The sequence below is a fragment of the Ammospiza caudacuta genome, chromosome 2 (genome assembly GCF_027887145.1).
Source record: "Ammospiza caudacuta isolate bAmmCau1 chromosome 2, bAmmCau1.pri, whole genome shotgun sequence".
Classification (NCBI taxonomy): domain Eukaryota; kingdom Metazoa; phylum Chordata; class Aves; order Passeriformes; family Passerellidae; genus Ammospiza; species Ammospiza caudacuta.
Window position 1 is genome coordinate 43,030,268 of NC_080594.1, and position 72,089 is coordinate 43,102,356.

The window sequence follows — 72,089 nt, forward strand, 5'->3', positions numbered from 1 at the left end:
TCCGCTCCCGCCGCTACAGCGCAGCATTTCAGGCGGTCGCTCACCGCGGCTGCTCACCATGGCGGAGCGCCCGTGCCGAGTTCGGAGTAGCACAGCCCCGCAAGCACCACGAGCTGCGGCCGCTGTCTTGCACTCAGAGAGATAGTAAAACAGTATACATCACTCGCCCTGGCTTGCTTAGCTTCTTGGCAGTTTTACCACTCTCTAAAGCAGCCTCTGACAATAAATCACCGAATTCACGCAATTCCGTTAACTCGTAAACCATACGGAAAATCCCTCTACCGTAGCCGTAAGTCCAAAGTCCTGTTAAATCCTTTTGCCAATCCATCCCCTTTATTTGCCTTTTTTGTAAAAAAGTAATAAAAAGTTCATATACGGCTTGCCTTTCCATACCTATAAGTGCGCACTTTGCAGCTTCTCAAGGCGTCAGCCGCACGTATCAGCCAGGCCCATCTATATAGGCGTCCAGGGCACTGCGCGTATCGGCGGGTTTTCCTCCGCTTTGTCTTTGCGCTTATTTGCCGTTCCGGCTGCTTCGGAACCTGAACCAGTCTTCACTTCCCGTGGTGTTCGCAATCCCTGTGGTGTTCGTGATCGTCATGGTGTCCGCTATCACATCCGGGTGTCACCATTTATTGAAGGGGAGACGACCATCCTTTAATGCATCGAACTCCGGTTTATTGATCGATCAGTCACTTTAAATAACAGTGTTAACGAACTTCACGCATATTCCAAAATCCACATTCATGATAGGCTAACAGAGAAAACTATAACCACTCCTTTTGTTTTACAATACCGTTAATTGTTTACACAAAACAAAACCAGTGTTCCCACTGTGATATGAAAAGTTCCCAAAACTTCCACATCTGTTCTCAGGGTGCCATCTTTTCCCAGAGAGGGTGTTTTGCTTGTTATGGGAAGACTGTCTGAGAACCTTATTGTTTATAAAGTGATACATGAGAGAGTCTAATTGTTTATAGTAATCAGCCTGGGAACTGCTTTTGGAACTGCTTTGCAACTACCTTTTACTTTTCTCTCACTGTATGCCTTCATGGCCTTTTTCTTTAAGCCATGCTTGAACTAAACTCCCGACAACACAGCTTCTTTTTGAGAACATGCAATTATTTAACTTCTGAGATCTTTTACTGTGCCTGAAGAAGGGGTTAATGCAGACCTATATTGGAGACTATGAGACAGGCAGTGGTGGGAAGTGCAGCAAACAAAATGTGACCAGAGAGGTTAAAACAAGGTTTTGTTTTCAGAGAGTCTGGAGCACTGAAGACTTTTTGTACCAAGCTTGTTGCTTGTTCAGTCTTTATTGAACTTTTCCAAAGAGTTGTCCCTTATATGTGTATTTCAGTAAAAAAGAGAAACGTTGCTTTGATGTAGGTTTTCTTTCTTCGAGCAAAGAACAGGCCATCCAGGTGCTCAACCCCTCCTAACAGGAAAACTTGAATAAGGCAGTCATCCTACCCAGCCTGTCCCTTGTATTTTGTAGAGCTAAACTTTATGCATTCTTGCCAAATCTCTGATCATTTTTGGAGCTGAAACATATAAATGCATACTGTATTCTCTGTATTTTTCCCACTGCTATGTTGTCTGCTCACAAAAGGTTGTAATTCTATGTGCTTTTCTCCAGCTAGCCCTACTTTTTTTTTTTCACCTACACATTCAATTTTAGTGTGCCATCTGCTTTCAATGTTATACTCCAGCTTTTAATGACAGAAGATATCAAGTGCCATGGTTCTTACTTTATTGCTAAAGATGGCATGCAGACCTTCTTTAAATGATTCCAAATCATTGAAAGCCTCTCTTTGGATGGTTTTCAAAGGCAGCCTAGGGTTGTCAAGCTTCTACTGCAGAGCTTGTGAGCACTTTTCATAGGTTAATCTTTTTAAAAGCCTGTATCTGAGGTTCTTTAGTTTCCTAAAGGCTCTTTTTTCTTTTTTTTTTGGCTACTTCAAAGCTTTATGTGAAAATTACCTACATCATTGTCTTAATTTGTCCTGACAGGTGGAAATTCTTGTTTGACCTAAAATCCAGGGAAAAAAAACAACCAAAAGATTCCTACCTTAAAAAAAAAAAGCATAAAATAATTTTTGTCATTTTTATGCACCAAACTGAGACTTCCTTTAACACCTGATGTTTTAAAATCTTGAGCCCAGATTATTTCTGGAAAGAGACTGAATCAAAATAATGCGGACCTTCAGCTCAGGAATTTGATCTTAATTTTGAAGTGGAATAGCTTCAGTAAATACCTTAGTCAGCTTGAGCTACTTTTTGGTTTCCTAGCTGTGGAAATTGCAGCTTTTCTTTGGAGGTCAGGTTTCTGAGGAGCAGCAAATAACCTCCATGAGTAGCCTGGGTTTTTATCCACGACGAACACTTCCTCCAATTCCCTTATATGTCCAAGGGATGGTGCTGATCTGTGGGCAGACTGCTGTCCAGGACAGAAAGCACTGAACCTCTCTTTGTCCAGCTTAGGGATGTGTGTGCAGAACAGCCCTGCTTTGGTGGTGCCTGTTGTGTCCCAAGTGCCAGTCTAAGCTAGAAGGCCATATAGCCCAGCAAGCAGCAATAAAAAAGATTTTTTTTCTGGGGCTTTCATGCAAACTGAATGCTGGTTTTCTTGGCTGGATTTCTGATTAGATGTTTTATTTCTTTAGATTTTGAATTGCAGTTTCTGCTTGCACATAGGTCTATTAAGGATTTAGGAAATCCCTGTGGGCACCAATCTGCATCTTTAAGCACTTTAAGTACCTTTACCGTGTTCTTCACTTATCCATGGGGAGATAGCTCCTCAGCAGAAGTTAAAATTCTTTCTAGAAATACCTCTGCTGTACAGAAAAGATATTTTTCTCTATGAAACTCATAGATTGGTTTTGCTAATATTCCCAAGCAATTTCACAGCAAGGATTAAATTCTCAGTTATACTTTGTACATTTACCCAGATACCTAATAGAAATTTTTCCCTCTTTTTTTTTTTTTTTTTTTTTTTTTTTTTTTTGGCTAGAAGAAAAGTCTAATTGGAATGGATGAAATGACATTATAAAATACCAGAATGAAGATCACCAGGGAAATAATCTAGCTGCTCTACTCTAATGTTAACTCAGTGCTTCTAAATAATCAGTAATCAGCAGCTTGAATTAGACTGAGACAGATCGAGCTAAGTGCTTGACTGTTCAAAGTGAGTGCAAGAGATCTGGGGAAAAGTTCAGTGTAGTCAGGGGAAAAAAATGTACTGCATTAAACATGCAGGACTAAAGAAATCATGCTTCTATTTTATTTTAAGTAAACACATTATCTTTTGATATATCTTGGTCTTTCTTCATGTGAATACTGAATCATGCAGCACTTCAAGCCCTGATTAATATTCTTAATTGCTCTCCCTTTTTCGTTCTTGCAGCTGGCAGATGGAATGCTGCAGATCTGACGGTGCCACATCAGTAGTGTTTGCACTGCCTGTGAACAAATGGTGTTACAGTCTGCATGTTTATCCCCTTTGATCCACACACAACTGGAGCAAGGTGCAGTCACTAGGACTGGCTTTTTTTTTCTTTTCTTTTTCTTTTTACCTTTTTCCCCCTTATCTCTATGGCATTAATGCTGTTGGGAGCAGATGATAGAAAACGGATAGTCAGCCAATTCCTGTAATGCAAAACAGTTTTCTACAACAAGGAAGTCTGTAAATCAGTCATAGGAGACCTACATCCAGAATGGATCTCCACATCTGCCCTCCTTGGAAAAGTATATGCTAGAGAAATGCCTGTCTTCCACCAAGTTGGGCTGAAAATTCTGTAGTGGGAGTGTCAATTGTTTCTGTGCTTTTCTGTGCCTCTGCTAATTAAGATGGATGTACAAAGAATCCAAAAGAAAGAGCATCATATTAGTAAGATTTCTAATTCAGTGATGATTTCTAATTAGCTGAAAAGTGAATGAAGGTTCAATTCTGTTTGTTGGGGGCAAAGAATTAGTTCTCAAAATGAAAGAATCCTAATTACTTTAGAAATTCTAAGCTATTCAGGTCTTTCTATTTCTTGTGAGTTAGTGGTTATCAAATTAACTTCCAGGTGAAAGAGTTACTTTTCTCACTAAATGCAAACTCTATTTTGATAGGCAAAGCAAAACCTTCCTGCTCTTTCATGACTGTTAGCAAAAACCAGTAGATGAAGAATGACCCTTTTATTACATGTACATTGGTTTCTTGATGCTAAAATTAAATTAAATTTTGTATGGTCAGCATTGCTGTCATAATCTATACATTTGCAATGAAAATATTTTAACCTAAGACATTATGTTATACATAATTCCCTTGTTTTTGGACATGGGAGGGTTTGTGTGTTTTTCAGTCAGGTTTTTAAGAGGATGTGTGTTTTCTCATGTATCATGTAGGACTTATGTAGCACCCCCCCACAAAGGCACCAGAGACCTTAATCACCTTCTGATTAACATATCACAAGGTGATTGCCTAAGATTAGAGATCTATTTTGAATATTCTTCTTCTTGGAAGAATGTAGGTAATGAATCAAATGACCTCCTGTGATTGCTTGGATATGATTATTAAAAAAAAAAAAAAAGTAAAAAAAAGTAAAATATCACAGGTTATGAAACCAGCACACAGAAGTGTGGCAAAGCCCCCAGGCTCAGACATCATAATCCCTCATCAGCTATTTCTCTGAAATATTTTGGGACTTTGGCTGTAAAAGGACTTGGTGATTATAACCATGATGTCAGCTTGCAGTGTTGAAGTGAGGGGGAGAACGACCATCCTATAATGCATCGAACTCCAAGTTTATTGATCGATCAGTCACTTTAAATAACAGTGTTAATTAACTTCATGCATATTCCAAAATCCAGGTTTACGATAGGCTAACAGAGAAAACTCTAACCACTCCTTTTGTTTTACAATACCGTTGATTGTTTACATCAAACAAAATCAGTGTTCTCACTGTGATACGAACGGTTCCCAAAACTTCCATAACTGTTCCCAGGGTGCCATCTTTTCCCAGAGAGGATGTTACCTTTGTTATGGGAAGACTGCCTGAGAACTTTATTGCTTATACAAGGATGCCTGAGAGAGACTAATTGTTTATAGAAGTCAGGCTGGAAGCTGCTTTGAAACTGCTTCACAGCTACCTGTTACTTTTCTCTCAGCTGCATGGCTTCGTGGCCTTTTTCTTTAAGCCATGCTTGAACTAAACTCCCGACATTGCAGGAATTCAAAGAAAGGTGTATTGGAGAACACCCAGAGAAAATAATGGATGTGAGGCTATGAGAGGTCCATTTAACCGTCAGAAATATTCTGAACATGTTTGCATTTAGGACACATCAGTGCCACCCTGGCTGCAGCCTCAGGTGACAACACAAAGCAAAGCAAACTCAGCTCAATAATTTCTATTATTTCCAGCTGTAAGATGATAGTCTAAAGAGGTTCTCACATCATCATACTTACTTATGAGACTTTCCATTTCCTGTAGTTTCATCTTTGGATTGAAACTGTTTTTCAGTCATGTTATCATTCTCACTATTAATAGCTGAAGGCACTCCTATAATCTCCAAGTGTCTGGTTACACTTTCTTGCGTGTGTCACTTGTTCTCTACATTGTTGATGTTATCACTGAACTTACATTTTTGTTGCAGTATTTGTCACAATGCTAAATTCTCATTGTTGCTACATAGATGTTGTGAAATGCTTTTTGCATTCTGCGCTAGAAACCAGAGCATTGTGGGGTTACATGCTGTACCAGCACCTTTCTTATTTTCAACAAAGCTACCTCATCCTTTTATTTTTTGTTCCACTGTCTAAAATAATAATAATTAAATAAAATTTTTTGAGGTGTAAAGATGTGTCATTTTGATTTGATTTAACGCTCTGATGTACAAAAAGGCCAATTTTCCCCCTGGCAACATGTGACAGTTCTAACACAGTTTGCATTCCAGGCAGGTTCCTGGCCAAAACCAAAGGTGTATTAGAGAATTTGTCTGACACAAATTTGCCCAGGTCTTGCAGGATGCCAAATCAACAAGCTTAGCATCTGCAAACCAGGTTTTTTTTCCCTCCTTCCACGCAATCCATCACTGTTTTTCTTCAGCATCTGAACTCGTGGTGAACTGTCTGTTCTAATAGGCTTCATCTTCATTACAGGATAATATAATGTGTAAGTGTAAATCGGTAATGAGATGTTAGTGCTCTTGGAGAGTGATTTATAAGGAGGAAGTTAATTCTAGTTAAACAAATACACTTCTGTTTGAATGCTGACAGAAGATGAGTAGAGCATCTGAACATTCCTTATATCTTTAAGAAATGGCTTCCTAATGAAATCAGATACTTTAAATACCTAGATCTCTAGCTCAAGACTTCTTTGACATTTCATTATCATATGAATTACATTTTTAGTTGGGCAAGTTTAGAAATAAAACTTGGGTACTACGTACTGTGTGAAAAATTGACTAGGGGAATTGTAAAAATTCTAATATCTCAGCATTTTCTTTGCTTTTATTGATCATTGCAATCTAGCTGATGTGTCAGCAGCCAAAAAGCATTCTAGAGTAAGTTGATATATTAAAAATGATACAACCTCACATCTAGATTTATATTAGATGCAATCAGGTGACACAAAATGTAATTTACTTTGTGACTTTCAAAATTTGTTATATCAAAATCAAAGGAAATTAGACTGAATAATATTCATATTTTAGTGCTAGTTGTGCTTATTTATTCAGGTATTTACTGTGATATGGTCCCTAACATTTATTCTGAATGAAAGCCCAGAGAATTATAACTGCCCTAAAAAAGTAGTTTTCCAGCAGAAAATTGTTGTGTTAAAGTATAGTTAGTATGCTTAGTTGTTACAAAATTGTTGCCTCACCCTAACTATCACATTTTGGCTTTGTACAGATTTTATTGAATTATATCCTGAATAATACAGGGGAAAATTGCTGTTAAAAATAGGACAATTTTTGTTGGGCTTTTTTTTAAAGTTGCCTACTTTAAATTGGATTTATCTGAAACCTGGTGTTTCATGTAATAGTCTGGGTGGGTGCTTGGTTAAAAAAAAGCTATCTCATGTTACCTAAATTATATATGCTAAAACACACAGCATTTTCTAGTCGCTAAAAGTGCATATGATAGGTAAAACTTATAGGAAAAAAAAAGAAAAGAGGACTGAGGATTTCAAAGTGATGTTTAACAAAGAGGTAGTTCTGTTTTAAAATAAATCACATCTGTGTCAAAATTATTGCCCTGTCTGCTGTTAAATGCTTCATTTTTTTACCTGGCAGAACCCAGGTAAGGCAGGGAAATCAACAGCCATGTACATGAAAAATTCTTCCTTAGATAAGTCATTAAAAGCAATTGGTCCAGGGAGAGATGAGTCTCAGGGAAAGATGGGCTCAGATTTGTATTCTGGCACAAACTTCCCCTGAGGTAAGTGGGGAAAGACCATAAATCCCATATTCCAAACAAAAGGGTTTGTTTTCATTTTCAGTGGATCATAAAATCCCTAGGGCTGTTGTAGACCTAAGGAGAGGCTTGTGCTCTACTTTTCTGACTTTTCTAAATGGGCTTTATTGAACTTTTCTGTTATACAGTGTATTCTGCAGTCACAGGACCACTGTTTCATTTTGTCAGTCTGGAAACAAAGATCATTTCACAAGGCAGCCCAACAGTGTCTAGCAGAAATGTTCTGGAAACCTATGATGGGATGAAGAAGGAAAAAAGTGAACAATAGGATTGCATCAATGTGTAAGAAAACATGGGGGGAAAATCCACAAAAATTGTACTTTTCCAGGATTTGAGTAAGGGAAGATGGAGGGAAAAGTGATGATGAAATGGTGAAATGACAATCAAAAGGAAGAAGATGCAGTCTGACCTGGGGCTCACTGGGGGACTTGCATGTCTGGAAATGCAGGACCCACTGGTTCCTCCTGCTTCTGGCTACTTCTTTCATCATCTGCTTGGGTGGCACTGCATTTTTAGGGGGGGAAATAACAGAATATTCCAAGGGGGAATATTGAAAGGGACCCAATTGAAACATGATCCTCAAGGAGGCCTCACTTGAGATGAGTTTGTGCCTGAAGATTATTTCTATTGTTGAGATAGATGCCACATGTCTTCCTTTTTTTCCTCAAAGGGTGCTTTTTTCCTGTGACATCCATAGGGTTAATCCAGACCTCTGCATGTCTGGTCTCTTTCATGGGAAAGCTATGGCAACAAAGTTGATCTCAAATTTCTCCACCAGGTTACTTCCTGCCTTTCACCTTTATCTCAGAAAAAACCCATTAATTTTTATGCTATCCTCTATTCCTCTTCACTTTAGACTCCAGAATGTGCTTAGAATGCATTTGACTTTCAGTTCTTTGTTGTCTTGCAATTTTACCATGTGTCTCATACAAAACCAGAAGGACACCTTTTTCCCCTTGCTGTTGTTAACTATTTCTTTTTAGGTAAGGATTTTCTTCAAGGAAAAATATCACTAATGCAGCAGATATGAACATACAAATTTTTTTCTGCATGGATGTATTTATAATATCCTTTTTCAGCAATATTTCAGTAAGGAAAGCAAAAAAACCCCAAAAAAATTTCTGCCTGGTCAAACTCTCTGCCCGGCATGTGGTCTGTCTGCTGTGCTTGTGCACATTACAGCTGGAATGTACATCAAGTTAACCAGTTTCATCTCCTCAGAGCAGCAAGGTGGGCTTTAATCTGCACTTAGTAGAAGTCCCTCTGCTCTGTCAAAAGCCTTCTTTCTACTAACTCTAATAGCCCACTGCCTCTCACTGTGGTCCCTTGCTTTTCTTCTCTATTGCTATTTCCAGATTGACTGTCTGATCTTCAGCTGCCTGATCCTGACCACAATATCTAGTGGCTCTTTTAGGTGCTGCTCCTCCTGCCCGCTCCCTCTCACCCTGCTGACATATTGCATCTCCAGAACTAAGGGAGATTTATCAGGACTGTACTCCGCTTCTTCCAAATCACACTTCTTTGAGGGAAGAACAAGTGCTGTCTTCTGTTTAACACTGCTGGCCTTTGTCCAATTTTCAGTATCTAGTGGGAGGAATTTTGTATTTGAAAAGTGATGCTTGTGGATGCTGCCAGAATTAAAGAGCATTTTTTATTCAAGGCAGAGCTCAAGCAGTCTCTGCCTCAGGTATTTCTGCTCTGTTGTTCCAATGATTCTCTAGAAGCTGCAACTTATGAATCCAGTTTGTTCCCTGATCTTTATGGACAGGAAACCATTCTAAAACAATAGAAAATTACCATTGTCTTATTTATAAGAGGTAATAAAAGTGTAAAAAATACACCCTGTTGAAGGTGTATAAAACCCTCAGTGGCCAATAAAACCATCTGATGTAGGTGAAACCTCTGATAGTCACTGGAAAGGGCACTTTTGGGTCAGTCTCTGCTGTGGAGGAGCTGAGTGCTTTCCATATAAAAGGGGGTACTGTTTGGGAGGAAAAGTACAGAGATTTTACTTTTAACTAGCCTAGTTTGAACAGTGAGGATGGGTGGGGGTTTCTGAGAAAGTTGTTTTTCAGGGATGGTTCTTTGGGACTGGCCTTATGAGCATGGCTGAGCCTCTAAACAGGTAACAGTGGGGTTGGGGCTTCCCAGATGAATGAGGGATGGAGAGGGTAGAGGCAGAAGTGAAAGAATGACCAGAATGTTCTTAAAAACAATCTTGGAAAATATCGTTCTAAGATGCTCACCAAGAAGAAGCTTTCGTTGCTATTCTGAAGAAGTGCTGTGAGCAGAGCTTTGAAGCAAAGCAGTCTTCCCCAAAGCCTGGAGTAACAACTGGAGACATGAAAGCAACACACAACGCAGAGAAAGTGAGGACTGTAAATACTGAGTGGAGGGAAGGGTTTAGGTCAAGATGAAATTGCTTTCCTTGATATTTCCTAGACTGGATTAGTGCACCATTTTGGAGTGCATGGCACTTTTCCCAGCTTTTACTCAGCCAAGTGAGCAGTACTGGAGCAGTGAAGATTCTGTCCCTAGGGCAGGTCAGTGCTGTTCTGTTCCTGTTTCTGACCAGGAGCGTTACTTGCACCAGAACATCACAGAGGTACCACCCTCTTCTCATGAAACTCCTGTCTTCTCCCCATGCAATTTATTTTGTTCCTGTTCTGCTGCTCTGTGCCATGGTTTTTGCAGAGAAAGCTCTACACAGGACCCTGCATTCGCCTTAAAAGGCTTTTGCACTTGTATGGCTTGCTTGGCAGAGATGGGAGAGTGATGGAAGGTACAAACCTGCTTCTGTCAGAAAGGGTAAGTGTAGCAGGGCCAGGGGCTTTTGTGGATGTGATTATGGCTGAATAGTCCTGTCTGTGTATTCTGGGGTCCTTGTGACAGAATGGGGGTGGGGATTGTGAAGTTTGCTTTCTCTTGTGGCAAAATATGACTAAAACTATCCCCTACAGACACACACTGTTGGGGTCATCCTTCACATCTTAAGTTTAGTTTTAGCTTTCTCCTCGTCAAAATCTCTCTGGAATTAGAGATGAAGAAATGTGATTCTGTAAGTTACTGAGAGCAGGAGGTCCCTCTGAGAAGGCTCCCAGATTCATGGTTTTGGTCCATTTCTGATGGGCCTTCCTGTTTAGTGTTCTTATTTATGGACTTTTTAGCAAAATAGTGATTTGGGATATATATTTTTTTTTCCTTTAAGGGAAAAAGCTTTCACGCTTGGTCTGGAAATGAGACTGTTTAAACTGTTGCTCATTTTGTACTGGAGCTGCCACATCTGCAGCTGGAACTATGCCAAGGTTCTGATGGAAAAACAAGCAGATGGACTTCTAACATTTACAAAGGGTATATTACAGCAAAGCAAATGGGAATTAAATTAGTGAAGCCATACACTCGGGCATCTTATGTGAAAATGGAGAAAGTTCAGACATGTCTTTGAATTGGAAACTGTTCTGTGCTCTGGTCTCATTTTATTTTGTTGAGAGGGAAAGGAGCAGTTCCTCTGCCCCAGCAGTCATAGTGGGAAAGTAAAAATTATTTTGTTCCAGACACAAAAGTCCTTGGTGTGATTTAGGGAAAACACTAGAGTGGAATATAGAATTGAAATCAGTGAAAAGTGTTGCGGTTTAACCCCACCATGCAGCCAACCCCCGTCCAGCCGCTTGCTCATTCCCCACTGGTAGGATGGGAGGCACTTGGAAGGGCAGAAGTATGAAAACTCGTGGGCTGGGATAAACATCATTTGATATGTAAAGCAAAAGCCTCACAGCAGAGCAAGCCACAGAATTCCCTCACCTTTCTCATGGGCAGGCAGGTGTACAGCCATGTCCAGGGGAGCAGGACTCCATCACGGGCTGTGGTGATTGGGAAGACAAACGCCATCAATGTGAATGTTGGTGGGCACCTTAGGCCCTGCCACGGTCTGCCCACACCACCCAGGCTAAACCAGAACCATCAGAAATCTCATAAAGCTCAAGATAAAGACATTCATGGAAAATGAAATGGGAAACTTTTTTTTTTCCTCGTGCATTATAAATGTGATTCAGTTGAACAAGTATAGGTTCTGCTTCTGAAATTGCATTTTTCTTCACTTTCTTATTTCATTTGATGTAAAAGATTATTAAGTGACACTTCTTGACCTAATGTCCATGTTTGGAGGGTGATGAATTCTGTTTTAGCAGATCATATATTTCCATGGAAATTTTGTTTGGGATGAAAAAGCTACTGCTATCATTAGTCAGTGTCAACAATATATATATATATATAAATCATACAGTAAAATTAGAAATGAGAAAGAAAATATAGAACTTGTCTTTAGGTCTTTAGTATCCTGGCTATAAACATTTATTTAAAACAGAATGTCTGTGGTTTTTCAACAGTCAAGGAAAATGTCTCCTCTTCTGGTTTCACTGTGAACAAAGCAAACTGGACAAAACTGTAGGAGTAGGAGAAAAGTCAGCTCACACAGATCCTAACATTTAGGTAGAGCACAAGGTAGAAAAATATGAATAAGTACTACTGCCAGCAGATAGGCTGTTAGCAGAAAGAATTGACTATATATTTAGTAGAAAGTCTCCAGTCTGTATTGTATGCAGGTTCAGTGATGCTACTGTGTTGCATTTGATGTACTTCTGGAAAAACTAAAGCAAAAGCTCATTAAACTGTAGCTCCTGGTGATTCTTGTAGAGGCTGCATTGTCCAGAGCATGTGAGACCAGTGACAAAAAGGTGAATACATCCATTTCTTTGTCTGATTGGCAGCTCCATAATAAATGCTACATAACATGCTAGGAAGAATATAAGAACAGGTCATGGAAACACAGCAGTCTTGATATTTCAATGAATTGGGTTCCAGCCAGCAATGCACATTTTAAACGTGGCCAATGACAAAATTATTAAGGTTATACTGAGGATCAAATAATGATATGGCTACAGGCTGAGGGGGAAATCTAATCTCAGAGCAAGAACTCTGAAAGGAATATGGGATGCTAAACATGCTGTGGCTGAAGGGAATATTTTGATTCTTTAAAGAATAAAAGCCCAGAGTTGCTCAGGAGAGAGAGGAATGATGATACCTACCTTGAGTTTAGCAAAGCTTTTGACATTGCTTGTGATACCTTCCTTCCATCCATCTGTCCAAGCTGGGATATTAGAGGCTGGTGGGGGGAGCTCTAAGACTGGGTCACTGTCTGGGTCATCAGGCTCAGTAATTAATGAATTGTGTTCGATGTGGACCTCCATGGGCTGCAGGGGCACAGCTGCCTCACCATGGGCTGCCCCATGGGCTGCAGGGGCATCTCAGCTCCAGCGCCTGCAGCACCTCCTGCCCCTCCTTCTGTGCTGACCTTGGTGTCTGTGGGGCTGCTCCTGGCCCATATTCTCACTCCTCTCTTCCAGCTGCTGTTGTGCAGCAGTTTCTTGTGCCTTGTCCAGGAGTGGGCATTAGCTCAGCTGGACATGGGGGAAATTTCTATCAGCTCCTCAGAAGCCAATCCTGTAGGCCCATCACTGCCAAACCCTCGCCACAGGGACCCAACATGTCTGTCAGTGATCTGGGAGGGAAGGCAGATGATATCTGACCAGCTTCAGGGGTGCTAACAAATTGAGGCAAACAGTTACATTTTCAGGCAGGTTTGCTGCTCAGAGGCTTGGAAATATGGGCTGACATGAACCTCCTCAAGCTCTACAAAAACTGCCAGCTGCTGCAGCTAGGAAGGATGAACCCCTGCACTACCAGAGGGCCTCCCTGGGAGCAGATTTGCAGAACAGTCCCTGTGGTTCCTGCTGGTGGTAAAGCTGAGCATAGAACCAAAGGGAAACTGGTAGGTAGAGAGGGCACCAGCAACTGGGCTGTAGGAACAGGGTCAGAGCCAGAGCACAGAGGAAAGGGTTTATTTGTTTTCTAATTGACATTTGTTAGACCACATCTAGAATAGCGAGTCCTGTTTTGTCCCCTCTAATAAAGAAAAGCATCAGTAAAATGAAGTGAGGTAAGGGGGGCCACCAATGCGGTGATGGATGGAGTACCTGACCTGTGAAGAGAGGCTGGAGAGCTGGCCTTATTCAGCCTGGAGCAGTGACAGCTTTAGGGAGACCTAACAGCAGCTCCGTGTGCTGAGGAGATGAGGAGATGGTTCTTGGCTTTTTCACTGCTGATCTTCTCCCTGGTATCCAGAGACAGGACATGTGGGAATGGTTCAAAGCTGTTCCAGGGGAGGCTTACACTGAACATTAGGAAGGCAGCATTTCTTTGTCAGCAGAGTGTTCAAACTCTGGAACAGTCTTCCTGGACAAGTGATTGATGGCCCATGAGTGTCAGTCGTGGGCAATCATTGGATAATGCCCTTAACAGCATGCTTTAACCTGAATTGCCATGTCAACCCTGAATTGGTCAGGTAGCTGAACTAGATTATGGTTATTGGTTGGACCTATCCTATCCTATCCTATCCTATCCTATCCTATCCTATCCTATCCTATCCTATCCTATCCTATCCTATCCTATCCTATCCTATCCTACTTTTGTAGTGGCGCAGGTGGGAGCGTGACAGAGAATGTGGAGGTACTGATAAAAGGAAAAGTTTTTTCACCATGACAACAGTTTAAGGACTGTAGGACAGCCTTGGAGGCTTTCAAGACGCAGCAGGATAAATCCCTGAGCAGCCTGATCTGAATTCAGTGTAGACTGTACTTTTAGATTAGTCTAGACCCCCCTCTGAATTATTCTGAGACACTATGATGTTGGCTGCCAATCTTGCTTATGGAATTAATGTAGTTCTGGTGTTGCTATTAAAACAAAAAAATGTCTAACTGCAAGGAGGTTCAAAGATCCAAAAGTGGGGTTTAAAGGAACTCCCAGAAAAACACACACAGCCCTCAGCATGAAGTGTGACTAATGATTCATCAGTTAGCTTACAGATGTGAGCATGAGCAAACTAGGTAATAGTAGGCTTTTCACACTAAAAAGAGATTATTTGTGCCTATATGACTATTTGTGAATAAGAATATAAATTTATATGTATGCTTAAAATCAAAAGGGAAAATTGTGCATCTAATTGCATAAATACTGTGTGTGGAGTTAAATACTGAGGATGCCCACAGAGATAATACTGGTTAGAGAGAAATATCAAGAGAAATCAGCAAATAAACCTGTCATCTAATTGGTCTGGCTAGATTTGCAGTTTTCCAAGCATTGCTAAGACTGCATGCTTGGGTACAGCATGTTGAACTAATGGGTGGCTGCAGAAAGGATCTGAGCAATCTGTGATTAGTTATCAGATGCAGTGTATCAAGGCTGGCACCTGAGTGCATAGCCACTCTCCATCACTAGAAACCTGCAGCAAAGGCACCTGTATATACAAAGGTTTGCTCCAGCTGAGCTCTGAATGCAGGCTTTGAAGCAGGGCAGTGCTGCGACTCCTGGCATACACGAGTTCAGGGTAGTCTGTCATTATAAACCCCAGGGCCATGCTGGCAGGGTCAGTGGGAGGATGGGAGGGCATAGCTGATGTCTGTGTGCAGAGGCTACAGGCAGTGCTTTGGGCAAATTTGTGCTGTCTGAGCAGAAATCTGGACACTACAGCATGCTGACTTCTTACCTGTGAGGCTGTTCACTCCTTATCACTGGAGGAGGGTGTAAAAGCAAGGCGATTGCTATTTACTGTTTCTTGAGAGACATCTTAATTTCTTAAAAGTCACCATTAAGCAATTAAATTCTCTTATTCAGTATATAAGAGGACCTATAACTTCTAGAAACTGTTTTGATGATAGGATAACACAGATATAATTCATTTTCACCGTGTAAGCAGCACTTTACAGCTACAATCCATCAAATTCTTGCAAATCTCTGTAAGCGCGCTTCACATTGCAAATCTATAGTGCCAGGTTTATTTTTAATCCATGAGCCTCTTCTGCACAATTATTCAGAGGAGTTTCCATGGTTATGCCTATAACCTGTAAATGAAACAGCGTCAGACTGTGGGCACATGCAAGGGCTGTGTTCACAGTTAAGCTGTTAGCCCAGAGCCTTGACCTGCTGCAAGTACTGCTTTCCAGGAATTTGCTCAGCTAGGTCTGAGGAGATAGCACAAACCAGGGACAGTTCCCAGTGAACAGCCTGAAGGCAGTCACTCTGTTTCTGAGGATGAGAGTTTAGCCAAAAGGATAAAGCTGTGCTATGCCAGTTGGTCTCCAGGCTGGGGAATGGTCCCTGGCCCCTTTCACTTACTAGAATAGACATAATCCTGGTTGCTGTGTTCACAAAGATGTCCTTAGCAATTTGGGACCCTGGTGACATTCTTGTCAGCCACTTGGCCACCTCTGGCTGTTGGTACATAAAGTTGTGGTCCTGTGAAGGGCAGAAGCTGTGCTGCATATTTTCTGTTTTGTGTGACTTGGTGCTATTACAGTGTGAGAGGATAGCCTGACCTGCCACCTGTGCAAATAAAAACTTGTTCCAATTAACACGTATCGAATGAACACAGCACCAGATAATTGCAGGAAGATATCTTTGGAAGGATAAAAAAGTATTTTCCTTTGGAAAATCAATGCGCTCTCACCCTACCTCTTTAATGACTGTTCATACCTGTCATTGCAGCCTTCCTGTTGAGACCACATGTCTTCCTCCCCAGGCCATTAGCTGTCTCTTTTCATTTGTGTTGCCATGCCATAAAAAAAGAAAACAAACACTGTGGGATCACAAATGTGGCCATAATTTTTTATCAAGCAATTTAAAGCAGAAGCTAATAACAAGGAAAATGACTAATACTTGAACATGTTGCTGCATATACAAACAACACAGTAATTGTCTCTCAGTCTGAGTAAAAAGATAATAAAAGTGTTTTACAGTGCTCCTTAATTGTATGAAAAAAAACTTAAAATCAAGACTTTATTGCAGAAAAAGCAAGCATTAATCTGTCTGAGGGCCATTTTGTGGAGAATGCTTCCTGGGGAGGTGTGGTGATAATTACTTATCTTTAATAGACACAATAGGGTTGTGGAACCAAAATGCAGTGGTGAAGGAGGTATAGCAGTTATTTATGAGCCCCTGAGCCTCCATGCTCCATTATATCCCACATCTAGTGAGACTTGCAGGTCTGCATTTTCAGCATGTTTCTTTGGGTCCCCTTCAGCATCCAGCTACTGCAGGCAGTCGAAGGAAGCACACTGGCTGAGTCACTCCACAGTGTCACGTGAGTTTTCTGCTTTCCTCAGTGAAGCATCGTGTTGGCAGCTCGGAGCACAGAAAGGACTGGTAAGGCATGGTGATGGCCACAGCTTCATGGGAATCAGGCAGGCAGCAGAAAAAGGAGTCACAAAGATACTGTAGAGCACCAGGTCAGAGGAGCTTGTGACCACAGTGGTAGCAAAAGTGGACAGGAATGAGCTTGGCTGAAGCAACGTGCAGCCAGAGGATTCAAAGAAAAGTCGGTTTAAGCAAAATACTGGAGGAGAACAGGCTGTCTTTGTATTTGAAGTTAATGGCAAAATTCTCAGGAAGGGATCTATTATGTATTAATTCTTGCTGAAGGGTCAAGTTAACTACTGAACAAGGTGTTTTAGGTTTTTTTAAAAACGTAAAACATCTATTAATTTGATAGAAGCTGTCTATTGGCATCACTTTTGTGCAGAACAGCAAAACTCTTGTTCTCTGTTAACTGCTCCATAACCAAGGCATGGCAAATAATTTTGGTTTTTCCCCAGAGCTCCTATACAGTCATGCAAGAACTTTTCTCTGCTTGGTGGATATCAGAATTCTGTTTAAGTATAGATGTTCAAGCTTCTTCCTATGGTTTGGGTTTTGCTTGTACTTATTCTGCATTCCTCCAGGACACATTTGTTGTAGATTTCTGCACTCGGAGCAAACAAACACTAAATTCAGCTGACAGCCCCTAGAAGAGAATGAATAGAGCTAAGAACTTCTCTTCAGTTATTGACACTTAACTCCGTGAGTGGAATAAAGTTCAGTATCTCAGTGCCAGGTAAAACTGTATAGGTTTGTTCTCTAATCTTAAAAAGCCTGGTCTAATGAAAATGAAATATTTCTCTAGTGACTCCATTCTAGTGAGACATGGAATATTGGTCTCACATACCATTTTTTGTGATTTTTTTTTTCTTTCAATATGATTGTATTTACATTATGAGACATGAGCAAGAGTTTTGGTGTAAGGCACCATATATAAAGGAGCTTAGAAAATTGGACAAACCTCCATGAGCCATCTTTTGTATGGATTTTAGGGTCTGAATTTTTTGACCTTGTCCCCACACTTTCTGAAGCATCCTTTTATATTGTTTGTTATATGCTATATAAGTACTGTACATTATATAAGCCAGTGAAAATATATTAATAATAATTTAAATTAGTAGTTTCTGTTTGCTATTTGTGTACTCCAACTTATTCCCTCACCTCTGCTAGAGAGAAGCAAATTACTTTAGTATAGATGACAAGAACAATTCAACCTCAGAAGGAGAAATGCATGGCATAGTAGAGATGAACAGATGGGAAATGAATGAATGTGCAAATTTAAGAATAAATTAATAGAAGCAGGACATTTTGGTAGCATCTTTAATGCATGAAACACCAGGGACATCAAAAAACATTTGTGAAAATGTTTCTTCTGTCATTATGAGCAGGTAGTGTGGTTATATATATGGTAAGTGGAAAGTGAATGGAAAAATAATTTTGATTTATTTAGAATGCTGTGTAATTTTGAGGCAAAGCTGGCTGTAGAAGCACTGCAGCACATATATCCACAACTCAGCTCTGAGTCCTCCCAGAAAAGTGCTGCGATGGAAAGGCAAACTCCTATACTTGAATTCCTTGGGATCAAACCAGGTTTTTGCTTAGCTTTTTTTTTCCTTCCTGTAACTATTAAGTATTGTCATTTATCATTGTTAGAAGAAGTACTTAATGACACTTTAAACATAATTTATCACTCAGTCTACAGCAGTAAAAATCTCTAATCAGAAAACCCAGATTGGAGGTTAGCACCTTTCAGGCTGATCTGTGTAAGGGAGTTGGTTGTAAGAACAGACATTAATTTCAACAGTGTGATCATTACAGGTTTTTGGCTTACAAAGATTGTGGTGATAACTGGAGCACTTTAAGGATAAGACTAAAGTATATCTTCATGTCTTCTACTGGCTCATGGTGTAGAAGTAACTCTATCCTAATAATGAGAAGCCCTTCTCTTAGGGCTTTGGATAAATGTGGGCTGTCATTTCATTATTCAGGAGGGTGGCAAACCATGAAGTGCTGTGCTGCCCTTCTAATACCTTTCCTCGCTTGCTACATGGCTGCAGGGAGTCTCTGTGTGATGGAGAGGGAGATTCAGGGCTGAATATGGGTGGTGCAGATGTGGGCAGAAAAAGCTGATGGTGAGGGGGAGCACTCTGCAGGGGTGAGGTGATTCCCAGGATGGGGACAAGGAGCAGAAGGGAGCAGGACTCACTGAAGTCAGCAGAGAGCAAGATGTATGGAGCAACCTCTAGAAAGAGTAGGTAACTCACTATGAAGCACTGGCAAGGGTTTAATTCCTGTGAGCTTGATGAGCTGGGATGGCACCAAGCACTTGCCTCCTGGATGTGTTCTAATATCCAAAAAGTGCTTCTCAGAGGACACTGATTGAGATCTTTTACAACTGGCCAGTTGTCAACAATTTGCACCTAGGAGGCCTTGGCATGAAAGACAGAAGAAGTGTGAGACCTCTTGCAGAGAAGAAAAATTAATCCCTGGGCCTCATGCTGTCAAGCCAAAAGAGAAATCGATGCCTTGGACTGGCTACCTAGAACTGAGGCTAGACAAAGTGAGAGTATAAAGCAGGTGTTTATTAAAAGGCTTTCAAAGGATACACCTTGGGCAGTGCAAAAGGCTACACCCAAGATGGATGACCATGAGGAGTTTTCTCAGATGGATATATGCTTGATCTATTTGCATATCAGATTAATTGTGCAATTACAGCTTCAGGAAACGAAGTCACATTCCCCCAGTTTGCTTTTCACCCCAATGCACTTTTGTGTGTACTTTTCAAGCCTGAGACTGTAATGATGACCTTGGTTCTCAAGTGCAGAAGGATTGTTTAGTCTGACCAAAATGTGAACAAAGCTAACTAGCACTCTCTAAAGAGTTATATAGTAATGCAGTACAGAATCTGAAAAATAAAAAAGCTAAAACTTATGGCATCAAAATGACATGGCATTTCACATACCTGCCTAAGTTAGAATCCTCCCGTAGACACTGTGACTTTTTTTTGTTACTTTTGTTTAGATATGTCTTTCCAGGTGTGTGGTGGAGGTCACCGGATCAGTCTTTGCTGACTCACACCTGTCAAAGCATCTCAATATTTTTCCTGCTCAATTTAATAAGACCAAGTCTGAGGCACAGAGAATATAACAGATTATGAGCCAAGCGTATGATCAAGTATACTCTGAAACTCCTCATACACATGAGATGCCACTGCTTCCTAGCTGCTGTGACATGGTTACTGCATTACAGCTCTTTAATAGCACAGTGGCAGTGAGATCAATGGTAACTGCAGTACATCAGCTTTATCACTGAAACCTCATGGAGGTCAGATATCCGCCTGCTCTCCAAGCAGATGGCCCCCATGGGTACTTTTAATATTTTCTGCTTATTGTATAATTTAATTTTTAATCTAAAAATCCTTAGAGTCATAAAAGTTGCAACCCTTTCCTCTTCTGTGCAAAGCAGTGCAATAGTAATTTATTCCAGTTGTTTGGCACTGCTGAGTGCAGAAGCTGGTCGTGCTCTCATTCATCCAGATAAAGGTTTACTCAAGACCCTGTGGAGTTTGTGTTGCTTCCCCAACTCTTGCTGAGAGCAGCAAGTATGTTTGTTCCTGTACCTATTGTTATGTTTGCCCAATTATCCCATCATAAAAAAACCCAAACAATATTTAAGGTAGAAGCAATTTTAATTGAATAGCTTAGAAAATATATAAATAAGGGATAATTTGGTTCCAATAATAGCGCATAAGCAAAAGATACCGTGGGGTACCGAGGGCATAGTTCAATGACCCTTTCCACCTCACGTACAAGCTTGCCAGGTGAAAATCACCCCTTATATGCCATGTGTCAATGCCATCTCCTCCCATTTTCGGTTCGCCATATCTCTATCTCCACCCTCATTACCACCCTTATCACGCATGCGCCGCCACTCGGTTTGGTGGTCACACAAGTCTTTGGGGGTCGTTTTGGACGAAGACCTCTCCTCTTCCTCTTTGTCCTTTAATTCACCTTTGGGTCACACATGCGCACCAAGCCAGTACAATGTAAACCAAGACTAGCGTATCACTGCATCTACATATCAAGGCAATAAATCCCTTATAATTAGCATTTTCTTGGACCCAACCAGGTTCTTTGGTCATTTTTAGCAACTGTATCTTCAGCTTCTTTCCTGTGGTCCTTGAGAACATCTGCTGGGAAGGGGGGGTGGAGCCCCTCCTTTCCCTCTCTTCTTTGGCATTACAACTTTTAAACTATTTATTATTCTCAAATATTAATTACTGTATCAATATCAATTACTGTTTCAATTTTTATCAGCACGAATCATACCTATTTATCACACTATCATAGTGGAACAGAACTGGATTCACCTGTGGGCACTGACAGACGTCTGGTAGTGTTCACCAGCTGTGGAGCACCCATCACTCCAGCCAGATTTGACTGGTCCTTTTCACCTCCCGCTTCTGCCTTGCTGCAAACTGAATTTGCACTGATTCTGCTGACAACTTGCTTGCATTCATATTGCATTCCTCTTTCTTTTTATTAATCTAAAAATTCTTTCAGGCAAGGGTTTGACTTCTCTGTGTTGTTTTTTGTCCAGCCTAGTCTGACCCTGGTCAAATATGAGACCTTCTGTCCTTTTATAACTACTGCTACTGGTATTACTACAAAAAATCAATGGTATCATTAGAAAATAAAACTCCTGTATGCTTCAGTGCAGCTGACACCCAGCTGATACATAGCTACATTAAGACATAGTGATATCATACTTACATGTCCTTGTTAGTGCTTGTAGAATGATAATGTGGACCTTGATTCTCAACAGCTCTTTTTAATTTCCCCAGTGAAGTGAGTTACTCTCGCACAGAAATCAGAATAGGTTGTCAGCATTATCTATGAATCTGTGAATATATGAACTTGAACTACCTCGTCTGCCTTACTGGGTTTGAAATCCTGCAGCATAACAGCTACATCAAGTAACAGCACTGTTGTTTAAATAGACTTTGTACACAACAGGCAGCTCATCATCAAAGCAGAAGCATTTAGTGAATGTGCTTATTCAATTGGCCTTTTTATTGCATTATGGCTGCAAATTTTAGAAAGTAGAAATTGCATACTTTTTCAGATTGACTTCGGGCTTTGGATGCCCATTTTTTCGTCACTTGCCTAGTGGATGGAATTGCATCACATGATAGCCTCATTGCTTCTTCTGCCTCAAAGGAGGTAATAGTCATCTCATGTATCTGCCTTTCCATGTTATCCAGTCACAGATGTTTTCTATCCTATTGATTTGCAAGTTCTAAAATGAACAAAAAAAAAGGAAAATGGTAAAAAGTTCTGGAAGGCAAGGACATGTCACAAACAAGTTTTAGCTCATTGCTTGGTCTTAGTATTTTTAAAGTTAAGTTTTTTTTAGTAAGTTAGGTCAGCTGAAAGCAAATAGGGTGAATTTCAAATGGAGTGTAAGTTCAGGCTTTCCTAAAATCTGGGGCCCCTGAGCTCCAAAAGAATTAAACAACTGTAAAGACTTTGCCAATGTGTAGTACCAGTACTGTCAGTGCTGAATTAGGATCCTTATCTATCAAGATAGAAAAAGAATTTTTTTTTCCAATGGCTAATGTTATCCTTAGGTTCTAATTTCTTTCTGCTAATGCCTTATGTTTGTTCATCAAACAGAACAGGCTTTCATTTGCTAATGTTGACTTTACTTTTGTCTTTCTACTTCCAGCCAGACCTATGTCTGAGCTGGGAGTTGTTAAAAATCAGCCTTACAAGTGCAGGTTCAGATGTTTCCCCTTCTATCCCCCTGCAGAAAAGCAGAGATAGAATCTTGGCCCATAGCTCCTGAATAGGATCCTGGTTTGAGCGACTTTTTCATAGCTGAGCACAGAGACATGGAGCCCTTTATCCACTAAATAAACCTGCCATGGTCACAGTGTAAGCCCTTGTTGACTTTGCCAGGAACTTGGATTATTTTGAGCCCATCCAGTGACCAACTCACTTCAAGCTGCTCAGGGAAACATCTCAATGGTGCTGCTGGTAAAATGTGAAATGTTTTGTTAGTGAAAGATAGAAGAATATGTTGCTACGGTGGAGAACAATGAAGTGTATTCCATCTACAACTGTGATAAAAAAATATGTGTGTGTGATTTTACAGATGTAGTCAGGTAGCCCTGTGGTCTGAAGACTGTGGTGGAAAGGTCTTCTCTTATATTTTTTTTTGAGAAACAGAAGACTGAGGCAAATTCTACAACCCTCTTTCATTTAGGTGTTGACCATGCACTGAGAATGTTTCACTTGTTCTGGTAAAAATTCATTCAGTTGTAAGGAATGGAGCTGTGAAATTTAACCTATTAAAGAGGATGAGAAAATACATTCAGAAAATATTTTATAGGGCCAGAGAGAAGGGAGGTGGCTGGATTAAAGGGAGTTTCTCGTGTTGACTTTCTGAGTTTAATTTTGTGTTCCATTTCCTCTTCATGAAAGCATTTTTGTTTCATATTTAGACCCAGACATAGGAAGTTATTGCTGCAAAATTTCTGTTTGGGGAAATGTTTGACATTCTGTTTCTGTGTGAATGTTGAAGCTATAACATTTTGCTATCCTTTGAAGGAATTTATCATATTTGAAACCGGTTTTATTTGCTGTCAGCACAACTTGCCTGATAGGTTGTATATCTGTCTGTAAATAAACTGAGCCCCATAATAAAGCCCGTGGATGTGTTTGTACTGACACAGGCAGGACATGGAGGACAACAAGATGTTGCTCCTGCACAACAAATTTACTGCTTAATTTCATAAAAGGTGATATGAAGAGGGGGGAAGGTCTGTCTCAATGTCAAAGAATGACAAAAGGAATGTAGACATGATGTGAAGAAGTACATGGGGTTTGGAGTGCAATCAGATAAAGGATCTCGGGTATTTGGGAATAAGTCTACCCAGATGGGCAGCAAGCCTTGGCACAGGAGAGGAGGGACAGGTTAATGGAGCATGTGTCACTGTGTGCACTACCACTGTTTCAAAATTGGCATTCTGTGGTACTTTATCTTAGAGATTAGAAAATCAATATTTACTTAAATATATGGTGCGTTGCTAGCAAATAAAAGTAGAACAGTGTTTTTTTCCTTCTGAATGGGAAGTGACTGGTAATTAGTCATTGAGATGGAATCAGGGGTGAGAAATCTATGACCCTGCCTTTTCAGGCTGAAGCTTGTGAGTCTCCATAGCCAAGTGACAGAAGATAACCAAGATTTTCTTGCTTGTGAGTCCAATTAGTGAGGGGTCTGTGGCATCATCAGCATTCTTCAGTGTCCAGTCTGAGAAACCTCTCCCCTGTGGGGAAGTACCTTTTTTAAATGAAGAGCTAATAAAATATTCCATGGTAAACACATTTTTTTGCTCAGAAAATTTCAGGATAGATTAATTGGTGCTTGTGTAGACTTTTAGGACTATATACTTTTAGTACTGAGTTCACAATGGTTATCATAATCTAATCATAAAAATTTAAATTAGACTTCCAACAGTGAGCATTTTAATCCAAGTTAGCTGGAAAATAGCTCCTCTGCAGTATTCTTAATTTACTTAAAAAAAATTGTCAGCATTATATATGTTTTATGCAATTACTTTATGTAATATATTATTACTACTTCCTTATTAAGTGTATTTTTGCACATTCATAGCTGTTCATAACAATCATAACAACCACTAAGAAATGGTGTGATAGGACATTGCCTGTCAATGTACATTTCCCATCTGGAGCCAAGAGACAAGAAAGCATAATGGATTTTTTCAGAGTTTAATGAGTTCCTGCGAAGTTCAAGGTAAAACACAGAAGGACTGGCGCTCAGGAAGTCGGATCTTGCATGTAAGTGGCTTGGGCAAGGGAGAATTTACTGTATACCTTTAGAGGCAGGTTTTCTCCTAATTCCTTCAAACTTGTTTGGAGGGGATGAGGTCTCGAAGGACCTTGCACGGAACTAGGTTGAGTCTGACAAGGGGATGAGTGACAACCTGTACAGCTAAATGCTATAGGCCACATAACTCTGAATTATCATTATGGATACTGTGCAGAAGCCATTTATAAGCCAAAGCAAATTAAAGGACACATCTAGAGAGGACATATTAATGCAAATGCAGTCAGAACTAAAGTTTTGTCTGAGCATGGGATAAGCCGTATGAGAGATGCTTTGTACGGATAAGCCTCACAATGGATTGCAACGCAAAAGCAAAGGCAAAGCAGGGTTATTATGGAATGAGAATCATGTAAAATATAGGACACTGCAGACAGAGCAGCTGGAGCTGTGAATTCTTCAGGCACTGCCGAAGCAGGACTAGAAAGTGCCCTTGTGCTCTGTCTCCAGCAGCAGCATCAGGAGATGCTATCTTGACTGGAGATTTCTGCCCCAGGCTTTCCTTATGCAAAGCCCATACTCCTTACCCCCAGCAGCTCCTGTTCGTTCAGGTGGCCGGTGATGGTTTTGCTCACTGCGGGCTCTGTCCCGCTGGGCGGTGGGGCAGAGAGCCCGTGCCCGGTGTTCCAGCCCCTCCGGAGGCGCTGGGCAGCCGGCGGGCACAGCGGCACCTGGGGCTGCTGGCCAGGGCACTCGGCTCGCTTCGGCCCGCGCCTCTGCAATCTCTGTAATTTCGCGTCTCAGCTCCTCCAAGGCTCATGGGTTAACACCATCTGGTCCCAATGACTTGTGGAAACCGGATCTGTCTGCTTGGTTTGAGACCCCTGTGGGTTTGCTTCAAATTCCTCTCACTCTTCTGGACCAGTGTGCTGCAAAAGTGTCGGGTCTCAAAAACTCCCCACTGTCTTCAACAGTGCAAATCAGTGCAAGGAAATGAAATAAGATTCCTCTTATTGTCCCCACAAAAGATGCTCCTTATACACCTTTATCATCATTCTGCTGTAACTGGTCTGATCCAGAATTTTAATGTCTCTGAAGGAGGACAGTAAAGAGAGAAAAGCATTTTTCAAGTTATTTTTAAATTATCTCCTTTACATTTGACCCACACTGTTTTATAGGCTTTTCTGTTCTCCTTATTTGAACCATTGTCCTATTTCTGAACACCAACCAATTTGCTAGTGACTTTTCTATTGAGCTATGCAAGTTGTTTTCTTGAATTTCTGTTTCTTTTTCAATCACGATACATTTTATCTTTATTTCTGATGCACTATTTTTGATACTCTTCAGGCTTCTCATAGTCTTTCTGCTTTTTATTTTGACTGTACTCTGACCCTCTCATGCCCTCCATCCCTTTGCTGGCTTAACTTATTTTTATATAATTCCATCTATTCAGACTGAATATCTATGTGCTGGAGGATATTATGAAAAAAAAAGTCCTGTGGACTTCTCTTAGGTGGCATGACAATTTTGTCATAGTATTTTTATACTTTTTTGTTTAATATTACTCATCTCACAAAAGCAGCTCCTCTGCCTTTACCTACTACCATATTTTTCCTGTAAGTTTGGTTACTTGATAACATGGTATTTGTCTGCTTTTTCTTCTCCATTATATGCCAGAGATGCCTGTTATAGAATCATACAATGATTAGGATTTGAATTGACTTTAAAGACCATTTGATTCCAACCCCCTTGCTCCATGGCACTTACTAGATTTTAATTTAGTCTGCGTATTTTATTTCTTCTATCTTTTTGGGTTTAGGCTTTTAGTACTGCTGTAGAAACATTTGCAAATTCTGCCCTCACCCTGTCACCTGAAACTGGCATGAAGAAGTGGAATGGCGCTGAAAATGGCCTTGTTCACCTTCCTTATTTATTGTGTTTATGCTGAAATTATTCTACCGTGTTTCTCAGAGGTACACTGAACATTAGCCACAACCAGCCCCAAGGTCACGTAAGATTGAAAGAAGAGCTCTTATGCTGTTAGCTTTTCTTCTGCTTCTACTGCAAGCACTCCTCCTGATGTAGTGAGTTTTAGTGCCAGCAGCCTGGCTGTATTATGATTAAAATGCATTTAATTTTTCTTGTTCAAGTTTTCCCAGCTCCGAAAATGCCTATCATCTCTTTCACTAACAGAGACAATGGATTTTTGTCTGTGTCTTTGGTTTCATGCCTAGGGCTGGCAGTATTTCAGAGAATGCTTTCAGTAAAGTCCTGTCACCCCAAATGAAGCCTCCAGAACTCCTCTCTTGCCCCTCCTTACATTAATCCAAACAAGATGGATAATGACAATGACATTTCATTTTGTGCACCTCAAGTAAGTATGGGAATCTCATGGGATCTGCTAAAGTTGCCCTCCTAAAGGCACTCAGCACAAAGAGTGATACTGCTGAGGTGGGAAAAATCTGACAACTCCACAGGCTTCAAACAGGACTCTTGTTCTGTTTGTTGCTCCACTTCAACTCATCTCAAGTGAACAGACTTGCCACTTGGGCACGTAATCCATGTTCACCTATGCTAGGAAGAGCAGACACGTTTTTTTTTGGAAGCTTTCAGTAGTTTAACTTCTCCTTTGAAGAAGTAATTAATATTACATTTCCTTTAACTTTAGTAAAGGTAGCTAGCAGTTTGTTAGAAATACTTGAGAACATGAAAGAAAGCACATAAAACCCCACCAAACAAGCAGCAAGGTGATATGCTGCACCTTGTGTTCACTGCAGCCCAGGTCCCAAGAGCAAACCCAACTATACAGAGCATTCCCTTGGTTACTCAGCCGCTGCTTGTAAACCTCTCCTGGTGGTCTGGGCAAGGGTTGCCTCCTCATCAGGATAAAAATGTGCCACCCCAGTTCCACTTGCACTCTGCCTTTGGATAGCAGACACACAGCAAATGATTAAAGAAGCCTCATCTTGGCCAGACAGGGCTCAAACATGTCCCAAGTCCTGGACCAGCACTTAAAGACCATACCTAATCACACAACCCAAAACTCCCCAAGGTCTTTTTGATCCCTGATCCCCAATTCCAAACTTCTCTTTCACTTCCTACCTCTCCCAAGAAAAACTGCTCTCCAGATCTTCCTGCTCACTGTCATCTGTTTTCTGTGCTTACCCATCTGTTCTGCTACTATGGGAGGGACACTTGCTAGGGGACACTCATACAGAACTCATCACTTACATTCAAATCTCTCATATATTGTAGAAAACAAAAGCTCTCTGGTCACCAGTAGCATTAAACCTTCTTGTATTTACCTTATATTAATTGATGTTCAAGATCTTTAAAATCAGGCTGTTGTGAACATCTTTAATTCAGAATTATTGTTAAGAACTTGTTACAAAGATTTTTCTTCCAGATACAGTGGAACAGGCTTCCCAGGGAAGTGGTCACAGCACAAATCCCGACAGAGTTCAAGAAGTGTTTGGGCAATACTCTCAGGCACATGGTGTGATTCTTTGGGATGTACTGTGCAAGGCCAGGAGATGGACTCGATTATCCTTGTGGGTCCCTTCTAACCCAGGATATTCTGTGATTCTGTGATCTCCTGACAGTGCTGCTCAGCTGGACTACCATGCCTGTGTGGGGCTCCAAATGCCAGCTGCATTTCATGTGCATAGGTAGACTTGGTGTCATGATACAAGACAAGAAATGCAGCATAAGTTTACAATAAATTTCAGTATTAAATGTGAATCTAGGCAGTTTAGTAGACAATCTGTATTAGTTAATATATAAAATAAGTCATCAGAGAGATAAATGAAAAGCAAAGGTCTACAATGACACATTGCAGTCTCTTCTTTCTGCCCTTTACACATTCAACACTGTTTTTTTTCAGCACCTTCATTAAATTAGTTCTTCATTAATTGTGAAGTTTCCTTCCTTATTGTCTGTTTCAGCCTTGTGGCTACTGTACCCATAGTGCTTCCAGTGCTGACACAATCACCTAATAATAGAAATGCTGATCACTGTAATCTCAGCTTCAGGAGTAGTCCCACAGGTCAAATTGACCTTTAGTGTAACCCTAAAGTTTCCCAGGGACAACTTTAACACTTGCAAAGCAGTTCATCAGCCCTGCACATTGCTACTCAAAGGGAAATCTGACTGTTTAGAACATGGTTTAGACAAGTGTTACACTAAGTTGCCTCTTCTTTCTTGAGGTATATGTTCACTTTCTCTGTTCTGACATAATAAAAGCAGCTGAAACAGGTAGTTTTTACTACCAGTTTAGTAGTTACTACAAGTTTAGTTTTTACTACCAGGTATCCTATATACTATTATTTTAGAAGCCTCCTTTATTTGCTTGGTCTCTCTCTGGTGCTGAGATAGTAAGCATACATACTTCAAGTGTGTATCACTTTCTCACACTCAAGTGTGAGAAATTTTACAGAACCAAAATGAAACAGGCATTTATTTCTTTCTCTTCTCAAATTCTGACATTGTGAAAATCAGTTGAGTTAAAAGTATGTGTGGAATTATAACCTTTTTCCTCCCTCATGCTGGTTTATGTAACTATATTTGATCTGAATTATAGCCTGTCCTTGCTACCTACATAACACCAAACTTTTATTGTATTTTCATAGGGTTTGCTAAAAGAAAAACCTTATGGGTTATTAACCCATATTTGAAGGCTAGGCACACCCCATTCTAATGGTTTATAGGTTAATTTAAGTCAGTTTTGATGGAGAAATAGCTTTTCTATTTTTAATATTTAAGAGAAGGTGTAGCTGCTTTCATGTAAGGGTGACAGTAAGAAAATTTGAAGACAAAATATTATGGGTCTCATAAATCCCTGCTTCTACTAAAAGCAAATAGGGGAAGAGATGAATACCTCATTATTTAGGTACCTAAAAGTTAGATTTATACAAGGTTCCTCATTTATCTGGGTAGACTTGTCGGATTGGAAGATAGCCATCTAAAATACAACACTATGGCCCCATGAAAGTGGGGGTATTTTTTCATCTGCTGACTGTACAATATCTGGAGGGAAATGAAGGCACTCACAAGCTCAGGAGGGCATTGACAGGTCCTACAGGTTTTCCTCCCCACCCAGGGTTTGGTGGCTGTGCTTAAGGGAAGGCCTGACCAGTACAGCAAATCCTGGGGTCTGGTAGCTGTCCCTCCCACACTGGCAAAATCACCATTCATGTAAAGCTGGGTAAATCACCACAATTGTAATGCCAAAGTATTTTAAAGCCCCTAACTTTTACTTCAAAAGCCCAAGATTTTAAGAAAATATTACAGATTTTAGATAACCAGTCCTGTTAGACATGATGGCTCTTGGGAAATCTGGTCCTTGAACATATCACAGAAGTTGGACATCCAAAATCAAATCACAGTAAGTCTTCTGTAATTTCTGGAAAAAAAACCAAAAAACCAAAATTTCCAAAACAAAAGAACCCAAGAACCACAGTGGCCTATAGATGCAGAGAAATAAAATTACTAGCAGTTGCAAGTGGTTAATACCTCTGAAAAAAAATGAACTGTTGAAGCCGACGCTTAAATATTGATTTTTATTCCTAAATTTAGGCAGCCAATTTTGAAGATGTTGGCTAATAACCATAACACCTGAATAAGTGTTCTGATTTTCAGAGACTGTAAGACTTTTGTATCTCATTAAAATCAATACCTTGAATAATAACTGCTGCTGTTTTGCAGAATTATTTTGGATGCTGCAATACATATTTGTGCCTTTAAACCTCAGGCAGATAATCATGCCCTTATGTGTGCCATTTATTCCCAGGCATGTCAGTGTCTGGGTATTTGTCTTGAAGGACTTAAGTTATTACTTATTAAATACAACTGACCCAGCCAAAATGAATTGAGTCTAATCAGAGAGACAAGGGAAAGAATCTATGTGGGATGGATCTTTAACTTTTTCTTCTTGTGTACCCCCAAAAATACTAAACAAAATTTTCAAATTAATTAAAAACTTCCTTTTTTTATTGACTTGGATGGGAACAGGATCTTGTCTGACATTTTTTAAAAATGAAATGGAGAGACAAAGTTGAACCTTTCCCTCTCAGAAAGCTTTTACGTGTTGGCTATGTACTGCATAGAGTTAGAAGTCCTTACACTGCTAATTGCGTTTGTATGCAATGGAAATGGCATAGATGTGAACATCAGGAAACATTTATTTACTAAGAGAGTGGTCACAGACTTGAACAGGCTTCCCAGAGAACTGGTTGATGCCCCAAACCTGTCAGTGTTTAAGAGTAATTTGAACAAAGCCTTTAACAACATGATTTAAATTTAATTGGTCAGGCAATAATTGTAGGTTCCTTCTGACTTTGCTGTTCTATTCTATTCTATTCTATTCTATTCTATTCTATTCACAGTAAATTAAATTAATATTTCCATCACTGCAATCTAACTTTACTTTTGAAGTACCTAAATGAAAAAACCAAAAGAAAATGGAGTTAAATTTACCATGTCTTTTTAAGACCAAGTGAAGGCCTGAAGTTGAAATGCTGAGAGATCCTTATTGTTACAATGCAGACATGAACAGTGACATTTCAATGTTTGTAATATTAAATTTTTTCTCGATAAACTAAAGGAAAGCAGAAGACAAAAACATCTGTTTCAGCCTGGGGACATACATTGGTGCTGCTCAGTGTTATCGCTGGCACATCAACTAATCATACAGACATTGTTAAAACAAAGATTGTTTTTTAATCCTATAGAAGCATAGCATAATAAAAACTCAAATAGCCTCCAAACATATTTGACATTGACATACAATGCCAATAAATAAAAGCCATACAATGGATTGTGAGCTGTAGATGGATGAGCAGAAACAGAACTGTTTCTGTAGTAGCTTTCTATCAGTCACCTGCTATTTTTGAAGCAGGAAACAATAAAAATGACCTGGTGCTTTATTTTCTGTGGCAAAAGAAGTATTCTTTGAAATTTTTCTAAACATATTGCAGGAAAATGAATATTTTACATTCACACAATTTGCAGCTCATGGAGCTCAGATGTTTTAGAAATTATGCTGCATTAACTTTCATTCAAAAGGTCCTTGAAGATGAGCAGTGAGTGCAATGTAGCACTGTAGAGGATTAGCTATTTTGAAGAATAAAGAATACCCTGTCCTTTATCATTAGATTTGATTTTGTTCACCAGTCTGTGACAGAGCCTCTAATTGGTATGGACATACTGCAATGTGTGGACAGAAACAAATGATTTTTGTTAAATACTTGGGATTAATCAAACAAATTGTCCTGAGTGACACCAACTAAGCATGTTTGTATACATTCATTCAGTGATTTTGTGGTAATGGTTCCTGATTACAGTAATTTCCATAATTGGTACTTGTAAAGCCAACGATAGTTCCAGTAATTTATAGGAGATGTAGGTATTCCCTAAATTAAATGTTTTTCATTACATGAAACTCAGTTATTTAACAGTACCCTCAGGACTCCTTTCTCAATGATGCCACATATTGGCAGCTTTAACTGATATAAGTTTAAATACTAGAAGACTTCAGTTTGGGAGAGTAATGGAATTAATTCAGTGGGAGCTGAGCAAAGCAATTGCCTCCATATTTTACAAAAAAGGAAAAGACCACTCATTCTACCCTTTCCCTTAATGTTCTTTGCCTCTGCTCAAGTAAAAAGCTCAAAGATGGGTTATTTTTACTATATAAAAAGGATCAGTTTTTTCTTTTTGGTGAAATAATCTAGGAGGAATGGGTAAAATGATAGTGTGCAAAACGTGTTACCGAACCCTAGCTTAAGGGGTGCCAGCACCTATTGAAAAACCTCCTAGGCCAAGTACTTTCCAGCAGTTATTTTTTTAACTTGGCAAGGACTAGGAAACAGTCAGTCTTGCAGATATAGGACTTTGGCTGGGCACTGAAGATCTTGATTTTGTCACAGAAACATCTCAGGTCTTGGATAAGATTTGTGTTTTGTGGCAGTGCAGGGGATATGCAGTCCTGGGGCAATTCTGGCTGCAGAAGAGTAAAGGAGCAGGAATTCTGCTCCTCCTACAAGCCCTAGAAAAGAGGGCTTTGTAAGGTTTATGTGCTGTGTAAGCTTCCATGTTCTGCCTCTGCCTAACAGCTTTTTCTTCAGGTCTCTATCTCTTCAAATCAGTGATAAGAACATGTAATTATGTAGTGCTTTCCGCTGTCGAACAGGGAAGTACAAGGACAGAGGGTTCCAAGTCCTGTGGGGCCGTATGCAGAACTCTTAATACAGCACGAACCACAGTGAAATATTGTGCTACTGATGACTGTGGATTGCAGGTTCTTTTATTTTATATTAATATTCATAACATAAAAATATAATATTACGGGTTAATGAAGAACTAAAATAATTCTGCAGAATAAAAAACCATTTTTTTGCTTTCAAATTCAATCAATCAAATTCAATTATATAATCCAGTGAATCAGATTGTTTGAAGTCACTGCCAGTTGTTCTATTCAGACAAGTGTGCTTAATTTTTAACTCATAGTGACACTGGAGGAAGTTGACTGCATTTTGCTATCTTTCACTGCAAAAATCTGAAACAAGCACACAAGAGCAGAGAAGGTTTACTTTCCACATCTGCTCTAAGGACTTTATAATTTGTCATAATGCATGTTATGTTGCCTTGGAAAACTTTTAAGAAGAAAAAGGTCACAAGTCAAGGTCATCTTTCCATTTTGCTGGCTTGCAATGTGTTCCAGTTGCTCATTTTGAATGGTGTTTGTGTAGAGATTCAGACCTGTAAGGGATTTTGCTGATTGTGTGAGGGGTTTTATATGGAAGTAAAGGCAACACACCCAGCTGGTTTCACTTTGCTCTGATAGCATGAAAATGAGGCACTGTCGTGGTTCAAGCCCAGCTGCCTACAGGCTTCCTTTCACCTTTCTCTTTCAGGCAATTGGAGCTTAAGCATATGGATGGTAGGTGTGCTTGATTGCAAATCAGTTCTGCTCTGCACTGAATTTGATCAGAATTGCAGTTTTTAGAGACTTCTCAGACTGAGAAATACAAAGACATTCAGTGGTACTGCAATTTTCTTGGTGCCTCTTTGCTGAGTGGGTGTGTTTTAACCAGTGTGCCTCATGGAGTTCATCATACCAGCTTTTCTGAAGTGCCTTTATTTTTTCCTAAACACATCAAACCACATTTCTTGAGGGAAATCCAGATTTTTCTTTTCAGCAGTGTGTGGCATGAAATGCAAAAACATTTATTTAATAAAATAAATGTAAAAACCATTGTTTATTTAATGACTCCTTCCTCTTGAGGGCTGGAGTAACAGGCCTGTGAGTTAGTTGTAGTCTGCTTGGCAAACTAATTTACAAATAGTAATCCTGATTCTCTATGATGCTCAGAGAATTCAGCTCTGCTGGGTTTTAGATTAATGCCATCCCAGTATGTAATGCCAGTGGATGCTCTGGAAGTGATGTCTTTTCTGAGAAACAAACCACACATTTGGACATTCTGCATGGTTAGTTGGGGCTTTTTCTTGTTGGTGGGTTGGTTTTGGGTTTGGAGGCTTTTTGCCTGTTTGTTTTTGGTTTTGTTTTTTATTAAATAAATGTTTGGCTACCTTGAGTCCACCTCAGGTCTCAATGAGAAGTATAAGAAGCTTCAGGAGTTGTTATTGCCCTTCTACTATTTAATAAATATGAAATAATCCACAAATAGTTCAAGCCATTGTACTTAAGAGAGCAATAGTGTATTTAGGAGTGTAAGAAATACATAGTCAAAGTTGAATTTTAAAGGATTATCAGCTACTTGGCATATCAAAACAGTTGCTGGGAAAACGCTGTAGAAAAATCCTGATGGTATAATTTTGCCATCTAGATTTCCCCTTTGTACACAGGTTATGCAGATGCTGCTGTTGTAACTGAATGGTTCAGTTGGTTTTTGGGGTTGTATCCATCTGAGCAGGTGGAGATGGCTACACCTGGGCTAGGCTCCCTTTCCTAAGAAGAGACACTTGTGAACACAGACCAATTCACCGTTAAATATATTGGTCAAATATACAAACTGAAACAGGATCAAGATATTTTACCACAAGTGACGTGGTGCAGATATTAATCAATTTCTGGTCTGTTCTTGATATGTACCAAAGTACATGCTCTGTCTGAAAACTGAGCCCAAATAGTCTTAAATATTCTGGAGGATTTACCTTGATAAATCAAATCTATTTTTGATGCTGTTTCTGCTCTGAGCAGGGGATAGGACCAAATGACCTTGCAAGGTCCCTTCCAAGGTAAATTTTTTAATGGTTATAATAAGACTTATAAGAACCAAGGAATTCAAAATGAAATTTTAAAACGCGGTTTGAACTGTTCCTCTCAGCTGATCTCTTTACAATGTCGTGTCTCAAACTAAAGCATTTAAAATTTGTAAGCTAAGAAGCTACAAGCAGCTGGTAGGCTTGACGGATCGGGTTTGTTCTGTAAAGTATTTCCCTGGTTGGGGATGGTGAATAGCATTACAAGGAAAATCCTATTGACACCATGCTCTTCAAGTTCTATATTCATGGCAATTATCATGGATCTGAGCCTGAACTTCTCCCTGGGGCAAAATTCCTCTTGAAAGTAGCAAGTGCTGCTGACCTTTATCCTTTAAGAGATTATATTGTCAAAATAATCTCATGCTCCTGGACACAGCCTGAACTGAATATGTGAAGGGTTTCAAAATATATGATTAATTCAACCTTGAAGGTTTTTGCTGCTTGCTTACTCACACTAGAGTGGCACACAGGCTAGCAGATTAAAAGCTATGTTCTTCACCTCTGTTAACATGACTGGGTAGGATAGGAAACATAAATAAAAAGATTACTGCCAGCACAGCATGCAGTTATGGCAATCCTGCTGGTGTGCATCACGCCTGGGTTCCCAAAATGTACCAGCAGAAGATTAAGCAGGTATTACTTGTGACTTGGTCACCCTTCAGGTCTTCTGGAGGCTAAATGGAAGGTAGAGCAGCTCTAATCTACCTTCTCACACTTTCAGAATTCTCAGTCATAAGGCAACAGTTGAAATCAGATACTAAAAGCAGCAGGACACCACTTCTGCCTGAGCTTATGATTGGAAGCTGCTTCTAAGACATAGCTGCTGGAATTGAGAGTCTGTATTAAAATGTGTTTCCCTAAACAAAAACAAACCCAGTTCCTGGATATTAACCAAGAAAAAATTTGCAGTATCTGCAAATCCTCCCTTGGTGCTTTAATTAACACAATTAATATTTGTCTCTTGAGACATGGGAAAAAATCTCCTGAATACCAGCTTGGATCACCAGATTCAGAGCTGTAAATCCTCTTGGTGGTGTTCTACATAGATGATACTGGAAGTTTTCTGAGTAACTTCTGTAAATTTTGTAATCCAGGTACCATAAAGACTGTGGTACTGCTACTGTAGAAAAAGAAAATTGCTGATTTTAGGCAGAAAAGGTTTAGATGATGGAATCTGAGGACCTCACCGTAAGTTCCTTTTGTTAGATCTATTTGAGATTGAATTTTAGGATGGTATGGGTTTCTTGAATCAGTGGCTAGCACAGGAACAAACAGTGCCCCTTGAGAAGTGCAAGGGTCTCGTGCCAGGGCACTGATCTGGCAGTAATTTGGGAGATTCCCATTACTTTTCCTGCGTCCCAGGTATTTTTGGAGATCTCAGGTGGCACTGGCATCTTATTTGTGGACAGTAAAAAAAATGCTGTACCCCATGTCTATCATAAACAGAGCACGGAATTAATATGTCAAGTATTTATATCCATCAGTCAGCTGTCAAAGTTGGAGATAAAAATATCCCACACTGTCTTCTAGAAGTGACTGGGTTAGTAAGAACCTGATGTGAAAACTAAGCCTACTGATTCAGGATTTGATCTAATTGATAGTGTCTTGGCTATATCCTTTTAAAAATCTAAATGCTATTGATTCAAGTGGATTTAATTTATCACTAGTGCAACATAATTATTTACAAATGATCCCCTGCTGCTCTCTCAGGAGCCTGACAAGCCAGCTGACAGAAAATCATTTAGTTGAGAAAGAGAGTACTTAGTATTGCCTAATGGCTCAGCTCAGATATGTATTTTAATGCATGTTTTTAATGCCAAGAGTGGCTGATAAAGGGAGTTGGAAGCATGTTAAAGCTGCTGAATCTGAGATGAATATAAGAGAAAGCATTTACTTGGTGACTTATCTCTGAAAGTCTTATCTCTGAGGGGAGAAGATAGGAAAGCTGAATTGTTGGTAATCTAACTTAGATTTTTTTTTTTCAGTTCTTTAATGCAATGGCATTTGATTCCCCCTCTTCCCCTATTTGCTGGCACTATTGTAGCTCAGCCAGTCTCAAAGAGCTGAAAAATCAATGCAAGGCGCAATGTCTGTGAAAGGTCAGAAGTGAAAGAGAGTTCAACCTAATAACATTTTAAAGTCCTATGGAAAGGATATTTCATAAAATATTAAAAAATCAATTTAACTTCCATAAAACTTTAGTTTAGTATCAGTACTAAACAGAAGATAACTTAGCAAGGCAGGAGATGGGAGTCAGGCATTCAGACTTTTATTGCAGTTTCCCTCCTCTTGAGCTGGTGGTGTTTTTATTTTTTTTTTGCCCTGAACTGACTGGGAAAGAACAATATCTTGAAAAAAGGGAGATCCCAACTCCCCTTCTAATAAAGATGTTTATTTCTAATTTACTTCTTGTACCCATAATGCAGTAATTTAAATTTCTGCAGGCTGCATGAGAAGTCTTCCTGTTGCCTCACCTTCTTTCAGTTCATGTGAAGTACCTCAGCCCAAAACCAGAAAATTTCATGCTTCTTAATCCATTGCTTACATTTGGCTTCATAAAATCATGTAATATTTCTCAAGTATAATACATTTGGTTATTTCCTGAATGCAGTTCAGATTGTTAAAAAAAGGAATGTCTAGGGGATCGGAAAAGTGCTTAATTTCCAAATCCAAAACCCTGACGGCCATTGTTCATATAGTTTATAGCTCTTTTATCACGGCAGAAATTTTCACAAACTGCTCATATCTCTCAGTTTTGGAGTATGTTACTTTAGCTATTTATCTGTTACTAGAACATTCAAAGCATTTGATGTTTGTTCCATTTGTTTCAATTTTTAAGAGCTTCATTCATGTTTTCTTAGGTCTGGAAAAAATAAATATTTTTTCCAGTGTTAAGCAGTGTCAGATTCATTGTCTAAGGAGTCCTTATCTTACTTTTTTGTAGTTTGGAAGTAGAATACTTTTAGAAAATTCTTGATTTAACCAAGACTTTTACACATGGAATTTGACAGAAACAATACTTTAAAATATTGGTAATACAAGTGAGCACAGAACTCCTTAAAGATATAATGGATGCTCAGTCATAATGGGATTTCTGCAGATGACCCAAAATCTTTCAGTAAAATACCCCTGCCAGGGTTTTATCCAGGCTTTAATTTTCTTGTTGCTTTCCTGACATGCTTTAAGCCAGACAGAAATCATGGCTTTGGTATGAAAAATGGTCTGCAAAACTCTGATTTAACCCTCTAGGTAGATATGTGGAAAATTTTAAATGTTTATTTTTTATGAGCTAAACTCACCAAACAGAACAGAATTCCCACTGTCAGTGCCTGTCTTTCATCTTAGTTCATTCAATAACCACAAACTACACACAATTTTGGCAAAATAGTCTAAAAGTGTCAATTCCAAGAGAGAAAATCTGAGCATACCAAACAGAAGTAACTTCAGCAGAAAACTCAGTAATGTTGGCTGTTATCCCTGGAAAATGCAAATTATGGTGGGCTGGATGCTGGAAACCATTTGGAGTACTCCAGCTGAATTCCCTTTGGTTTTTTGGATTCAAAGCCACAGCAACTTGCCAAGCTGTGTGAGGAGCAGCCAGAAGTGTCTTACTACCAAGCACCTCTTAAAAAGAGTAAAACACCTCCTTCTGACAAGGGCCTGTTCAGTAATTTCTCTGAGTTATACCTGGGGCATCATTCTGTCTGAAATGTAGCAGAACTTTGTGAGTCCAAGCCCAGCCTGTGTGAGGGGCCAAACACACACAGCCTCCCTGGCCTGGAGGGTTCAGATTTTCTCAGATGGACAATCTGTGAGGGGTCATGGGTGCGGCATTGACTCCAGCATCCCCATTCCAGCCTGGTACAGACACAGCACAGGATGCTCTGGGTTCTTCCCAGAATGTGCCCTTCAGGGTGAGCCAGGAGGCCAGAGTCCAAACCTCACATAAGACCAGACCTCACCTTGTTATTGTTACCAGCAATTGTTGCCATGTTTGTGATTTCTTATTGTATTGATTAGCAATTACAGTTGCTTATAACTATTTCCTAAAATTCAGGGACTTACTGATAATATATTTAAAATTTGTTTTCCCTTAAATACTCAAGGGAGATGCAAGACAATTGGGAAATCCTAATAGTCTAATTATTCCTTTGTGGTTTCATTTAGCTAGATTTTTAGTGTGTCCTTCGTCTTCTATTAAAGTCCACAAATCAATATGTATATAGTATTTCAGATAACATAGACTAGGCAATCAAATAGTAGTAAATGTGATGGAAATAGGATATAAAATGGGGAATTAGCTAGTGGTTTAATTTAATTTATACTCTGGAGTTGTCATTAAAGGAAAGAACATTTCAACCATTAGTGAATGAGCAAATATTTACTCTGTTTTAATGGGGAAATTGATGGTAGTTTACTCATTGATGCTTTACTTCCTGAATGATCTTGTTATTTCTTTATCTTTTTCAAGTTTTACAAGTCCTGGAACCTAGATGGTAGAACTAGATGATTCCATTGGAGAGATTTAAATTCCCAAGAAGACAGGCCTAAGTTCAGATTAGAGTTCTTTTGGGTTGTTCTCCTGGAGGTGTTTGGAACTGCATCCCTGAAATGATGGGACACTGTAACCAAAAGCAGCAATCATGGAACTACTAGAAAATTTGCCTTGGGAGGGATGGTTGCTGTGTCCAGTCTGTGGGTAGAGGAAACACACAGCTGCTTTCTTGTAAGACAAGTCATTGAGAAAGTCATTATAGCAATAGCCATTGCTACATCCTGCCTCCACGGCAATGAGCCATGTAGGAGCAGCCTGCAATGTTCTGCTGTGCCGGGAAAAGCAATTTTATGCTTATAATGAGCTCCAGATATCAACTGCTATGGAGAAGAAATGATGAGAAGTATGCTGTTGTTAGCAGATGACAGTTTTGTTTCAAATAGCTCAACTTTCAACAAAAATATCTGAAATCTGTCAGCTGTTAGGGGGCATTGGGTAAATAGAATACCTGCTTATATTTATGGTCATTACCCTGGAGTGGAAAGCAAATGGAAATCCTCTTGCGAGCATGTACCATAATCAAGGACACCACAAAGACCCTCCTCCCAGCTGAAGACACTTGCCTTGTGCTCATTTGCATAATCAGATGAGATATTAACTTAGATAATAGCACCATCTATTGAGGACTAACAATGATATTTAAACTTTAAAATGTTATTTGCTAGCTCACTTTTGTAGGCATTACAAATCTGGATATATTTTAAGAACACAATTTTGTCATTGTATCTGACACCTACTGGTAATTATTAACTATGATTAAATAAGCCTATCTGCCTGCTAATAAGGTTCCCATACTATCCAACAAAATCTTTTGTTTAAGGAGACCTCTGATTATTTTTCTCAGTTGAGAAAGTAATTTTCCACTTCCCATACTTTGGTTGGACAAATAGAGCAGTCCATGAAGTTATACTGCTCTCCTTTTATAATATATTATGATTCTAGCAGAAGTCTGCTTTTAAAAAGGCATAATCTTTAGTTGCAGCAGTCTTCTTGTAGCCATAGTCAACAATGTGTTCTCTTTGTTTTTGAATGGTTCATAGTGTTAAAGTTATCCCAGGTTTATGGTCAGGAGTTTCAAACACATAGAGCACTGTTCGTGATGCTGGCATTAAATTAACTGGCCAGACTCTTTTCAGTGGTGTCCAGCCACAGAACAAGGGGCAATAGACAGGAACAGAAACACATAAAGTTCCATCTGGATATGAGGAAAAAACAGATTTACTGTGATGGTGACAGAGCATTGGAACAGGCTGTTCAGAGAGGTTGTGGAGTCTTTTTCTCTGAGGATATTAAAAACTTCCTGAACAGAATCCTGTGCAGTCTGCTGTAGGTGAACCTGCTCTAGATGAGCTCCAGAGGTTCCTGCAAACCCCAACCATTCTGTTTGTATTTATTTTGTATTTTAAAAATGTTTGTATTCAAAAGTACATTATAAGAAAACACCAGAAAATCCTGTGAGAAAGATTGGTATTGAGGTGAGGTGTAGTGTTAAGAAAATGTGGGTAAAATCTTGTCTCTTGGGCTTTTTCTGATTTCTAAGAAGTTAGTTTCTTATCTATAAAATCGAGTGAGGAAGCTAGAGAGGTTTCTCAGAATGCTTGTGTTTCTGTACTGTCCAGACTTGGGGCAGAGATATAGTATTCCACCAGTCTTCAAAATTATCTGACCCCGCATATGTTGGATCTGACCCTGAATATGCTAGCACAAAATTAACAGATTAACAATAAACGAGCTATTTATGTGAATTTCCTTCCACCAAATATGATATTTTTCTTAAATTTCTGTGGGTTTGTTCTTGTAAAGCATATTTACTTGTGCTATCTTAATTGAGCAGTATAGCAAGTATAAAATGCAATTTTATTTTCAGCATTAATTTTAAAGAAACTCCAGTCTTCTCTGCCACCTAGAGTGTCCTTCCTTACAACCTCCTATTTATCTCATGAGCCAACTCAGTTTTGGGGTGGCAACAGGAGCAAGGAAGAATCCTAGGAGCTGCTTTTTAAGCAGCCCATTAAACTGGATGGAAGCTCGAACCTATTTCCCTGCTGAGCATGGAACTTGCTCTTTCTGGATATTACTAATCTCACAGGGCAAGAAGACTATCCTGAGACTCATTAAGATATTTATGAGGAGCAGCATTGTTAAACTGAATGTGACTGCAATCAGCAGCAACTTCTAAAAGTTTATCCCATCCATAACAGGGTCTCCTGACCTTGTCTTAATACATGTGTGAAACGCATGGCAATGTAGCTAATCAGTGTTGGGGTTTTATTTTTATAGAAGGACATTAATCAACATTTGCAGACAGCCTGATTTGTATAAATCTTCCAAGTGCTGCTTCTACATTATTGTGTTTGTTAAAGCAATAAAAGCAGAGAGGACAATTTTCCCCTTGTTTCTGCAAGGCGGGCACATCTGAAATTTATTCAGGCTAGGAGAAACCTGTTGTCAGACATTCCTGTAAAATATTTGCAGTGTACCATGGCTGCTCTGTCTATCTTGCTGGACACTAATGTTTACCAAGTATAAAAAAGGAAACCACATTGCAAGAAAAAAAAATAGCTACTGTTTTGATCAGATGTGGCAAACCAAATCCAAAACTGCTGGAAAAATGCTTACTGGGAAGTTATCAGTAGAAAAGGTGGTTTCTCAGTGTTTTGTGCTGCTTCTGGGCTATTTCCCATTTCTTTTCCCCAGTTTTTCCTCTTTCCTAGTGAACCATCATTTTAATGAACCTGAAAGAGTGATATCTATTCCCCATTACACATGAGTACAACTGTCAGGCAGTCAGAGACATTTTTTAGTTCTCCTGGAGATGTAATGTGCAGTGTATGTGAGCCCAGGTTTGTGTGTGTATCTGGGTGGGAAAGGCTGACAGTGATACCCTTTGTTGTAGAGCAAAGAAAGCTGAAATTCCCAGCTGCAGCCCAAAGGAAACAACATTGAGTTGACAGTGCAGCAGTAGTCATTTGAGACCCGTTGTAGGCTTTCATTAAGCTTTATTTCCTTTCAGAATTGCACATCCTAACAACACAGGAAGGTAGTCCTATATATCTGCATCAGTATTAAAGTTTCACTAGGTTCAATATCCCTACATGGCAAAAAAACTTAAAATAAAAATCCATTTGATAGCCTGGGGACAAAAATAGCTCAGCTTTTGGTCACCTCTGAGATGTGCTACTTTTGGCTTTGATTTCAGTATTGGTCCCTGTTCAGCACAGCATGTTAAGGACATTTTTGCAGCTTCATATGTATTTAAACATGGGTAGCAGCAAAATGAACTGGCAGTGTAATTCAAAGAGGGATTGAACCCAGGCTTAACTGAGTGCGGGTGTAAATTAGTGTGGTGTATAACCTAACAAGGTGGCTTTACCCTGCCTCACTTTAAACACATTTGGTTCTCCCCACCTCAGACCATGAGTTTCGTGCATAGCTTTTGTGCTGTTGTAAGTAATTTACAAGATATTACTTGGATTTTTAGCTGGACTAATGTTTTTAAAAAAAGAACATTATTAAATACTTGATCTAACAGAACCATTTCAGGTTGTCAATTAACAGTATCCTTGAGGAAGTGTGATTGGCTCTGGACAACGTCTGTGGCCATCTGGATGTAATGTGTGGAAGAAGACTTTAATGGCAGTGAGGTTTTTCTTTGGGAGCCCAACATATCTGTGTCCTGTCCTTCACTTGGCTGAAGACTTTCTCAGTGACTTTGGGCAAATTGCTTCCCTGTACTGCAATTTATCTGTAAAGCCTCAGGCATGTGAAGATAATGAAGATGCAATGGCCATAGCGAGTTTCTTGTAATATGAAAATCACAAATTCAAATAAAAGACAGGAGATTTGAAAATGAGGAAAAAGAATAATTTAGTTAAGCTATAGAAACAATTGCTACAAAATATGAGAGCCAAATTCTCATATGAGTTCTAGAAGTGAATGGACAAATCTATGGTTCAATAAAGTCTATTAGGCTCAGATTTACTGGTTGTCTTAAGACTTAATAAACTCTCTCATTACAGATTAATAGAACCTGGGAAGCAAGAGCAGGAAAGCAACTCATGTTTCATTCCTCCTTAATTTCTTTTGTTTCTTCTAACTGCAGTCAAATTCACTCTGGTCTGTTTTATTGTGCCTGTCCTTGTGTCTCTATATTATTTTTTAGGAATAAAATTTCAGAGACAGGAATCCTTGAAGCAGTTTTCTCCCTCCCAGTTTTTTCTGTCCTTTCTGGCTGCTAGAACTTAGCCCTCACCTGACTTGGCATAATGAGAGCAACACTATTAAATTAATGTGTTCCTTGCTGGGGGTGGATATCACACACCCATGCCATGGTCAGCCTGAGGAAATAGCTGGGAAGTTAGGCTGCAGTTCTTCTTAAAAAAAAACCCTGACAAACCCGGACTGTCTTCTGCTATTTTTATTCTCTCAGTCTCTGAGAATAGTGAAGCCATGATTTTGGCTGGAATGTCTTGAAGATACTTTGGTATCAATAATTAATGATAACCAATGGTAATGGAATAATTAACTCTATTAGAGAAAGTGTACTGTTGCAGGGTAATAGCACAATTTCATATCTCAGTTCTGAAAAGAAAGCTTGATCTCTGTATTATGTTTTTTGATCCTTATTTATTAAGGAATGACTTATTCCCTTTCACTGCAAAAGTGGACTACATCAGAGCAGAGAATGGAAAAGGACCGGCTAGATACAGTCACCTGCTATTTCAAATAAACATTTTATCAGTCTTTTAGAAACTGATTGAGGTAGGCTGTTTCCACCCACTATTCCTCCTTGAGGGATATTCTAGAACCTCATTTTTTTTCCTGATTTGAGTCTTCTAGAGCCCATTAATACCTTTTTTTGATGCTAACATTGTGCCTTCATTTACATAGCTCTTTTCTACTATTTATGCCCTTGATATATTTATGAAGAGTTCTCATTTTCTTGTTCAGGCCTTGTCCCATTAACCTAAACATGTCAAGCATGTCAAGTATTCACTAAAGAGATGGTCTCTCTGCACACTGGTAAGGCCTGTATTAGCCTGGCCCTATTTGAATTTATCTTTATTGAATATTTTGCATATTTTTGCAGATGAGACTTCCTCATTAACTCATCACTAACCTGTCCTGGGGGATATATCACTGCTATGGTGAGGAAATTCTATCCTTATAGTACTCTTAGAAGCTGCACAAAAGACTACTGCCTGTTAGAAATACTTCACCTGACTTATGCAGCTAGCACATTTGTATTTTCCAGGATCACCACATCCTTGGTATGTGGACATCTTGTGATGAGCAGATATACTAAAGTCTTGCTCTGCCCTTTACAGCTGATAAGAACTCATTATAAAGCTAAAGTTCAAGATAATAGTCAATACAGGAACGACCTTGCTATTGGTCTTATTAGATTTTTTATTATTACTATTATTCCAGTTTGCAAGGTCACAGAGTACTACTTCATGAGTAGCATAATTCTATATTGGCAGTGACTCCCAACTTCTCTATCACCAATTTTTGTGAGCACATCTCTAGCAAATTCATTATTGAAAACTTTTATTTAATTCTTTATATAAGTGGATTTTTGTGGCTGTTCTTTGTTATAAATAAGTAAAGTAATTCAATAATAGTTTTCCAAGACTTATCCTCTAGGAACTGTACTAGTGACTCATTTCAACCTAACATGTGATTATTTCTTTTTCTGTTCTTTCTCTAATGTTATTTGCAGTGTTTTGTACTAACTCCTAGTTCAATTTCTGTGTATCATCACAGGAATTGCTTTACTCAGCTTCAGTTAGATGGGATTTAGATAGCTGCTTTGTCTTGGTAGTTATTTTGTCAAATGTAAGAGAACAGTTTTGGACAGAGTAACTTTGATAAAACTCTGGGTTTTTTTGTGTCCTATTCTCCTTCTACTACTGTGCTCTTTATTTTGCCTTAGAAAACTATCTGAATGCCTTGCTTTTAATTGAAACTTACTAACAGATTTCTGGGTATCTCTTCCACTCATTCCTCTCCTCCACTGCTACCTCAAATGTGGTCACAGCTTTTTTGAGGCTGATACTAGCTACATGAGGGAACTTCTTAAACATAATTTTGGATAGCCAATGACTAGTCTATAATACAAGAACAAAAAAAGAGAGAAAGGAATTTCTGATGAGTGTGCTCAATGTCTGATCTTCATATTATGCTGCATGATAAAACAGCTGAACAAACACACACACACCAGGAAATCATATCAATATATCCTTGTACATATTATCAGGGTAGGCAATCAGTGCTTAAGCATTGCTAGAATCTGTATTTAGTATTTAGTAGAGTGTGACACTTATGAAAACATCACAAAATTTCTTAGGATCTGATTAACTGAAGTGGGTTTTTCAAGATTTTCAAGACATCAGCAGTAACTGATAATTCTTAAGGCTTTAAAAAAGTGTGTAAAAAAAATACAGGACTTCCTCCTGGGTAAAAACAACCTAAAGCATTCTAAAGACACTGGAATGGAGGGGGAACCAGTGCCCAGAAATTTTGTTCCTAAAATCTGCAAGCATGGCCAGGATAAAACAGCAATGCATCATGGAAAATGTTAACTTTAAAAAAATCATGCCTGTAATGCTTGTTTGCTTGAGGGTTCTGTGAAACAAGATGCCAGCAGTGTGGTGCAAGTAGATGAAAATGTGATAGCCATAGAGTCTGCCAAGAACACAAACATGCTGGTAAATAGATCCTGTTGAGGAAGAGTCTACAAATTGCTCATCAAAACAAGCCAAGCTGTCAGATATCTTCCTTATTCTCAGGACTCTTCTAGTATAAAAGATGAGCAAAGAACTGAATCAATGAATTGCTGCTGTACTTGAAGACATTTTTTCAGAGCATCTAAAGAATTCAGTATTAAAAGAAAATCTATGAATCACAGTTTTGTAACTGTTTGCCCCACAGGTAAAAAAAAAGTCTTGAGAAGACCATGAATGCTAAGATGTTCTTTATTTTGGAATAAAACCAATCAGACAGTTCTGCTTTTATTCAACCTCTAAGAAACATATCCCCACTTGGTGCCCAGCAGAAGTCATTGATGTGGCTCTATCTTTCAGTCACTTAATCCAGATTTTGGTGACCTATTTGTATAGAGTAGAATTTAGCTTCAGAGCCTTGCACTGACCACATCTACAAAAGCTGGTTACCTACAGAAATTAGAGACAGAAGTTCTTTAACTTCTTTCCACATATTGCTGCCTGCCAGAAAGCTGTCAGGCATTGTAAACTGTAACTCTATCCATTGCAATCACTGATCAGCATGTCCACCTCTGTGTGTATACTACCAGTTCAATCTTACAGAAATATTCAAAGATGGAGTTCCTCTTACAAATACATTTTAGTCTTTTTTCCTTGGTCTATTCTATGTTCTACTACTCATAACCTCATTTAAGTGAATGACCTTAAAGATGCAGTTCAAACTAGTCCTGTGAAAAATCCAGGCAGAAGACAGGGGACTGAAACAAGTAGATTGAAGCTGCTGTAGATGTATTTCACTTTTGCAATCAAGAATTGATGTTACAGTGAAAATGTACACAGTGAGTGTCTTTCTGATTAGATTAGTGAGTAACAATTACCTCAGGTGCCACATGAAGTACTGTTAGCTATAAATGGCATCTGGAAAACACCAAGCAAGTGACAGGAGTCTATATAAATATAATTTGGGAATGAGCCAGCATTATCAAGGAGAGTGGTGAGTATACCCTCAGGCTGTCAACACAAGCATTGATTCCCTGACAGCAGAGTATTGCTTGTCTGGTGTAAGAGCCTTAATACAAAGCTAATGGTGCTTTGAAGAAGATAAATAGGGCACTAAATTCTTCTTTAGTTCCTGACTTAAAGCACTGTTGCATACTCTAGAAGCAACTACAATGTATGAAGTAGTTGCAGTAGTTCAGAAACACTTGAAAATCATTGGCAATAAGCCTTTGCCAAAGACATTAAGCTGCATCAGTTCCTGACCTAATAGCTAAAAATCCTACCAGTACACGTCCAAATCTTTCAGCAGAACACAAAAATGACATTAAATGAAGCAACCTGTCATATTACTGTCAAAAATCTTGCTGTGGGCTTCACAGAAGATTTGGATTCCCTTTAGCTACAAGCTGGTCACCCTGCCTCAACATCTAAGCAGCTCAGAGCATATGCTGATTTCTTTAGTATAAAAGAGGAATGTAGTTATTATTTTTTGTGTAAATCACAGATATTTCCTGAATGTTTTAAACTTCAGAGTATCAATCATCTTTTTAAAAACTGTACAGTATGCTCTTAAACTGGAGATATGAAAGGGACTATTAAGTCTCTCCTGGGCTTTGCTGAATGGTTTTAACATTTTGTTATAAATTTATAATATTTTTTAAAATTTCAATTGCTATACAGGAGCAAGGCATAGAGCTACAGCAAGAAGGAGAGCAAGGTTGAGAGCAGAAGCAAAAGGGAAAGATTCTCTTTATTAGTCTATGATACCTCCAACTCACATCAAGGCAGTTTTATGGGTGTAGGAAGAGATCTCAAGAGGTTTCCTAATTCCTCCCTGCTCAGACAGAACTCAGAACCCCTTCCCCAAGTCTGATAAGTGACTCTGAAATGCGTTCTTTAACGTTTTGTTAATGAGAAGCGAACAGAAAGCTTTGTCTGTTATCTAACCTGATACACCATGTAGAAATTCAGAGGTGTATTTCTCTGTCAAATCTACAATAAACATAGAGAACAAATCTTTACTGCCTGCCTCATCACAGCTTTTTACACACAGCAAGAAGTCTGTTACCATGTTTCTGCTCCGCCTTTGGCTTGCTGGCAAAACTAAGGCTGATTTTTTCAGCTTCTCCTTATAAGCTTCCTGAGTTTTTGACATTATTTCTCTCCCAGTAGGTATGTTTACCAGACCTTCTGAGTGTTGAATTAGTCAAGACATACAGATCTATTTCTTTGATGAAAATACTGTATAATTCATGTCTGCATGACAGGAGGATAGGACTGAAGATCATTATTGAATATAGTTGTGTCAGAAATCAGAGATAAGTCATTAACAAATGCAGGAGAGGGGCCTTTTTCCCTACCAAGCCCTTATGAAGATTCTGGTAAAACATGGATATCATGAGATCTGGGCTGAAGGAAACAATAATTACCTTTGTGACAATTAATCTGCTTGTCTTCAGAGACATTGGGCCGCAGTGCTCATACCATGTGTTCACCATCCTGATCACAGTGAAGGAGAGGAAGGGCACCCGTCACAATCTCCTTCACCACACTGGAATTGAGAGCACTGGTTCCTTTGGCTGAGTCTTCTCAAAACAGCTTTTCTCTGTCTTACTCACTCTTTCTCTCTTTATCCATTTTTAAACAGGTTTTGGCCCAGCCATGAATGTGGAAGATTCTGTAGTACTGACAGAAAACATGAAGGAGCTGCAACTGTTGTCTGAAATGGCCAGAGCTCACACATTTTGCTGGTTTTTGGTAGGGCTGACAAAATTTTTGCTGTAGCTGTTTTATTCTCTAGCAGTTATGGGTAAGGATCATTACTAAGAGAAGAAAATTTGGCTTTTTCATTATCCATTTGTCATTATAGTTTTCTTTTTGTTTTGTTTTGTCAACAGGATAAAAAGCCTGGGTTCTACTAGTAACACTTTCAGCATCTCAGGTGGCACTTTGTGCTTACACTAAGCAATTTATCTTTTTCTATAATCTAAAATTTTGGACAAAGGATGCTGAGACAGGCTTACATGCACAAAACTTTTCTAGGGGGTCTATGGCTTATGTCAGACATCAATTGCAACAGTGAAAGTTACAGTGCAGTAGGTGATGACAATAAAGATGACTTGGTGAATTTTCCCTGTACTTTCTCCCTAGCACATTGACTCACACAATATTGGACTAGTCCTCTGAAATAAGCTAAAACCTACAAAGAAAGAGAGGAAGGAAAGGGAGAGAAAGAAGATGTGAGTTTCATGCATTTCCTCCCTGGGAAGCCTGATACAGCAAGAATATTGGGTTTTGCAGATGCAGAACTGTGAAAATAGCAACTGGAGGGCAACAGCATAAGAGCAAGGCAAAACCTGTGCCCTGGGGAAAGCCCTGCCACAGCAGCTGGGTGAAAGGCTCAGAGCCTTGAGGGAAAGGCAGGAGGCAGAATTGCAGGTCCTACCCCTTGCTTTACCAGGCACAAAGCACTCCACAACAAAGCATTTTCCAGGAGTGCTCTCTGTACTGCCCTGTGGAAGGGGAAGAAGAGTTTGAGAACGAATGCCTTACCTGCTACTTCAGTATTTAAATAGCAGACTTGTGAAAGAATAGAAAATGCTTGTAAACCTTTTTAGACAAGGTTTAAAGTGGTTTACTTGAGTTTTCCCTCTTCACAATGGAGCCAGAAAAAGTGTCCTCTTCAGGACATGATCTGTCTTTCTTGTTTTTCCAAGTCTTTTCAATGTCTTAATTCTGTTTATTTCCCTACATATCTAGTTAGCTGTCTCCTCAAATCTAACCTCAATTTGCTGCCTAGAAACTAATCTGATTATGCCTAGTCCTATACTAGGTTTGATTATTGACTGTGATTATCCTTGTAATGGGCTCTTATGACTTTGAAAGCTGCTGTCAGTTTTCTTACTTACATGTTGCAGCTCAGGTCCTTCAACATTTCATCACTGATACTGGTTTTTAACCCTCTTCATTCTTTCTAATCACTTTTCATTCTTTCCTTTCATTTGTTTGAGCGTAAGTTCCCAGCTGAATAGAGCAGTTTTATCTCGTGCTTCACTCACAACCAGTAATTGTCTCCTGTCTTTTTACTTTGAAAATTCTTGGTAGTAAAGTTAAGAATTAAGTTTATCCTCTTTTTCAGAAGCATTGTATTGTCTAATTTGATTTGAGTCCCAGTATGCTGATACTTTCCTGAAGTTTTTCCTGGGTAGACATATATTTTCTGTTATTGATTTTTGCATTTTCATATTTTTCTTTGAATAAGTTTGTATTTGTGTTTGTGTATTTCAGTCTTGACGTTTTCTGGGCAGCTTTTATATGAAAATATACTTTTCAGGACTATTCTTTCCAATGCCTCCCAGCTCTCTATAGCTCCATAGGACTAGCAAACACCTTCATCCAGGTTGCCAGTGAAAATACAAAAGGTACCAATACTAATACATCCAGACCTGTTTGCCTGAGGACTCACCAAGAGTCCTCACTCTCCAGCTGAGTTGTGAACCAGTGCCTCAATGAATACTTTTCCATTGCATGTGTACCTATCTTATTCAGAGCTTGTTTCTTTAATTTGCTTTTAAGATTATTTTATTGTACAATGTTCAAAGTTGACTTAATTCCAGATTTTTACAGCTCCTATTCCCTCCCTTCCACTGGGCCACCAAATGAACTTGGTTGTTCCTGTTTTTTTCTTCACAGCATGTTTTCTGCTTTGTATGTGCTAAGTGTTTATAAATTGATAGATAATATTAATAATGTTAATGGAATATTTTTCTGAGAATCTTTGTTAGGTTAACTTGTTCATAATTCCCTAGATATTTTCCCTCCTTTCTTGTTTATACTGATACTAATTTACAGTCCTCTGGGACTACCCTCACTTTTCATTCATTTTTAGATATAATTATTAATGGCAAAGAGAATACCCTGGTTATATTCTTAAGTAGTCTACTGTGAATTTCATAAATTCCTGATGACTCAGATACACCTAATTTATCTCAGTGTTCATTAACCTGTTCTTGCCCTGGCTTGTACTACTGTCACGTTATTTAAACCAGTTTAGCTAAATGTCTGCTCATGCTTAATCATTTTTGGTGTAGACTGAAGACAAGAGGTTGTATACTGCTGCATGTGATGTGCTTGTTTCTATTAGTGTTGTAATTTGTGTTAGAATTCCGAGTCATTAGGAATCCCCTGATATGGCTTATGCAGCTCTAACACTTTTTTCTGTATTTCTCTCATCCCTCTAGTATAATGATTGCGCCTTTTCACTGTCTCTTACAGAGATAAATGAAAATTATTCTACTTTAAAACTCATCCAACCTTTAGAACCATTTCCTGGCTAGAAAGCAGTACTTCAGCTACAATTTTGTTTCTTAAATGGATCATAGAATCCTAGAATCATAGGATGGTTTGGGTTGGAAGGGACCTTAGAGACAATCCATTCCAATCCCCTGCCATGGGCAGGGACACTTTCCACTAGACCAGGTTTCTCAGAGCCCCATCCAACCTGGCCTTGAACGCTTCTGGGTATGGGGCACAGACAACTTCTCTGGGCAACTTGTTCCAGTGTCTCAGCATCCTCACTCTAAAGAATTTCTCTCTAAAATCAAATCTAAATCTCTCCTCTTTTTGTTTTAAACCATTTCTCCTTGTCCTGTCACTATCTGTCCATGTAAATGTTGATCTCTGTCATTTTTCCAAGTCTCCTTTAAATACTGGAAGGAAGGCCACCATAGGGGTCTCCTTGGTGCCATCTCTTCTTCAAGCTGAGCAGTCTCACCTCTCTTGGGCTGTCTGAGAAAACCTTCAGCCCTGTGATTGTCTTTGTGGCCCTCCTGTGGATTCACTCCAACAGGTCCATATCTTTCCTATGCTGAGGACTCCAGAGCTGGATGCAGCACTAAGGGTGGGGTCTCACAAAATCAGAGCAGAGGGGCAGAATCACTTCCCTGGAGCTGCTGGCCACTCCTATTTTGATGCAGTTAAGGATGAATCCTCTATACACTTTGGGAGTCTTCTGAATTACTTACAGCCAGCTCTGCTTTCCCAGCAGATGTCTGGGTGGTTGAAATCTCCTAACAGGGTGGGAGCTTATGTGTGTGATGCTGCCTGCAGCTGAAGCAAGAAAGCCTCATTAGAAAGCCTCCCCCTGGTCAGTCATGCTGTAGTAGAACCAGACTATAGGTGTCCTTTGTTGGTCCTGTCCTTTTTAACCCACAGGCTTTGATCTTGTGTGTTTTTCAGAGGCAGCTTTTCCCAGTCTCCATTCCTTAACACAGAGCACAACACCCCACCCCTCCTTTCCAGTCTATCCCTTCTGAAAAGCTTGCAGCCCTCAGTGGTGTGGTTCAGTGATTGCAATGTTTCAGTTGTGCAACTTGTCCCACATTCACAGGTGTTTTTCAAGGATTTTTAAGTAATACAGTTGCAGTACTAAATAGGCTGAAGTGTTGTTACTGAGCTTGTGAGTGTTAATATTATATGGGGCACCCATATGAAGAGCTGATGCTCAGCAGTCTGGTCTGTGGCATGAATACACCTCGCTTGCAATTTAACAGGAATTTGAGGTTTTGGGATTTTTGCTTTCTTATGCAAAGGCTCATTTCCTCGGTAAAGAGCAGAATACTGAAAAAACTCCCAGTTCCACCAAAATGTTTTTTTGGATAAAATACTCCTGTGTGATCTTGTGCTCCCAGTCTCTGTGGCAAATTTATGTCAAAGACTTCATATTTTGGGATGGACCATAGTTTCACTATTCAAGTAGTTCCAGTTCACTATCATATGAGTAATAGAATATGCTTGCAATTATTAAAAAAATTAACATATTATGTGCCACAGAAAGTTTACACTCGGAAAAACCCCAAACCTACATTTTTAAAAATAAAACCAGAATTTTCTAATCAATAATGGGGTTATCTGCAATCTGTTGGCCACTTCTAATGTGGGCACTTGCTACCCCTCTCTCTGCTGAGATATATATCTGTGCTGCTGGATTTGCTGAGGCTGCCTTTTCCTCCCAGAATCAAGACAGCTCTTCTTTCTGAAGTAGAAGATGTAGACCCAGCCTGAGTTGTATTTGCAGTGCTATAAATTGCCATGGCCAGTGACATCCCACAGATTGTGTATTTGATAGTTTTCATTCTGACATATAAAACAATCAGCAAACCGTGGCTGAAAGCTGAACTAGCCACTGAGGATTTCTGGAAGACTGTGATGGACAATACTTTTCAGAAGAAGAATAGCCATCTTTGGGTTTATTTGCCAGCAGGATTCATTTTATTGAGGGAACAAAGCAAGGCCCCTATGTCACTGGGTAACAGTACTCTGTTACTTCTTAAGACAGCTGAGGAGGGAAAGTCAGAGGTGGCTGATCTTTCCCCAGCCCCATATTTTGTGCCACTGCCTATCAATAAAAGAGTTCAACACTTTTATTAGATGCTCTGAAGAATGAGCTTAGGATGTGAAATCACTGAAGGCCATACTTTGGTCAAACTTACAAATAAAAATAAGAAATTTTGGGGATAGGAGTGAAGGGGACAGACAGAGTTCCCTGGAAGAAAAACAATAGGGAAAACTGCATTCTGCAGTCTAAATGATGCCACTTTAAAACAGAGAACTTGATTAAAATTAACGAATTTACTTTTGGTAATCATGAAATTTTCCCAGATATCACTAATTATTATGGATTATTTTGGTTTATAATAACAGCTTATTTTCTGTACAATCTATTTCCTTCTCTTTCCTCTTCCATGTACTAATGTTGTAAAATTATAATGTGATATCACTGCTATTTTCATAAAAAAATATTATGGTAACATATTTGGATTAATGGGAGTTTTGGCTGAATACGAAGTGTAGCAATTGGCCCTTGAGATTTCATTAAATGGAGCCAGCAAAGGTAGAACTAATTAAGAAAGGGGAAGATTTCTATACTTTTAAACACCTATGTTGGGAACTATGTCTCTGTTTTAATGAAAAAATCAATAGCATAGCAACAAAATTATCAAAGAAAGCAAAATGTAATCAGAGTACCTGTGAAAAAAGCTATTTCAAAAACAGTTTTCCTGCATTCAGTATAATACAAAGTGTTTGGAAGACAGTGTAAAATGTGTTTAGAAATTCAAGGCCAAATCACTTCCCCTCCAGAAAAAAAAAAACCAAAAAAAACAGGATATGAATGTTATTTCTTAGGAAAACATCTCTGTTTTGTTTAGAGGAATATAGGAACACTATGGTGATTTTCACTAGACCCTGGTGATTCATAATTGTCTCACTTGTTGACTAAGTGACAAGTCCTTACAAAATCAGTTTCTCTGTTGATTGAGAACTTTTTTGAAAAGCAGACCCCTTGAGGGACTATCCAGATTGGCACCTAAAAAAGGGCTTTTGCTACTGGATCTCTTTTGCCATGTTTTGTTTCTAGACAATAGGGAAAATAGTTATTTCTTGCCACCTTAAGAATATTGTCAGGGTTTTATGATGATTATTTTAATACAATGACAATGAGTCTATACATGTAATCCAAAAGTGGAAAAGTTCATCTCAGATTAGGATCTGTGGAAATTGAAATGTCCTTCTTTTGCATGCACAGAAACTAACCTAATCATTTCACCTTGAGTTACTGATGAGGGTATGTCATTTTAAAAGGACAAAACTACAGGAAAAGAAAAAAAAATATATTTTATTCCCCACTCTCATAAAGTACCCTAAGGAGTTCACTAATGTCTGGGCATTTCTGGCATTGATTTTGTGTTCACTGTCGTGTTCTGTCAATTTAAAGTGATGTTTCTGTGCTACCTGCAGGGAGCAGTGATAAATACAAGACGTGCCCTGAGTGCCTTGACACCACTGAACGGCCAAACTGCAGGACCTCACCAATCACACAGCTGCTTTTCCATGGCAGACCTGTGTGTTAATTCACAGGTAAGAAAACTGTCAGCACAGCTTGGCCTGCAGCACTGACACCAGGTCTGCTACTCAAAGAGACAGAGCTTCCCCCAAAGAGCAAACATCACACTTGTGAGTTTTTCTGAGTGGCACCTCATGACATGTCCCGTGAGCTCGTGGGATAAAACCAGAGGATGGCACAGAGATATGGAAAATGCACAGGACTAACAGATGCCATTGTGGAGGGAGTCAGGAAATGAAGAATAATATTGAGCTGTGGATGTCTGACCTCCTTGGATATCTGAACTTCATGACATACCTCTTGCTTTAGTGATTAGCCTTGGCAGCTGCACAAATTCTGTAGTAATTGTAATGCTGCAGAAACAAGTGAGAAATAGAGGAAAGGAGAAAATCTGAGGAGCTTTAGGAAAGTGGAAGACAGAGGAAAACGAGCCAAGTGCCTTGGCTAGAGGATGTTTAGGCTGGAAAGTGTTGTGATGAAAGAGTTGGGGGCAATTTATGTTGTGTGCTTTACTGATGAACAGATCGTCAGTTTGTGAAGTGGAATCCAGGGGAAATAGGAACATACCAGCAGTTGAAATAGAAAAAAATTTGTCATTGAAACTGGAAAACTGAAAAAGACTAGGGAAAAAAAAAAGAAAATTAAAGATGTAGGTGAAAGATGGGAGGAAAGAGAGCAAGAGAAGAAGGTAGTTCAAGAAGTGATGGAGCATTTTGAAAGTTGACTGCAACAGAAGACTGAAATGTACGACTTTTCTGAAGTCCCTTTGGAGAGAGGCTATAATGACTCAAACTGTTAGGTTCTGGGAGGTATCACAGACAAATCTATTATGGAAAACTCTTTCATAAAGATTTCTAGGTTTCTGAAAAAAACATCTGATACTTTCCAAGTTAGGAGAGCCTCTGTAAACCGTCAGCCTGTGCTGTGAGGTATCAAGGCATCATCATATCAGCCATGAAATATTTTTCTCTGCCTAATTTGTTTAAAACCCCCTAATAATAGTTAATATATCAAGTATGCATTTACTTGCTGATTTATTTTTCATTACAATTTTAAAAGTTCTAGAACTGCTTCAGAAAGATGGACAAACCTCCCCCATGGATCCAGCCCAACAGTTGTCCTTGAAAGAGCCATGTGGAGGAACTCTGGCTCTTCCAGTGTCAGCTTGTGCGGACACTGCTGCAGACTGGGGTCAACTGTGGGTTCATTCAGGCTTCTGGTGATTCATAGCAGTGCTAGTTCCTAAATCAGCTAATTTTGCTGGATGTGCATGGACCCCAATAGCAGGAATTTTGATCCCATTCCTCTTTGGTCTTCCACAATGACTTGCACATACACATGACTCCCAAGCACCACATTGTTGGATATAGTGGCTCTTTTGGAGCTGTAGTCTTTAGTGAGAAAGTTCAGGCTATTAATCCTTTTGTTTTTCATTAAGTCATTTTCTGATACACAGAATCCCTGCAATGCAGTGTTGGACAGTGGGGAGGAGGTAGCAGTGAGGGTTCCACAGGCCTGCAGTTATGTGCTGGAGCCAAGGCAGTAAAAAACCCACATGTATTGCAGACACAAAGCAGTTTGCTAATGAGTTCTTATATTTTTGAATTTCTTTCATCTGTTGCTTTTTACTCCTTGGATAGTCCACCAGGATAGAGTTTTCTGGGTAGGGGTCGTCTCAGGCTTTTAAAATTCTTGTCCTGCCCTCTTCATAATGTCTAGTTCCCCAACTTTTTTCATTAGAAGAAAAGAAAAAGCTTGTTGGAGTGAAAGGCTTTATAGGTAAGGAAGGAGCTAGGAAGAATTTAAAATGACACATTGACCATTCTCAAAAGCTGGGCTTTTTGGCCTGGCTCTCTTCCAGAATTTCTGAAGGCAGTTTCACTACTGCCTTAAAAAGATCCAAGTCTGGCTGGCTCCCAGAAAGATAATCTTGCCCTCCACACATGACAATGTGATACTCCCTACCTACTTCTTTGTGCCAGCCCCAGCTCTGATTTCACAGGGTTACTCTGTATAGGTATCTGACCCAAATGAAAATTAGCTGGGTCCCTTCCCTTCCCTTCCCTTCCCTTCCCTTCCCTTCCCTTCCCTTCCCTTCCCTTCCCTTCCCTTCCCTTCCCTTCCCTTCCCTTCCCTTCCCTTCCCTTCCCTTCCCTTCCCTTCCCTTCCCTTCCCTTCCCTTCCCTTCCCTTCCCTTCCCTTCCCTTCCCTTCCCTTCCCTTCCCTTCCCTTCCCTTCCCTTCCCTTCCCTTCCCTTCCCTTCCCTTCCCTTCCCTTCCCTTCCCTTCCCTTCCCTTCCCTTCCCTTCCCTTCCCTTCCCTTCCCTTCCCTTCCCTTCCCTTCCCTTCCCTTCCCTTCCCTTCCCTTCCCTTCCCTTCCCTTCCCTTCCCTTCCCTTCCCTTCCCTTCCCTTCCCTTCCCTTCCCTTCCCTTCCCTTCCCTTCCCTTCCCTTCCCTTCCCTTCCCTTCTCTCTTGTCTCTCTCTGTGGGTTAGTCTTCGCACAGACTATCAGCTCATGGGCCATCAGTTGCAAGGTCTCATGGTCACCTGATGTTGAATTTCAGGAATAAGAGGGAGCATGGTGTGTCCATTGAGTAGCACGAAAGTATGGACAGGTCTGACCCACACCTGTGGACAATGCCTTTGTCTCTGAGGGATGCCAGGTGTTTGGAACAAACCCTTCCAGGGCTGTTGCTCTCAGGAATGCTCTAATCCATTTTCATCACATCCAAATTTAGGCCTTACTGAAGCACTTAAGCTAGAAGTGCTCTCTACAGATAATAGAAAAATAGTCTTTTCCAAAGACAGTTTTGTATTTGGTTTATGCTTTCTCTCTCTTTACATTAACTGTCTGAGAAGCCAATCATTACTAATTCTCAGATGCCTGATATAAGGATATATAATAAATGAAAGATTTCCTCTCCTTTAGAACTGCTGTAAAAATTTTGAAAGTGACTTGCTGGAGAGGAAAATAAACTGCTGGGTCTTGATCCAGAGGTGTTGGGGAACAAACAGCTTCTTTAGGTTCACAATGATGTTTTAGGACAGTTTATTCTTCAATAGACGTTCTGGATTTCTTCCCTGTGTTGAGAAGCCCTATATTATACCTTTTTGACAGAGGTTCTTGGGAGTCTCTGTGGTCAAGATGACCCTGAGATATGTCAGAGAATCTCTTTTCCCAGCCTAGCAACTGAGGAGGGAGTCAGGATTCTTCTGTTCTAGTTTTCAAGGTTGTTTATTTTCTGTTATGTATAACATTCTTCCCCTGGCCTGCTGAGGTCCGTTCAGCAGGTCATTCAGTGGCACACTGCCCGCCCTCAGGGCAGTGTTGGCCTTTAATACTAAAAATTATGTGTACTTTATGTACAATTATTTTCCAATACCTATCACCTCTGTTAGACAGTCCGTCTCTACTCTAAACCAATCCAAAAGTGCCACCATCACCCGGAAGATGGAGGCTAGGAAAAAAGAGAAAGAAGAACAAGGCACGCCCAAATTCCTCCATCTTGGCCTCTGAACCCCCATTCTAAAAACCCCAAAATTCTACTTTTCTATCATTCTACCTAAACTTTCATGGCTTGTAAATCCTCATACAAGGTTGGTAATTTTTTCCACGGGTCAAAATCAAAGGCACAGGGGTCTTTGGCTCTGTGCCAAGGTCTCTGAGCCCCCTGGCAGGGGCTCAAGCCATCCAGGGCAGCCAGAGGGATGTCCTGGGTTCCAACAAGAGGTAAAAAAAGTGTTTGGAAATATACATTCTATTTTCAAAATGGAGTGTAGAAGTAGCTGTAAACTTCCATTTATCAGTGGGAAAACATATATATGCTTCTTGGAAAACTCTCTTTAGAGAGTTTGAACTCTGCTGCAGCAAGTTTCTACCCTACAAAGGTGTGTGCAGTTCCATCCCCACTGATACACCTGCCCTTGCCCATTATAGTAAAGCATTCACCACTGGGCTCTAGCAGTGCTACCAAGATAAACTCAACCTCATGCCTGGAACTCAAACTGGATTCTCCTTGGGTCTTGTTTTGCGGTTGATAATAAAGATTACAGAGGCCTCACTCTGGGTTCAGCTGTACTCAACTTTCTTCCTTCATGGGAATTACAAGGAATAACTGGAGGCAGAATCTGACTTCATAATTGCAGCATAAATTCTGTTTATGTTGCACAAAATGGAGCAGGATTCAGAGTAATCTTTCTCAACTGCATTGGAGCAGCAGGATAACAGGAAGAAAAAGCGATAAAAAATTTACTTACTGTAACAAGCAGATTATGCCAACTATACTCAGTAAGTAGAATTGTTCAGTAAAAAATTGCCGTATTTGCCGGCCTGCTTTTTGAGGCAGAAACACCTATATTTTTTCCACTTCGAGTTTTTCAATATTGTTTAAACTGTGTGGCAGGTTCTACATTGTTGTGTTGCAAAAGAGAGCATGGTGTTTGCCATCAGCAGTCCCTGATGGGAAAAGCAATGAAACCATCAAATTGCTTCTTCAGAAGACTGAAAAATTGGAAAGATTTTTTTAATGTAGGCGACAGTCACCTATGCTGCAGCTAATCTTTGGCTTTCCAGGGAGAAAAATGAAGCGTGTTTATTATATGCCGTAAGTCAAACAGAGCAGAGAGCACATGTATTTGAGCAGCTGCCCCTGGCAGTGAACTCTTTTGCCCCCATGATTATGCTATTGCCTGAGCTGACATGAAATATCCTGGCACATCAGCTGTCTCTAAAGGCACACAGCATTGCAAGGGTTGTTTAACTGCAGGTTAAATCATGAAAAGAATACAAGCTTTACAAGTTCCCAGTTATCCATATATTTCTATCGTACTCTTGATGGCTGTTCAGGCTGGCAAATGGTGACAGTGTGTGCCTGCTTGCTCTCATTCCCATCCTGGTTCTACATCAGAAAGTCTGGGTCTTTCAGTGGAGTTGCTGCCCATGTGCACTTGCTGGAGATGCCAGTTATTCCAAAGAACCTTAAAAGAGTGATTGCTCAAGTCTAAATGTCTGACAATGAGAACTAGACCTTCTCAACATTAGTTCCTTTGCTCAAATCAAAGTTGGTAGTGGCAGAAAATCACTGCTCTTTGATGGATGTCCATAAGTTGCCTTTAAATGAGGTGACAGTTTCTGCTTTTTCTGCCCTATTTGGGCTGAAGAGAAGAGCCTCCTTGGGGAATGGAGGTGTGTTGGGGGTTGTGTGTTGTCAAGGCAGTAAAGTTATTGGAGCAATACTGAGTTGAACTTGACCTAATTAGTGCTGCAACATCCCGTGTGGGATTCCCTGGGTGCTAACCCTCCTAGCCTGGCATGCCCTCAGACAGAAAACAACCCCAGGCCATCCAGCAGTATATAGGGATGGTATGGTAATTTTACTGTGACTCTTGACTCATGAACTTTTGCTCCAAGCTGAGAGTAGCTGGACTTTTGTGTAGGCAGGTGCTGGGCTGCCAGCAGGACAGGGAAGCAGCATGGACCAGATGACTTCCAGAGGTGTCATCCAACCTCAACCATTCTGTGAACGAAAATGATAATGAAGAAAATGCCCAGGCTATGTTTCCATGCCCCAAATGCAACAACAATTGCCTTTAGGTCTGCCTCATTTGCACAGGCTGCAGTTCCAGGATCTCAGCAGAGAGCTGAGCACCTTCTATTCATTATGCAACAGGCAAAATCTGAAATCCTCCCTTAAGCACTCAGATAAACGTGCTGATGCTAAATGTACCGAGCTATAATGTATCATGCACTTAGAGAAATCAGAAGATATTCATCTTTCTCAGGAATAGCAAGGGTTATAAATGGTTTTTTGATGGACTCTCTGGCTAAATGGTAAACAGTCAGGAATTTGAATGCATATGTTTTTAAAGGACATTGTATTTTCTTTTTTTTTTGCATTACCAGTGGTCTTCAAAAGTATTACAGCTGATCTTGTGGTGAAGAGTAATTTCTGCAAACATCACAAATAAAAGTTCAGAAACAAATGCTAGGAAAAATGTTTCCAACATATAAATAATGCAAGGATGTAGGCAAAATTCCTATTTTTTATTTTTGAATGCTTGCATATATGCATTTATACATGAATGGGCATGAATAAAAGTAACATTTTGAATATATCTGAATCTGTGCATTTTCATAGGTCTGTTAAAGGAAAGTATGTTAGATTGCATGCAGGAAGCTTACACAGGCTTTTGGATTGCTAAGACTCCAAACAAGAACAATTTAGCAGGACTTTGCTGGCTTTGGGGTAAGATATTTTTCTTCAGTTCTGAGCTCAGTTATGCAAAATCAACCATCCTGCTGGCTTCAATATTTTATACCACTTCAAGAGATGTTTCTTTAAGCATTTTTACAAACTTTTACAGGTTGGTAATAGCTTTTTGCCCCCTTTTGAATGTTAAACACGAGGTTTTTACCATTATGCTATGCATGCTTCCAACAGTAGAAAAAACCCAAGAGCCTTTCTTTGACCAGCTGAAAAAGCAAATGAAAGTTTATTTTTAATGTAAAAAATTGTGTTATTGAATTCTTTATTAAGAACAACCAAAAATTACTTTTCAGCTAAGAGATATGAAGTATTTCTTATCCCTCTCCAAAATGGTAGATCTTCTACTCATTGTTTTATTCATTTGCCCTCAAAGGTTGATTTAGAGACCTCTTTTTGAAGAATTCACTAGTAGAGATTTTGATCTGCTCAGAAAACTGACTGAAAAAAGGAAAATATATTAATGAAAGAATTCATGCCCTAAACTTAGAAAATCTATTTTAAATTATTATTTGATGAACCAGAAGCAGATTTTCATTTAACTTCAAAGAAACAACATTTTTGTGTTTGTAAACTAGGAAAAGAGTCTTTTCTTCCCAAAAGTGTCTGTCTGAAAGTGTTAGTAACATGAGAACAGGACATTATAGAGGTATTTATTTATGTACTTAAACTGTATTGTATGAATGATTTTTGAAAGAAACTTAAAAACCTATCTGTGCCTCACCATTTTCTTGATTCAGTCTTCAAAATATTTTTAGTTGTCCCTCAAAAATTATCTGTTAAACTAGTACATGCTTGTGAAGATGAGTCTTTATTTTTCAGAGTCAAAGATCAAAATTCCCTTTTTATCAAGTTAAATTTTGGTTATGTGATGGTTTTAGAAAATAGTAAGCTTGTGATGAACTTCTCTCCATTTTATTTACTTCATTTGGAAAACAAGATATCCTTTCTGAAGGCTGAAACCATCCTTAAAGTAGAAAAACAAGTGCTAAGACATATTTTTTAATCAATTATATAAAATCTTAGTAAAAATGGAATCATTTATGTCTGGAAAATTGGTATGTTGTCAAAATTTATACAAAAGATAGAGTCAAATAAAATATTCTGTTGTCATTTTCCTACAACATGATGGACATTAAGTATTCAACATACTGTTATATGTCAACAAAAATATTAAAATAACTTACAAATTCAGTATTGCTTTTATGAAAGAGACAGGAAAAAAGCCTCACATCTTCAGCTTCTGCCGCTGTTGTAAATCTTAAGAAGAAAGGCTCACAAAGGGATATCCTAACAGGAACTATCAGTCATGGCTACTGTAAAAAATCCAGGGAGCTAATGAATTTTGATATTAAGGTAATAGCTATGGAATTTCTTCAACTTTAGTAAATTTTTAGGTTGTTTTCAAAAGAAGGTAAAAATTTTCTGAGTGGAAATCATTAAAGAAAAAAAAGGTTTGAAGCAATTAGCATGTAGCTAAATATTTTGTTAGAGAAAGTTTTTACGGGAATCAGATTTTAACCTCTACACTTTGTTCAGCACGTTGAATATTTCTATCATTAAAAGTAAAAATAAAAAATCCATGTAATAATAACCCCCATACATTTTACAGGAACTACATAACCAGTCTTATTCATGAATCTGCAGCAAAAGTTTTGCATATGCAAATGGCAGATGCAGCTTCTTGGAACGTTTTTTATAAAGTCCTATGGTTTATTTTTGAAATTGTTCTTGGCACTGTGAAATATTTCTGAAGATCATGAAAGGGTTTAAAATAGGAGAATCAGACAGATTTGCTGATATTTTTCCAGTCTAAATTGCGCATTAATCTTGTGATTGGAACCCTATCATCTTGTGTACAAACAACAGGTGGTGAGACACAGCAAGTTCTTCAATTAGAAATAACATCTCTCTTCCCTGCTCTACTATTTCATAAATGTTCTCAAGCAGTCAGAAAAGCCTGTAAGCTAAAGAAGCATAAGAATTATGCACCAGAACAGATAAATGGTCCAGCTAGTCTGACATCCTGTCTCTCACAGTGGCTCATGCCAGATGTTGCACAGGAAAGTAAAATACCTACACAATGCACCTGATTGTGCAATATTTTAGCACAAGATGTAATTTCTGTCTGTCCCCAGCTGGTGATCATCTCATGTCTGAAATAAAGACTGTTGGCCCCATAATTTTTAGCCTAGTTAGCGTAATTATAAGGCGTGTTCTTATTAATATAAATGCCTTATTGTTTTTTAATCTTGCTAAACTGATTTTGCCTCTTACATGCCTTCTTTTAAGCTGTTCTGCCTTTTCAAGCATGCAGATTTGCTGGTGTATTCCCAGGGCTTGCAGCACCCACTGACTTCAGCATCTCACTTCCCAGAGAGCTGCTGTGCCCTGTCATGAGCTGTCACCCTCCCCAGAGCCATTGGTGCTGCTGGTGCTGACACTGACACTCCTAGTGAGCATTATCCCATACCTAAGCACCTGCTGCATCACCAATTCAGTGCCTCCTTGTCCCACATTTTGCCCTTCCCCTTCCAGGTGTCCAAGACCTAACCTATGTTGCATTAAGGCAACATAGCTGCTGTTGCTTCTGACCACTGGAGTGAAAGAGAAGAAGTAATTAACAGGTTTTCTCCACTCTCCTGGCTTTTGGCAGTCAAGCAGAACCTGGATTTTAGGATAAAATAACTAAAGCAAAGAATTTTTTAAAAATGACAATCATTTGTAGAAACTATAATTTGATTTCAAAGTTCTGTATTTTCCTGTCCTGGGCTCATCATGGAGCATCTGTCAGCTTCTGATGTTGAGGATGCTTCCTAAAGATGGACTGAGCAAGAAAGTGAGTTAAATATAGTTTCTGTGGTTTATCTCTGTTTTGTTAACAAGCCTGAAGTCCCCAAAAGGTCACCACACCCTCCTCAGCAGGTGCTCAGCAGGCACTGGTATGAAATTTTTTGAGACTTATGAATTGCCAATAAAGGCAAAACTCCAACTGAGTTGACTGAACTTCATGTTCACTCTGAAGTCCCAGAAGTGCCATCAGGGGAGTCAGCTCAGTACAGAGAAAACAATGGATAAATACTCTAGAACCAAGGGATAATTCCTGTTGGAAGGGGCCTCAGGGAGTCTCTTGATGGACCACCTTCCACAGCAGGGTCAGCTGTTAGGTCAGTTTAGGTTACTCTGGGGATTATAAAGTCAGGCCCTGAAAACATCTGGGGTTGGAGGCTACATAACATCTCTTGGCAGCCTCTTTCACTTTTTCACTGTACTTGTAGGCAAAAGGTCCTTCCTTCTGAATTCTTTTCAACTTATGTTCCCAAAACTCATCTCCACAGTACTGTAACCGGCACATCAAACAGGAAAGACTGTGCCCAGTGCCCCCCAGAAAGGCCACGCTCGACATTTAGGAAAGGTCCATAACATTGGAGAAAGGAGGAAGCTCTAAGATGGCATTTTAGATTATTCTAAGCTATGTCAACTGTAGTAGGAACAAGGCACTCTCTGGAGAATGCTGTCATTCTCCATTGCTAACGGAGCCAAGGTTTCATTAACTTGGATATAGATGATTTTTTTTGTCTAGGTGGTGGTGAATGCCCCCCTTACAGAGGGTGGTGGCTCAGAGCACTCAGAAACAAACCCCTTTAGCTGAACTGGTGCAGATGACTGCCTCATTCAGGCAATCTTGAGAGGAGGAAAGGTCTCTCTGTCGTTGAAGATTTACAGAACCAGAGGCTGTATTGATTCCTATCACTGAGCTGCTTTAACAATGCTGATTTTTAATCCTGGTATGAAGGTACGTTGATTGGTTTTTAAATAGAATGTTCCAGTGCTAATGAACACATCAATATAAAAATATATTGACTCCTGTGGTAATCAGTTTGTTTTATTAAACAGGCATTTGTCTTCCCTTAAATCCATTATATTTTCTGCATCTATCAGCGTGAATGAATACAGTAAATAGCAACCTGTACAATTTCATTGGAAGTCATATATTTTCATTGGAGTATCTATACATAATTTAATTGCGTGCAAGTTAGCAGAGTAAACAAACAACTCTGAAATGTTGCTCTGATTTTTCCAGTTTTTAAAACTTTTTTTAAGGAAATCTGGTAAGTCATTGTCTGTTCTGAATCTGGTCTGCTTAGCAAGCATTGCAAACACTCATGAAATTCAAAATTTTCTTGATTTCAGTAGATTTTTATTACTTCATTTCTCTGACGTTGGTTACATATAAAAGCAAAAAGCTCACTTGTAGTAAGTTTGAAACTTGCATGGCATCAAAGCCAATTTGAATTAAGTATATGCAGGAATTGTAGATGAATAATGCAGAAGTGCCCCTAATTTATCAATAGCAGATGAAAAATGTCTATCAAATCAAGCTTCCTCTACATCCTGTTACAAGGTATTACACTGTAGGTCGTGATGTGTCATGTCATGATGGTGATACCTCTGATTGCAACGAATACTCATGATTACCTGCGGTGAACTAGGACATGAAATGCCAGTCTCAGATATATCTTTTCCTAGATCTGACTTTCCCCATGGAAAACCGTGCTGAAAACAGACACTACTTGTCAGCAGAAAAGGAAGACCTTTCCTGTTGAAATGTCAGAACCAACTTTTTGCTTTTGAAACTGCTATAACTCAAAAATATGTTTTTGTCTGAAATCTAATTCTTAAACTGGTGTTTGCAATCTCCAAGAGAAGCATATTATCTGAAGAAACACTTAATTATATTATTGCATATCATACATTACACTAATTTATAATATTATGTACTATTATAGAAAACAAGTTTTTGAATACACAATTTTCCATTATAATATTCTTCCTTAGAAAAAATATAATCAACAGCACCTATACGTGAAATAATCTCGTTTTACAAAAAATGTGATTTCATTTTTATTGTGCTCCATAATTTTATTTTCTGTAGTCAAGTGTTCCCCTCAAGCAGACACATACCATCTGAAATTTACTATTTGTCTTACATATTCTCATAAGATATAAAAAAGAGTTTTTACATCTTACCTACAGTTACCCAATTTTTTAGTTACTTCTTGCATAGCAAGTTTTCCTCTTCCAATTTTAAGTCTATTAGCTAAAGTAGTTTCAGTGAAGTATTTATAAATCATATCAAATTAGTCTGAGGGATTTTTGCTTGTGTGTGTGGGGTGCACATGTGTGTATGAATATGTGCTCATGTGTGAATGAAAAGCCAACTGGCATATTTTGAAAGTCAGACATCAAATAAGTGTAAGTGAATTTTGAAAATATACATTTCTATCAATATGTAATTTTTGTATATGCATTTCCTCCTCTTCATTTTTTGAAGCAATTCATTAAAAACTTGAATTTTATGCACAGATTTCTGATATGTGATGAAACAGGAAGTCAAGTTTTGAACCAATTTGCTTGTGCTGTAGTCAGACGGGGATGGGTAAGGCTATGATATTCATGGAAAATTAAGGAAACCACTTGAGGTTCAGCACCTTCTGCTACAGAGTATTTGCTGCACTGAGCACTGCTAAAAAAGGCTATTACAGCTCTTATATCCTCCCATGACAAATCTTCCAAATCAAAATGGCTGTGGAAAATCTCTTTAAATGAGTGCTTGATTCATTGCCAATTTAGTCTGCAGCAGAAATGGCAATCTTTGCTCCACCCATCAATGAAGGCAGGGAGCCTTTATTCTCGCTAGACAAAGAAAGATTTGCTTCTGGTTTTGGTGGAATAAGAGGTCCTTCACTTTCATTTGGTTTAATTCCTATTAATTTTTCTTTTTCATAATGGTAAGTTCTTAATCAGCGTGGACCTTGCAGGAGGTCAGAGAAGGCATAACTCCACTGACATCAAAAGGTTAGGCTGATTTGCACCAGCTCAAAACATAGCCAAAAAGGCAAGAAATCAATAGTGAATCAGACCCTTTATTATTTTTTAATCTGTGGTATCAGTCATGTGTTACAAGACGATGTCCAGTTATTTCTTTTCTAAGATCAAATTTAAATATGGGCACTCAGTTCAGCATCAAAAGTTGATATGAGAGGCCTTGAGGTCCTTCACCTCAACCTTTCAGAAGCACAAGTTTAATTGAAAGGTAGCAATGCTGACCTTCTTTCATGTGCTTCATTTTACATTGCAATGCATTGTTCTCTCTTATTGAGATGTCAAATCAGCTATATCTGGGGATTTCCCCATGTGGTACTTCCAAAGCCTATGATTTAAACTTCCTCATTTTTCACCTGAGATGAAACAGCTTCAATTCTGCTGTCTGCTGTAATGAGAATTTCCTAAAACCTGACAAACTTCATGTGATGGTCCGAGCTTCTAGAAACCACAAGCTTAAGTTTAAAAAGATGAATGCTGTGATGCCACAAAAATTGAAGGATATCTTCAAGAAGATGGAGCCATTCTGGGCTTAAGGAAAACTGTTGAAGACAAACCATTCTTTAAAAAAAACAGAAAAGAAAAAAGAAATATCCTTTGTACTGTTTTCTCTTCAGCTCTTTGGCCATTTTACTTATCTGCAAAGTCTTTTTTCTCAATTGGATATAGCTACAAGGGAAGGGAGCTCTTCTCTCAGAATTTAAGGAAAGCAGTAGAAGCAAAGGTGCATATAAATCTAGAGAAAATATATTTTGTGGAAAGCTGCATTGAAATTAAGAGTAAAACATCTGACTGAGAAGGATGAATCACTGCAATGTCCCCTTCTGGTAGCTGCAGCAAAACTGATCATAATAATAAAATTCTTAGAATGTAACCTTAGATTTTTTAGATAATTTAATGTAACAGAAAATAAACAGAGAGTCACAGTGAAAATAAGGACTGACATCTCCTTCCAGATTTGGTCATGTCCCTCCGAAGTGCTGGAGTGGAGATCACACACTGTGATGTTTGACCTCCTTGTATGGTCCTTTGGAAAATTCTGCTTAGAAAACATTCAGTGGTAGATGCATCATTTCCACTGAAGAGTAATACTAGAGAAAGTGAGGACTTTAGGGCCATTCCTTTCTTTTGAATATCAGATGAGGCTGTTTCAATAGCAACATCAACAGGGATCAAACAAGCAGGGGAGATTGGTCATGTGGATGGGTGTGGTTTCATTTAATTCATCCTAAAGGAAATTACAGCAAAATTATTGGAATATCAAAGGCTAATAGAAGCCTATTTCATCAATTCTGTGAAGTATTGATTTTGAAGAGCAAAGAGCCTGTGCCTGAGAATATACAATGAAGTTATATGTTTGCTAAAATGTAAATTAATATCTATGGTATCTTATTTACATCCGCAACAAATACTCAGGCTTGATTACTAGAGGAAGGCAGAATGAGGAAATTATCCTCTCATTTTTGTTTTTCCAATTAGATGTGAAACTGGATACTGCATTACCTGTTTACACATAGCAAAATGGAAATAAGCAGAAAAGGGATGTATCACATAGGCTGCATCATGCAGATTTTGTGCATGCTGAAAAGAAGGTTCCTAAAGAAGAAGATAGAGAAGGCTGGAGGGTTGGCAGCTCCTAATATTTATTGAAGGCAACCGAGAAGATGCAAATATGGACTTGAAACAAGTGAAAAATTTATAATTTAGAAGCCATAATTTCTGTGATGCAGATGAGAAGCTCTTGTGAGGATTAACAACTCATAGAGTCAAGAGTAGAGCAACATTTATCAGGTTCAGTAAAATGTGGGTATTTGGCAACATCAGTGTAAAAATACCAATGATAATATGTAACATGGTGAAATTTGAATTGTATCCTCTTCTGAGGAAATAAATTGTGAGTTGAAAAACTTCACCATTGATTGAAAGATCACAAAAGTGGTTTTCAAAAGCATCTTTTGTAAATCTGGAAATAAGCAAAAAGAGTTGGAATTACTTTTCATAGAATGATATTATGAACAAAAGGGAAAGTCGTGTGGGAAGCCCAGGGATATAAAGATTTCAGAAGATCTCATAGACAGACTTAAAAGAATATGGAGATTCTGTTTAGGATGACAGCATCCTTCAAACTGCTGAAGGAGTGTGGCAGGGTGACATTTTTACATAAGAGATCACTCTGGGCCAAGCAAGGATCACCTCCATGCCGGAATCCCTCCTGTCAAGATGTATGGAAAGGTAGTACAGCAAAGATCTCTTTAAAATTTGGTGACTTGTTGAACTGATGGAAAAATAGCATGGAATAATATGAGCAGCTTTCAGTAAGAAACTGGCAGGACCTGATGGAGTTGGCTCAAGCTGACAGATGCTTTTGCCATCCTGTCTTGGCAGAGAAGTTCTGTGTCTGGGCAATGAGTCCCGTGTGTCCTGGGATGACACCACTACAGCCTGGCAGCACAGCACCTGTACTCAGCAGGTCCGTGGGCTTTCATTTTATACGGCAAGAAACACCATCTGGTCATAGCACGTGGCCCCTGAAGTGGCCAGCCGTGAGAGTCAGCTCCCTTCACATCTCCACCTCATTTAACTCATTTGGAGGGCACAAGCAGCAGTGCAGCTAGTTCTAATTTTTTAACATTTGAAAGTAAATAAAATGTTGGTGTTTCTGACACTCTATTCCTTTTTACTGTAGTTTTTGCAATCACAACAGTTCTTTCACTGTATTTCTGTGCAATTTATTAATAGCCTCTCGGGAAATTATAAAAAAAATCCTCCCTTATAAGTTGATTTATCATAGCAATTTTATTAGCTGTTTTGTGATGGAGTTCTTTTCATATGGTTGATTTTACAGTTCCCTGGAACTAATATTTTTAATTCATTATTTTGTCCTTTACATTTTGAAAGATGAACAATTTGGTGCTTTTTTTCTGAAGTTACTTGATTATATTTTTATGCCATTTATTTTAGCTATACCAATGTCTGTGAAACATATAGAAAGAAGCTTTGGACAGAATTGAAATCCCAATAAAAAAGTCAGACTAAATTTTTTTCTAGAATTCAACTATCTTTCCACTGCCGATTTGTTTTAATTTTGATAGGATTCTGCAAATGCTTAGTACATTACTGAAATGTACCAGGAGAAAAGAATTCAAGTAATGTCACGCAGTCTACTGCAATTAGATTTGATGCTCTTGTACTCTCGTTCTTTAGTAAAAATCTGATCTACTTACAGCTAAAAGGCTCTAAAATACTCCTGCTTAGCTGGAAGATGGTGCTTAGTAGAGGCTAGGCTTCTATTTTCAGCTCTGGGCTGAAACTTCATGCTAATAAGTCATACACAAAGGAAATGTCATACTGAATGAAAGCAGAGTATTCCTCTGTGATTGCTGCAGAATGATGAGCCCAGCTGGATGAGACACTTGCCCCAAGAAAAAGGATCCAAACTATGTTTGCCTTCTGGACACAAACCTGTGTAGCTTCTCCTCATACTGATTTATCCCAGTATAAAGAAGGAAGCTCCTTGGTTTTGTTTTTCTTTACCCTGTTTGCTTATTACATCATCTCATGTTAGGAATGGGAGCTGTACGAGCAATCCAAGAGGATTCTGTTCTTCAATGACTGGAAAAAGGTTTTCATTCTGTCATTGACGCTGACTTCCTCCCAGACCTGACACAATCTAAGATTAAGGAAATCTTTTTTGTCTTGTCTTTTAAATGACTTTTCTCTGATTCTCATTGGACAGTGAATGATATTAATTGTTTTAAGAATTCGTGGGTTATACTGGTCAATTTTTGATCTGGCTTCATATCTGCTGTGCTAATTGCATGAGGGGTCTTAGAATATCTTATGGTCAAATGCAGCTTTGTCAAAATCACTATAGGTTTGAGGCAACAAAAGGAACAGATGGAGATGTGATGGCAAAAACAAAAATAAATCAAAAGGTGCCTAATACCTGATTGGAAAAGAAGGACTCTGCTAACTTTATGTTTGCAAACATTTCTGGAGTCAATTGTGTTCTCAGCATTCTGAAAACCAAGTTTTTGCACACCTTTCCTAACTGCAAAGTTTGAAATCTGGTTTTCTGATTCTGCCTGTTTGTGAAAGTCTCTGCTGAGGCTTTGTTATGAAACTAGCTAGCATGGAGCTTGGTCGCTAGCATTTAGAAGAATCATCAACCCTGGATTACAACATTTTACTGGATGATAGCAGCAAATAACAGCATAAAACCCTCCATCTTGGTGACAAATCAACATTGCTGTGCAAATGAACTGCTGTGGTCACTGCGTCTGTCAAAATTTGCACCCATTATTTTTTGTCAAATCTTCCTAAAGATGTGATAGATCGCTACACACTGTGTCCCCTACCCACTCAGCTGATGAGTTAAGGAACTGTCTAAATATCACAAATTTACAAAAACATTAAGTCCACTTTTGCCTTACAGAGGAAAGGAAGAAGAAAGAAGTTATATTTCTGCTGTTTCTGTTTAAAAAAGCCTCTGGAGATAAATTTGAGATGGTAGGTGTAAACTGTGTTTGCTTGCATCCACATACTGCTCATGATTAGTTTTTATCTATTTACCATCATCTCTCACAGTTAGTATGTATTTTTTTTTATTATTAGACTTTTATTTTCTTTCTTCTTTTGCTTGGCAATTGCAATTGCAATTAGTAAATTCATAGATAATGTGACTTCCCAAAGATACATTGATTGTTATCATTTGCTATGCTGCTCTGAAAAGATATTTTTGGGGCTCCTTGAAGTCCCTTGTTCCATTCTGCTGGAGAATTTTGTATGTTGGAAAAGGTCAAGGTTCAGTAAAAAAAATGTTTCTCTAGTCCTATTTTAAATCGGATGCATTACCTTAAATCAATTAAAAATACATAGGAAAGATTAAGGAGTTGGGGAAGGAATGAATGCAGGAAAT